Genomic DNA, 72089 nt, shown 5'->3' with positions numbered 1-72089 from the left:
TGTATCGTAATAGAACACCCCCCCCCCCGAGGGGTGTTAGAGTTGTCTTACCCACACAGTATTTTTTTTCCAGAGAGTAAATCATCCGTCTATCAAGTTTGGTTGAATTTGCTGGAGGCATTCCAGAGTTATGCTGGAACATACATACACACACACACACAATCCTTTTGAGGAAGAATTCAAAGGAGAAGGAGGAGAACCATCTCAATCTATCTATATTACAAAAGGCCATATACCTTTTCCTAATTCAATGACTTCTGGCCTAATATTTCAAAGATTAGGCTTTATGGAAATATATTTTGATGTTACACACTGCTGATTTTTTAAAAGAAGTGCACTTTTTTATAATTTTATTTATTGTTTTTTCTTTAACAAACATAAATGCTTAGTGAACAGTGTATTGTCTGGGTCAATTTACTTTATACACAATAACAATAGTAATACTATTCAGTAATACATGGCAATAATCTTTCAACTTCTAACATTTAAGTCTACATGGTAATTAGAATGGAATGGAATGGAATGGAATGGAATGGAATAGCATAGCATAGCATAGAATAGAATAGAATAGAATAGAATAGAATAGAATTCTTTATTGGCCAAGTGTGATTGGACACACAAGGAATTTGTCATTGATGCATATGCTTTCAGTGTACACAAAGAGAATAAAATACATAATATTTTATTATTTATTATAAAACACATAATATTAACATTATAATATAGTATATAGCAGTATACATAGTAATATTTTCTCCATTTCTAATTTCTACCTCTATTTTCTAATTTTTAATCAAACAAATCTTATATTAAGAAGTATTCTATATCTATCCGTCATCTCTTGCCATTTTTAGTATTTCAACTCTTACTGATTTTTTGACCAATCTCCTATGCTCCTCCCTTGGGATCTTGTATCTCTTTACATCACTCATATTTAATCTAAGTATTCCGTCTGTCTCTACATCTACCTCTCGCTGTCGAATCTCCAGCACATCCATCAATGACTCTTTCATCACTTCTGGGATATATTTCTCTTTGTCCTCTTCTATACTTTTAGCTCTTAAAGTGTAATCTGCCTGCTCCATTTCAAGAATTTTAACTATCCCTTCCTCATCTTGATTTGTTTGTGTCATTTGTTAATTTGTCTCCTCTATTCATTCCTCTGCTCTTTCTACTTTCTCCTCTATTTCCTGGATTTCTTGTTCATTTTTCATTGTGCACTTTTAATTGCTTCCTCTATCTACAGATTAGCATTGTAGAATCTTACATTACTTAATTTGAAGGAGACTCTGAGAACATCTAGCCCAACGCAACTCTTCAGGAATTCCACATAAAGCTTCTCTGATAGTTGGCTGCTCAGTCCTTGCATGAACACAAACTGTAGTTCACTGGCTCAGATCTAAAACAATTCCTACTTTTAGGATGTTTGTCTTCTCAATCAGCCACAATCTCTTGACTGAGTTTATCGTATGATGTCCTACATTCTGGGATAGCAATAAGATGTTTTGTTTTGCATAACATCTTTCGACTATCGGAAGAGTGCTATACTGAGACCGTATTAGTTGAAATGGGACTCCAAGTCTTCTGATTTTCCGCTCTAATAAGCCAACATGGCCCTTCCCCTTGTTGTCCTTTCTCAAGGGAAAGAGCAGCTCCTTTGATCTTGCCAACTCAAGAGAACTTGGCTGAAGCCATCTTTTGCTGCCACATAGTTGCCATTAATTCGAGTGGGGGAAATAGATACACCAACTAACAGTCAAAACAAAAAAGTTTTTTTGTGCGAACCAAGGTCATCCCAAATGCTTGCAGCTGAAGGAGGAGAGGAGAAGCCTGCCAGCTACTTTCATTGGACAATGTGACCTGGGACATCTGGGGAGGGAATTATTTGCTCTTTTAATTAGGGAAACCCCATGGAACTTTTAGAGTTGGTTTTCTGTAGCTGTGCCAGTATGAAGTATCAAATATACATGTTCACAAAATCATGATTCACACAATTTCTTTCCTATATTAATAAAAATACAATAGAATACATGAGCAAGAGCCATGTTGGCACAGTGGTTAGAGTGCAGTTTTGCAGGCTACTTCTGCTGGCTATTGGTTGCCTGCAATTTGGCAGTTCAAATCCTACCAGGTTCAATGTTGACTCAGCCTTCCATCCTTCCGAGGTGGGTAAAATGAGGACCCAAATTGTTGGGGCAATATGCTGACTCTGTAAACCATTTAGAGAGGGCTGTAAAGCACTGTAAAGTGGTATATAAGTGCTACTGCCATTGCTTAATGTTATTCACAACACTCCGGATTTCTGAGAAATATTGAAACATTTATAAGGCAGCTTATATCCACTTAATTTTCACAACATGGAGCCCTTACTTAACTATGTATAGAATGTTTCCTTTTGTCAATTATATTTTACCAATTTATGATTGATAAATTTTGCTGAAACTTTTTTTTTCATTTTTCCAGATAGTGACGATATTTGCTCTCTCAACTAAGCTTATCTGCAAGTTAGACACCTATAGAAAAATATTAAAATGGGCAGATATGGGATAAGAAACCAAGGTTTCTGCTTTTAACATTCCTGGATGTTTCCATTCTAGTTTCATCCCTTTCTGGAGAAGAATGAGTTTTACAATCTTTCACAGAAGAAACTCTACTTGGACCCAAATGGAGAAGTAACAGCAGATCTGGACATCATAAGCTGGGTCGTTCTCCCCATGGAGCACTCCATCAAACAGTGATTGGGCATTTTTAAAAGACAAAATATTGTTATCAACCAAGATGCTCTTTCACGACTAAAGTTGTTCAACAAGGTAGGAGAAATATTGCCACTAAGCATGGTCACCATTACTTAATGTTGAAGTTGTGAAGCCATGGGAAACTGGTGAGGGAAACCATCCGGGGTTGAGATTGTGCTGCTGAATAGCCTCGCTTCTTCCTTGTACTCAAACAGCAAAGGAGAAAGCAATTTTGTTGAGGAATTCCTCAATTTGATGTTGGACTACATGTGACAAAATTGAATCAAGACCAGATGGAATGCAACATTGAACATAGAATACTAGATTTGGAATGGACCTTGGGCCTTATTTATTTATTTTTAAATAAATAAATAAAATAAGTTTGGGAATTAGGATTCCGCTTGATCTGATTGGGGACCTGAAAGAACCATAGGCTTTGATGTTGTAAGCAGCCCAGACCTAGTCAGATGTAGCTTGCTGGGATGGTACAATATTCTTCTAGGAAAGAAGGAAGGATGGAAGGTAGGAAGGAAGGAAGGAAGGAAGGAAGGAAGCAAGGAAGGAAGGAAGGAAGGCTTTCAGTTAACATGAAATCATAGTGGCTAGTCCAATGTGAATGTTATAATCCTCTGATCCAGAAAGCTAAAACACTAAAACATGACTTTGACCCAAATAAAAGTCCTTCCTGAAACTATTTGCCTTTTGGCTGGAAAGAGATTACTTCATGTGAAATCTCCTGAATGAATTATTTTTATCTGAAGCTGGAGTTGAATACATTATTTGGCCAAGTCTGATTAGACACACTAGGAAGTTGTCTCTGATGTAGAAGATCTTGGTATTCATGCAAAGCATCATAATCATCATCAACAACAATATTATCATCATCATTAACAATAACCTCATCTACTTCTTCATCATCATTCCAATAAGGAGGAAGGGAGCATAAAGAAGATACTAAGAAGATAATACTACAGCCATGCTACATAAATATACATAAACATTAGACATCTTGATTATTAGCTACTTTAAACCTCTTTGGGCAAAAAGGAGGCTCCAAATCTAACTAATAATAAATGTGATTCTATCTTTCCATGCCAGGTGGTACCACCTAATTATGGTTCTTCAACAGAAAAGACCATGTCTTGGATACCAAGCTGGGCCTTATACAATAAATATCCCTTTCCAACACAGGGCTTAAACCTTTAAATCCTTCCAGTCTTTATTAAGTAGAAAAATCCTTTATCACAATGTAATCTGCCAGAAGCAAAAGTGAAGAACTAAATGAAGAACGGCAAATAGTTGCATCTCTTGTAACGATTTGCAACGACTTAGAAATTTCATATTTAAATAAGAGAAACACAGAGATCACTTGACTAAAGTTCATGTCACCCTCCACTTTCCCTGGATGTTTGGTCCTAATGTATTTTCTTTGGCATCCTTTGTTTTTTCTTCGTAGTCTCTGCCTCAGTCCAAATGCGTGGCAAATTGTCATCCTGGATTTGCCAAGCGGGCTCGAGAAGAAGAACCAGTTTGTTGCTATGACTGCGTTCCTTGTCCAGAGGGGACCATCTCCACTCAAGAAGGTTGGTGACTCTGGAGATATCTTGATCAAGATGCATGTTAAAATTCATCTAAGGTTGGCTATTTTATTGTTCTTTATTTTCAACAATTTCTTTCACAATGGGAATATAAAATCGCAGCCTCAAGTTTTTATTTTTGCATGCTTAGAATTCTAGCTACTTCTATAACAAGTTTGTCTAATCAGAAAATCCCCAAATCAATCGAGAATGAGGGGTCCTTGGTACTCTCTGAGCTTGCTTGTTTTCTTGAAGATGCTTCATTGCCCTAATTAACCTAAACTAAAGAATCTCTAAGACCACCTCCACCCACACAGACAGGTAAGTCACCAGAATATAAACGACTGCACTCCTTACTAGCACCTATGATGTCACCTAGCTAGAGTAATGAAACGTCTGTAAAAAAATAAGCAAGCTCACAGAGCACCAAGGACCCCCTCAATCCCAAAAATACCTTTAATTTTTTTCTATCTTGCACACAAAATCTAGAAGCAATACAATACAATACAATACAATACAATACAATAGTAGAGTTGGAAGGGACCTTGGAGGTCTTCTAGTCCAACCCCCTGCCTAGGCAGGAAACCCTATACCGTTTCAGACAAATAGCTATCCAACATCTTCTTAAAGACTTCCAGTGTTGGGGCATTCACAACTTCTGGAGGCAATCTGTTCCACTGATTAATTGTTCTCACTGTCAGGAAATTTCTCCTCAGTTCTAAGTTGCTTCTCTCCTTGATTAGTTTCCACCCATTGCTTCTTGTTCTACCCTCAGGTGCTTTGGAGAATAGTTTGACTCCCTCTTCTTTGTGGCAACCTCTGAGATATTGGAATAATGCTATCATGTCTCCCCTAGTCCTTCTTTCTCTTAAGCTAAACATACCCAGTTCCTGCAACCGTTCTTCATATGTTTTAGTCTCCAGTCCTCTAATCATCTTTGTTGCTCTTCTCTGCACTCTTTCTAGAGTCTCCACATCTTTTTTACATCGTGGCAACCAGAACTGAATGCAGTATTCCAAGTGTGGCCTTACCAAGGCATTATAAAGTGGTATTAACACTTTACGGGATCTTGATTCTATCCCTCTGTTGATGCAGCCTAGAACTGTGTTGGCTTTTTTGGCAGCTGCTGCACACTGCTGGCTCATATTTAAATGGTTGTCCACTAGGACTCCAAGATCCCTCTCACAGTTACTACTACTGAGCAAGGTACCACCTGTACTGTACCTGTGCATTCCATTTTTGTTGCCTAAATGTAGAACCTTACTCTTTTCACCATTGAATTTCATTTTATTAGATAGTGCCCAATGTCCAAGTTTGTCAAGCAGTTTCCAAGCTTTGCCTATATTTATACCTACTGAGTAGTGTGAGCTGCACAGGTACCCAGTACTTCCCAAGTGTAATTCAATGCATTTTAAAGTCCTAGATGATGTAGAAACAAGGCACTTTCTTTATTTGATTATATCTGCTTGTCCACAAGTGCAGGTATAATAGGTATTCCCCAGATCCATTAATAAAACATTGCTATCTTTTGGGTTAGGGACGCAGTGGCTCCGTGGCTAAGATGCTGAGCTTGTCGATTATAAAATCGGCAGTTCAGAGGTTTGAATCCCTAGTGCCGTGTAATGGAGTGAGCTCCCATTACTTGCCCCAGCTTCTGCAAACCTTAGCAGTTCGAAAGCATGTAAAAATGCAAGAAGAAAAATAGGGACCACCTTTGATGGGAAGGTAACAGCACTTCATGAGCCTATGGTGTTTAGTCCTGCCGGCCACATGACCACAGAGACATCTTTGGACAGCACTGGCTCTTCGGCTAAGATACAGAGATGAGCATCGCCCCATAGAGTCAGGAACAACTAGCACATATGTGTGGGGGAACCTTTAACTTTATCTTTTGGGTCCTGAGAAGCCAGCCATTTATGTCGCAGGTCTTGCCTTATGAAATAACCTATCACTTGAAATGCAACAGGCTCCCATCCACCTAGCTGTCTGGAGATCTACCTCATTTCCCAGAATTTGTTCTAAGGTTAGGTCAGCGCCAGAAGAAAATGTGGCATATTGCCTGAGAGAAGGTTCCAGATTTTTTTTTTCTTGATATTTTTATTGCACGCCTCCTTTCCTTCTCCGCCTGGCCCAGCGAGCGAGATAGGCGCCGGCCCCAAACCGCCCGAATACATTCAAACCAGCCCACCTCTTCTCTCACTGTATGGGCTCTCTGGAGGGGGAGAGAAGGTCCCTCCCAAGACTGGCTTCTTTCCTTCCCTCCTGCGGTGTCAATCTGTAGGGGGAGGAAATAGACCATTTGGCAGTGGCAGGGAAAGGAGGTGTGTGCTAGAGCAAACCCGCCACCAAGGGCAAAGGGGAGTGCCTTCAGACTTGGCTATTGCACGCTGCCTCTCTTTCTCTGCCTTCCCGAATGAGTGAAGGAGGCACTGGCTACTAAACTGCCCACTTGTCCGCATTCAAACCAGCCCGCCTCCTGTCTCCCGGCATGGTCTCTCTGGAGGAGGAGGGAGAAAGAAATTCCTGGCATTTCTGAGTTCCTGAGCCAACATGACTAGAGGAGGAATTCTGGGAGTTGAAGTCCACAAGTTTTAAAGCTAAGGGTCTTGTAACTTGACAGCTTTAAGACTTGCACACTCCAAATGCCAGAGTTTCTAAGCCAACATTTTGGTTGCTAAGCAAGAGCATTGTTAAGTGAGTTTCACCACATTTTAAAAGTTGGCGACGCTCACCCGGTCACATGACCACCAAGCCACACCCACAAAATAGGCTACACCTACAGAATAGGTAGTAAAAAAATTTAAACCCATCACTGGTGTGTGTGTGTGTGTGTGTGTGTGTGTGTGTGTTTGTTGAGCTTTAAGCTGCCCAATGATGGGTTTAAAAAGGCCAACCAGACAAATGTTACCTATAATTTTTACGATTTGCAATAAAAATATGTCTTGAAATGTGAAAAGAGATATAAAAGAGTATTATTTTCTCTTTTCTCAGATACTGAAAAATGCACCAGGTGCCCAGATGATCAATATCCAACAGAGAACCGAGTCCAATGTATCCCCAAAAGAATAACTTTCATGTCCTATGAGGAACATCTGGGCATCTTGATGGTCTCCTTTGCCTTACTTTTATTCCTAACAACAGGCTTCATTTTAATCACATTCCTTAAATACTTAGAAACTCCCATTGTCAAAGCCAACAACCGGGACCTCTCCTACATCCTCCTGGTATCCCTCTTGCTCTGCTTTTTATCCTCCTTTTTCTTCATTGGACAACCAAGCAAAGCCACCTGTCTTCTCCGACAAACAGTTTTCAGCATTGTCTTTTCAGTAGCTGTGTCTTCTGTGTTGGCCAAAACAGTCATGGTTGTGCTGGCCTTCCTAGCCTCAAAACCAGGGAGCAGGGTGAGAAGATGGTTGAGGAAGAGCTTGGCCAACTCCATCATCCTTTCTGGGTCTGGGGTCCAACTTTTCCTCTGTGCCACGTGGCTGGGAGTATCTCCCCCATTTCCTGAGCCTGACCTGCACTCACAGCCTGGGGAGATCATCTTTCAATGTAATGAAGGCTCTGTCACCATGTTCTACATCACTCTCAGCTACATGGGCTTCTTGGCTGCCATCTGCTTCACAGTGGCTTTCCTGGCCAGGAATCTGCCTGGGGCTTTCAACGAAGCTAAGCTGATCACTTTTAGCATGCTGGTCTTCTGCAGTGTCTGGGTCTCCTTCCTGCCCACCTACCTGAGCACCAAAGGAAAGTCCATGGTAGCCGTGCAGGTTTTTTCCATCTTGGCCTCTGGTGCTGGGCTTCTGGGCTGCATCTTCTTCCCCAAATGCTATATTATCTTCCTGAGACCAGATCTAAACACTAAGGAACATCTAATGATAAAAGTAGAGAAGTGAGAGTGAAATATTTTTCATGATCATAACATTTAATTATTCATTGTTATTGTGTTTGTATGTTTCTTTTACATCAATGTTTCACAAGCTTTTTTTGGCCATGCCTCACCTAGGCATCTCTAAAATCCTGATGCCTCTCCCCCCTTGACTTATAATTCCTACTTTACTCAAAAACTGAACTCTACTCATGCGGAATAAGCCCAAAAGGCCATTAGCTTGGTTTAAACAAGGTTCAAATTGCCTCCATTAAAAATCAAGTTACCCCACTATGGGGGGAAGGCCCCATGTGGGAACCACTGCTTTGCATCCATTTGAAAATGTAAAACAAAAAGAAATAAAAATATGGAGAGTGTAGGACTATTTGAGGCTCTTCCATAAACAAAAGGGGGTCAACTTATTTTCCAAAGGACCAGGAGGCAAGACAAGAAACAATGGATGTAAACTGCTCAAGGAGAGAAGCAACCTGGAATTAAGGAGACACTTCCTAACAGTGAGGACAACTTCCTTTCAAAAGTTGTAGGCGCTCCATCACTGGAGCTCTATGGAGATTCTATGGAGGTCCACCACTGAAGGTTTTAAAGAAAAGACTGGATAGTCACATGTCTGAAATGGTATAGGGTCTCCTGCTTGAGGAGTTTGGTTGGACTCCAAGACCTCCAACATGCCTTTGAGATCTATTCTGATTGATTGATCTTTCCCATGCTTGCCTGAAGGTAAACAATGAATTGAAATGTTGATGAGAAATATCCTGTTCAGTTTTTACTGTTTTGCCCCAAGGGAGAAAATGAAAACCTGCCAAGGAGATATCATCTTCAATCACTGAACTATATCGAGGAGAAGAACATTGTTGTAAAATTAAAAATGAATAACCTCTGGGGTTTAAGGAGAGACATTGCTGAAATCGACTTTCTGAATTTTATAGGGTAAAAGTCCCAGAAGAGAAAGTGCTCTTTTTCCATTTGGCAATCAGTCGTGAATAATATTGCTGTTGGCTGAAATAAAAGTGGTATTAGTGAGAACCAGCAACTAGTAAAAAAAGATGTTGAGACTCTAGAAAGTGTGCAGAGAAGAGCAACAATGATGATGTCATGGCAGCCTCCCTCAGTAACCAAGAAAGAAATCACTTAACTCCATGTTTTCAGAATTAAGAGTACTTTTACTGGTTATGAAAAGATAGCAGCTAAGCAAAGCAAGATCTGAGGCAAAAGTGTGCGTAATCATAGATATGTAACCCAACCCCCTTCCCCTGGTAACCCCATTCCTTGTCCAATCTGTAAATCCCTCAGGTGTCATGTGGGATCCATCTTCAAAAAACATCATCAGGTTGGTATGCAGGACAGTTGGCCTTGGCGGGCTCATCCACTATCTCCAGCATGCGCAGTAGATGGTGAGAACAAAACTCCCTATTTTCAATCTCTCCTGTACTTAAAGCTTCCCTTCTCAAATACCATGCTCCCCCCCCCCCATTTCAATGGCAGCCGAAAGCAATTGCAAAACAGAGGCTGACATCCGGCCCTCCTTTAGGAAAGGAAATCATCCCTGCAAGAAAACAAGACAACATAAGAAATGTACATGTCAAATGTGCTCAAGGCTTATCAGGGTATGCAGCTTAGAACTTCCGCAAGAATCTAGGAGCCCTGACATGGGATTTATCAACCCATTCAGCTTGGGAGGGGGGGAAATGCTTCTAGGAGACTAGATACTGAATTCGATTCCTATGTTTCCTGGAGTCCAAGATTTCCTTAACCTCAAAATGTTGCTCTCCCTCAATTAGAAGAGGGGCAGGGGGTGCAGGTAGAACACCAGTGTGTTCTGGTTTCAAGAGGTTTACACGAAACACCGGATAAATTTGCAAATCCCAAAAAGCTTTGTAATTGTTCGCAGGTGCGGGGGGGGGCGCCCACTCAGCGACAGCCTGGACTTTTGCTGGGTCCATCTCGATGCCATTGTGGGAAATGTGGTAGCCCAGGTATCCAATTTTTTTCTGGTGAAATTCACACTTAGACAATTTGGCATAAAGTTCCGTGGCCCGAAGTTTCTTGAGTACTGAGCGTACTAATGTCACGTGTTCTTCACGTCTTTCCGTGTAAATAAGGATGTCGCCCAGGTAGACCATCACACCTTTATCTCGGTGTTCATGTAAAACTTCATTTATTAATTGCATGAAAACAGCTGGCACCCCCTGTAGGCCAAATGGGAGTACTCTGAATTGGAAACACCCAAGTGGGCAGTTAAAAGCAGTTTTCCATTCATCTCCGTCTTTGATTCTAACTCTGTAGTAGGCCTCTCTTAGGTCCAATTTTGTGAAGATCTTCCCTTTACCCAATTGGGCCAACATATCCTTCATCAGAGGGAGGGGGTATACATTTTCCACACACACACACACTAATAAGATTCTTGTAGTTAACACAGAGACGAATGGAGCAATCCTTCTTTTCTCTAAACAACACTGGGGCAGCCACACATGGCCTAGCAGGTTCAATAAACCCCCTTTTCAAATTTTTGTCAATAAACTTCCGTAATTCCTCCATTTCGCATGGGGTCATTGAGTAAATCTGGGGTTTTGGAAATTTTACTCCTGGGATGATCTCAATGCTGCAATCCATCACACGGTGAGGGGGTAATTTATCAGAGGATTTTTCACTGAAAACGTCCTTTAGGTCCCAATATTCCTTTGGGATTTTCTCCTCCCCCTCAATTTTGTCCTGCACCGCTGCCGCTAGGTTACTTTTAGCATTGGTAATATTGGAAACGCTCCCTTCTCCCTCAGGGGGTTTAGCGGATCAGATGCGCAACCACCCTTTCCTCCAGTTGATGCGTGGGTTCCATTTACGTAACCAGGGTAAGCCCAGTATGAGAGGCCGGTCCATTCCCGGTGCCACAATGAAATTTAATGTTTCCTGGTGATCTCCCATCTACATGTCTATAGGTTCAGTCACAAAATGGGCAGGACCCCCCCCCCCCAGCTATAGACCCATCTAGCTGGCAAAAAGCAATGGGGACTTTCAAAGTTCTCAGTTTCAAGCCTATTTTTTCCACCACTTCTGGGCTAACAATGCAACGTGTGCATCCTGAGTCTAAAAGGGCCAGCATTTTTGCTTGGGCACCAGTAGAGGGCACTTTAAGTTCTACTGGGATGGTCATGGGGCCTGATTGGGAACTTACCAAACAGTCGTCATCGGATTCAGTTTCACTTTCCCCCGATGAGGAGGATGGTTCTTCTTCTCTTGGGATGGGAGGGAATTGCGCAACAGGTTCCACCCCTTTCATGGTGGTGTCCCTTCTCTTCCCAGGTTCTTTGTCTGGCTTTGTCTCCCCCCCACCCGGCAGAAGGCTTTGGGCCAATCTTGGAGTGGCAATTTGCTGCCCGGTGCCCCTCCTTTCCCCAACGGAAGCAGGTGGTAGATAGGGGCATGCTTGTAGACCAACTTTTTCCTCCTTTTGGAGTTCCTTTGGGGGGGTTGGGAGGGGTAGCCTTCTGCTCCATGAGCGGGTCATCAAAGCGTTTCCTCAGGGTGGCCATAAACCTATTATAGTCTCTCAGCAGGGGGGAGTCATTGTTATGCAGGGCAACCATCCATGCCGCTGCCTTGTTCTCCAGCGGGGAGGGGCTGAGGCAGCTGGCATGGATACTAACGCCAGTGGAAGATGGCTTCAGGAGTTGGCGTGGGCGCGGTTGGAATGGGGGGGACTTCGTTGTGCCCTCCCCAGTATTACTGCCATTGCCTGGGCCACCGTACTGTGCCATTTGGTCCCCCCTCCTGTGATATTATGGACTGGGTGAACGGAGTACGGTCCTGACGATGGATGTGAGTGCAGCTGGCGTGGGCGGAGCTTAGCTGTTGGAGTCGGAGTTGGAGCAGCCGCCGATGCCACCACTGTCCTCGTTGCCATCATCACTGGCCGCTTCACCACCTCGCAAGCTAGCATCTGCTGCAATTTTGGTCAGCTGTCCGTTACCCTTACATATTGTCCCCAACACTGACTATTTTTATGATGTACATAAGCTTCCTGCTACCCCCTTGAACACTGCTGGTTGCCCCACCCCCACCCCCGTGGACATGTCATCTCCTCGTTCCATCTCCCCATGATGTCATCCCGTTTGGTTGATGCTACACTCTCCTCTATGCTATACTGCGACAGAACTTTATTCCCTCTGGGACCTCCCCCTTTCCCGGGGATGGCCTTCTGACCTATCAAGACGCTTCCTTAATGACAGATCTTGGGATCCCGAGAGGTCGCATGCGAAGAAGAGACTTCTTAAGGGTTTTTTACAGGGGCTTTTAAACCAAATTTTAAGGGGGGAAGGGGGGGATTCGGATGGCTCAGACAGGCTTGGGGGGGAGTCTGCCAGGGCACAGGCCAGAGCTAACTAATGAGTGCGGGTTGGGAGAGCTAGGAAGGGTTGGGTTTCTGGGGGAGACATTCAGCCATTCCATTGGGGGGTTCACCATCTCTACTGTTTGTGGCAGAGGCAGATATGGTGGGGGCCAAGGGCCAAATGATGTTTGGAGGATGCCGGTTTGCTATTTAAGAGCGATCGCGCATTCCGACCCTCATCGCCCTTCTCGCACCCCCGGGTGCTTGGGATTACAGGACCCTGATCTCCAGCTGGTGTTGCTTAATGCCAGGTCCGTGGTACATAAGGCTCCCCTCATTTACACCTCATACAAGAGGGTAGAGCGGACCTTGCATGCATTACAGAGACCTGGTTGGGCCTTGAGGAGGGTGTGCCCCTTAGCGAACTATGCCCACCCAGCTTCTGGCCGTTTCACCAGCCGAGAGCCCAGGGCAGGGGCGGGGATGTGGCGGTGGTTATTAGGGAAAGTCTCAGACCTCATGAGGTCACTGTGCCTCAGATAGGCGGGTGTGAGTCCCTCTTTGTGAAGTGGGGCCTTGGAGCTCAGGTGGGCCTTTTTGTTACATATCCGTCTCCCTGCTCCGTTTCATCAGCCCTGCCGGAGATGCTGAATGTGTTTGCTGGATTGGCGGTTGATTTCCCCAGGCTCATGGTCCTGGGGGATTTCAATCTGCCTTCCATTGGCGAGACATCCAAGTCAGCTCGGGAGTTCATGGCTTCCATGACAGCTATGGACCTAATTCAATTAATTCAAGACCCCACCCACAATGGGGGACACACGCTCGACCTGATTTTTGTCTCTGGGCAGTGAACGAATGATCTAGATTTAGGGGATATTTCTATTCAACCCTTGTCATGGTCCGATCATTTCCTCATCAGGCTTGACTTCCATACCGCTACCCCTCGCCGCAGGGAGGTGGAACCACTAGATGGTTCCGCCCCAGGCACCTGATGGACCCCGAAAGGTTCCTGATGGAGCTTGGGACTTTTCCTGAATCCCTTGCTCACAACTCGATTGAAGCCCTAGTGGAAGCCTGGGATAGGGCGGCCACTGGGGCCTTGGAACGCGTTGTGCCTTTGTGGCCTCTGACCCGGTGTCGATCCCGGGTGGCTCCCTGGTTTACCGAGGAGCTCTGGGAGATGAAACACCAGAAAAGACGCCTAGAGAGTAGCTGGAAGGCCAGCTGGTCCGAATCTGATTGAACACTAGTAAGAATTCATATTAAATCCTACTTAGTGGCGATAGAAGTGGCAAAACGGCAACATTTTTCCGCTCTTATCGCATCCGCAGATAACCACCCAGCTGCCCTGTTTAGGGTGACCCGCTCCTTACTTAACCAAGGAACTGGGGAAGACCCCTTGCAGGGTAGGGCTGAAGAATTTGTTCAGTATCTGCAGGATAAAATCGCTCAGATCCGGACAGGCTTGGACTCTGACTGGGTAGATTCGGGCAAGCCGACGGGGATGAATCTTGAGGAGACAATCTGGGATGAGTTTGACCCTGTGACAACCGAAGGCATGGACAGGATTATGGGGAGACTCAGTGCTGCCACTTGTGTGCTGGACCCATGTCCCTCTTGGTTAGTTTCGTCTTCCCGGGAGGTGACACGAGGCTGGCTCCAGGCGATTACCAACGCTTCATTGAGAGAGGGGTTCTTTCCCACCGCCTTGAAGGAGGCGGTGGTGAGGCCCCTCCTTAAGAAGGCTTCCCTGGACCCAGCTTCTTTAGCCAACTATCGTCCGGTCTCCAACCTTCGCTTTGTAGCAAAGGTTGTCGAGAGTGTGGTAGCACGTCAGCTTCCCCAGTACCTGGATGAAGCAGTCTACCTGGATCTGTTTCAGTCGGATTTCAGGCCCGGGTACAGCACGGAGACAGCATTGGTCGTGTTGGTCGATGATCTCTGGCGGGCCCGGGACAGGGGCTGTTCCTCTGTCCTGGTCCTATTAGACCTCTCGGCTGCTTTCAATACCATCGACCATGGTATCCTACTGCGACGACTCGTGGGGTTGGGAGTGGGGGGCACTGTTTTACGGTGGTTCTCCTCCTACCTGTCGGATCAGTCACAGTTTGTGTTGACTGGAGGGCAGGGATCGACCCCCAGGTGCGTCACTTGTGGGGTGCCCCAGGGGTCGGTTCTCTCACCCCTCCTGTTCAACATATATATGAAACCGCTGGGCGAGATCATCCGTAGTTTTGGGGTATGGTATCATCAATATGCTGATGTCCCGATGCCTGGAGGCTGTGCGGATCTGGATGGGGAGGAACAGGCTCAAACTCAATTCCTCCAAGACTGAGTGGCTGTGGTTTCCGTCATCCCGGTTTGTACATCTTGTTCCATCTTTGGTGATAGGGGGAGAAATTTTAGCCCCCTCAGAGAAGGCTCGCAATCTGTGAGTCCTCCTGGGTACGGGGCTTAGTTTAGAAGAACATCTGACGGCCGTCACCAGGTTCACCTGGTACGTCAGTTGCGCCCCTTCCTGGATCGGGATGCTCTGTGCACAGTCACTCATGCCCTTGTCCTTTCTCACCTGGACTACTGCAATGCTCTCTACATGGGGCTGCCCTTAAAGAGCACCTGGAGGCTTCAATTGGTCCAGAATGCGGCCGCGCGGGTTATCATGAGGGTACCTAGGTACTCCCATGTTACACCCCTTTTAGGCGGCCTGCACTGGTTGCCTGTTATTTTCCGGGTGCGATTCAAGGTATTAATTATGACCTTTAAAGCGCTCCATGGCTTAGGCCCAGGGTACCTGCGAGACCACCTACTGCCACCAGTAGCCTCCCACCGTCCAGTACGATCCCACAGAGTTGGCCTCCTCAGGGTGCCGTCGGTCAGACAGTGTCAGCTGGTGACCCTTCTCTGTGGGAGCGCCTTCCCTCTGGAATGAGCTGCCCCCGGAGCTTCGCATAATCCCTGACCTCCGGTCCTTCCGACGCGCCCTAAAAAGTTGGGTTTTCCAGCAAGCCGGCCCGGCCTGTTAATTTTAACTCATTTTTTAAATGTATTGTCCTATAAATTCAGTTTTTTTTTGGGGGGGGGATATGTATTTAATTTCTTTTTAACTTTCGGGATGTGTGTTCTTTAATGTTGTACGCCACCCTGAGTCCTTTGGGAGAAGTGCGGCATATAAATCCAATAAAAACAAACAAAACAAACAAAACAAACAGTGCCATGGTAACAAGTCTTACCATGCCTTCTTCTTTGGGGAGATCCTCTCCAAACTGTTGCATGAAATTCTAGACTTGGACCAGAAAAAATCCTAGTTCCTTTGGGTCACCTCCAAATTTCACACCAAGCAGAGGAACTTTTGCCATCCAGCATCTGCGGCGGGGCCTCCTCCTCTTGGAAGGGCTCTCGCGGTGGTTGCTGCTGCTGCTGGGGCTTCCCCATCCTGATGAGCTCCACTGTCTGCTCCCAGGGTCCCCCTTGGGTGGAACAGGGCTTCTGCAGTTCTCTCTTCTAGGTCTGGGAGATCAGCTTCTCTTTCAGGACCGCTCTCGCATAAACGTCGCCTCTCCCAAGCCTCTTGAAAGAGTTTCATAGCCTGGGACATCATAAGGTTCTCCTTGTCAGCATCCTGCCAAGCAGCTGCTGGCCGCCAATGTCACCTTGTGGTAACTCCAGCTGGAATTTCCTCAGGATCATACTTCTGTCCCACTCCCAATGACCATCTGGGGTGGACGGATCGTTCCTCCAAATTCAGATCCGCCATCCGCTCCGTCTCCAAGGGACAAGAGGATGCAGCCGCCCCCATGTCGTCCTCCTGGTCGCTGCCTGGGTAAGACATTCCTTTGAAGGTTTTGGTTTTATTTACACTCCCCTCGGAAGATGTGGGATGAGTGCAAAAGTGAGATCATGCTTAATGTCAAGTCGGCCTCCCTCAGCACCAAGAAAGAAACCACTTAACTCCATTTTTTCAGAATTAAGAGTACTTTTACTGGTTATGAAAAGATAGCAGCTAAGCAAAGTAAGATCTGAGGCAAAAGTGCGTGAAATCATACATATCAATGTGTGACCAAACTCCCTCCCCCTGGTAACCCTCATCCCAGTGCCCAATCTGCAAATCCCTTAGGTGTCATGTGAGTTCCATCTTCAAGGAGCATCATCAGGTTGGTATGCAGGACGGTTGGCCTTGACCGACACCAAGCACTAATCTGCAGCATATGCGGTAGACGGTGAGACCAAAACTCCCTTTTTACAATCTCTCCCGTACTTAAACTTCCCCTCCCAAATACCAGCCCCCCTCCCTGTTTCAATGGCAGCCGAAAGCAAATAATGAAACAGAGGCTGACAATACCTCTTCCCAAACAATTCAATCACCTCACTCAGTGTCCTCATATAGCTCTTGTATAGGAGAGGAAAGACAACTGAACCATGGAGTACTTCATAAGGTAGGGGCCCCAGGCTGGATCTCTCACTCTTCATCAACTCCTACTAAGACCTGCCTTGGAGAAATGACAACCAGTGAGAACTACATCTCCCAGGCTCGAGTCCCATAGCCAGCCCAAAAGGATACCATGGTCAATAATAACAAAAGCTACTGATAGATCAATAGGTGTCAAGTTGTATGCATTGCTCCCATCCAGATGTTCCCAGAGATCATTTATAAATGTGGCTAACTCTGTTTCTGTCCCATAAATGGGCCTGAAACCCAGCTGGAAGGAGTCCAGATAATTTGCTTTAATCCAAAGTCCTCTGTAGCTTCTATGCAACTACTTCTCCATAACCTTCCGCAAACAGGAAACATTGGAGACTGGATGAAAGCTGTCCAAATTGGTTGAATCAAGGAATAGCTCCTGATTTGCCTGAATGCCAAGTTTCAAGAAATTCCCTAGGTTTTGGATTTAACTTGTTCTTGCCAACACTAGTCTTCTAACACTGACAGGGCAAGCTACTGTATATAAATAGGGAGCAAGTCCCACACTCACTTGGACTGATAATATTACCTAGTTGGGTAATGGAATGTCTGAAAGCAAACAAAAGGCTCAAACAGCAACAAGAACTCTATAGTCCATTGGTTTATTTACAATGCTGGAAACAGGCCAAAAGAAGTTACATTTCCACTCTATCAACTTATGCAAGTCCAGAAGAACCCTTAAGTTGCAGATCAGGTCAGCCTGGGATAGTGCTACCTATTTAGAGCTAAAGATGTCAAATTCCAAATATTGAAGATCCATGCACCCAAAGCAATTCGTCTTGTCAGGGTTCAGTCAAAAAACATTGTCCCGCATCCATCCTCCACAGCCGCTAGGTACCATGAGAGGACAACAACAGGATCACTTGGTTGGTGTTGATATGGTGGAGATATAAAGTTGAGTATCATTTGCATACCCGATGATACCTCAACCCATGGTGACTGCTGATGTAACCCTATGACTTAATGTAGATATTACAATGGATAGGTTATTTCCCAGGAAGTGAATGGCAATGGTCACTCTGCCAAAGAGATAAAAGAAGGGCAGTGGAGAGAAGGAACAACCCACATCCAGAATCCCATCCTGACAGTTAATAGAGGAATGATGGGTGTTTGAAAGGTTTCAGATAGTGAGAAGTTTGAGTCTTTGGAGAGTTGTCCAGTTCTTATAATAATAAAATAATTTGTAATATAAAATAGGATTGGATAATTTCCGTTCTGAATATTCTAATGTGCTTTATCAATCTCACTCTGCAAATTTCATGAGATGCCTCCTGTTGGGAGTAAAATTGGTTAAATTAAATCATGTCTTTACCAGATAGATAATAGTTAAAATCGTCTAATGGATCAATACAGGGGAAGAGACAATCCTTTGACAGCACAGATGTATCCAAAATACATACACTCCTTGAAGAAACATTTATTAGAATATTTCTTTCTGTTTTACTTTTATCATTAGCTGTTCCTTTGTGTTCAGATCTGGTCTTACTAAAATAACGTAGCACTTGGGGATGAAAATGCAGCCCAGAAGACCAGCACTGGAGGCCAAAATGGAGAAGATCTGCACAGCCACCATGTACTTCCCTTTGGTACTCAGGTAGGCTGGCACAAAGGACACCCAGACACTGCAGAAGACCAGCATGCTGAAGGTGATCAGCTTGGCTTCATTGAAGGCTCCAGGGAGATTCCTGGCCAGGAAAGCTACTGTAAAGCAGATGGCAGACAAGAAGCCCATATAGCCAAGAGCAATATAAAACATGGCAATAGATCCTTCATTGCATTGTAATGTGATCTCTCCAAGCTGAGAGTGCATATCAGAATCAGGGAAAGGTGGAGAATTCCACAGCCAGAAAATACAGATGGCAACTTGGACACTGGAACAAGAAAGGATGATAGAGTTGGCCAAGCTCTTCCCCAGCCATCTTCTCATTGTGTTTCCTGGCTTTGTAGCCAAGAAGGCCAGCACCACCATGATTGTTTTGGCCAAGACACAAGAGACAGCAATTGAGAAGATGATGCTGAAGACTGACTGTTGGAGAAGGCATGTTGCTTTCCTTGGATGACCAATGAAGAGGAAGGAGGTTAAGAAACAAAGAAGGAGGGACAAAAGGACAATATAGGAGAGATCACGGTTATTGGCCTTGACTATTGGAGTTTCTAGATATTTAATGAAAATGGCTAATATTACACAGGTAACGAAGGAGAGGAATAGGGTAAAGGAAACAAAAATGATCCCCAATGTTTCTTCATAGGACAGATAGGTGGTGACCTTGAGGATACATTGGATTTGTTCCTGATTTGGATAGTGATCATCTGGACACCTCGTGCATTTTTCTGCATCTGGAAAAAAAACAGGATATACCCTTTACTGCTTACTCTTCTTTGGCTTAGAATAGGAGTGTCAAACGCATGTCATCAGAGTGGTGTTACATGATGTATTGGGACTTTTTTTCCTTTCACTAAACCTGACCATGCCCACCCCTGGTTTACCAAAGGGTAAAAATGTTGTGGTATGTCATGATGCCATGAGTCTGATACACCTATATTAGAAGAAATTCCAAAGATTTATCTTGCACAATTGAAGTAGTGAAATGGATGGGGATATTGTAAAATTACACAGACACACATACATATACAACAGAGGTGGTATTCAGCAGGTTCTGACCAGTTCTGGAGAATTAGTAGTGAGAATTTTGAGTAGTTCGGATGGCCCCGCCCCATCTGTTCTCTGCCTCCCGAGTCCCTGCTGATTGGGAGGGAATGGGGATTTTGCAGTATCTTTCCCCTGCCATGCCTGCCAATTCATGCCCACCAAGCCACTCCCACAGAATTGATAGTAAAAAAATTGAATCCCACAAGTCCTTGCCAGCTACAGGGGTGGTTCTGACAAAGATCTACTTTGGGTCTTTACTAGAGGGCAAGTAAACTGGACCCCAGATTGTCCAATCTAGGTGAAAAACAATTTTGGTAAAATAAGGCCCTCTATGATATAATTAAACATAGCAACCCCAAAACACATAATTTGCCTAAACTGTCTTGTGTCATAGGATACACAAAAGATGTCACCCCTGCTTCATTTGTAGCATGGGACATGACACACACAATGGACATGGAGGCAAAGGACATATTTTCTGTACTGATTGTGAAAGACCAAAGGTTAGAAATACCCTTCCAAAAGCCCCTCCATAGAGAACATCTGGTTTCCTCCAAAGGTGTTTTCACTCACCTTCCTGAGTGGAGATGGTTCCTTCTGCACAGGGAAGGCAGAGGTAACAGCAGATGGGTTCTCCTTCCTGAGTCACCTTAGCAAATCCAGGTTGACAACTTTCCACACACCTGGAAGGAAGGAGGCCCTATGCAAAGAAAGTAGGAATGCCAAAGGAGAAACATGTGAAGAGTATTCTATGGAAAGAGAATGAGTACTAGTTTGATGTAATGGTGAAGACATCTGGCTAGAAAGTGGGAGATTGTGACTTCTAGTCCTGCCTTAGGGACAATTTTTTTAGCCAATCACCTTTTCTTAGCTCTAGGAAGAGGCAATAGCAAACCACTTCTGTAATCTCACCAAGAAAACTGCAGGGGCTTCTTCAGATAGTTGCCAGGAGTCACAACTGACTTCAAAGTACTTGCCCCTTCCCTCAAAATGGAAAGAGAAGAAATATATATATCAACAATTAAAGTTGATCTGCTTTGGGTTGAACCTCGATTATATTGAACCCACTTACAATCAGTGACGTGCAGTCAGGTGAGGCAGGTGAGGCACAGCCTCACCACTCATCATGAAAAAAAAAGTAAAAGGAAAAAGCTGAGCTAGTTGCTGCCTCACCATGGATGACTCTGCTTAACCTCACTGGTGCTCTCCCTCCCCAAGTGTAGTGACTTCTTCCCCAGGCCCCCATTCATTTCTCTCTCACACACACACAGCTGGATAAAACTATATAAAAATCTAGCCCAGCTTCACTGATTACAAGTTTGAAAAGGCAACGTGGCTCCACCTGCAATCAAACTACACTTGGGGAGGGAGAGCACAAGCGAGCACTGAGGAGACCACAGGAGGAGGCAGGAAGCCAGGCAAAGAGCCATGCTGTAGTACACACACTTCCCCCCAGCCTCTTTCTTTTGGAAGGCTCGGCTCGGCTCCCCTCCGGCTTCTCTGCCTCTCCTCTCACCCCAGCCTGCCAGCAGGAGGTGGTGGGTGGGCTTTATTGTGTTCCAGGCATTTCCCACCAAGACAGCAGGCTGCATTTGCAATGGTGGAGGTGTTTAGGAAAGGCAGCAGGGGAATGGGGGGGGTGGCAGAGGAGCTGCTTTCAAGCCACTGGAAAAGATATCCAATCCAACTTTTGTGTGTGGGGGGGTGGGTTTGAGAGTGAGTGAGAGAGGGAAGGGGTAGGAGAGATAGTCCAATCCAACTTCTGTGTGTGTGTGTGTGTGTGTGTGTGTGTGTGTGTGTGTTTGAGAGAGGGGGAGGAAGGGAGAGAGGGAGGAAGGAGGGGAAGGAGAAGAAAAAGAAAAAGAAAGAAGGAGCAAAGGAGAAAAACAAATGCTGTTGCTTTAAATTGGAACTGAGCATGCCTGGCTGTGGAATTCTGGGAGTTGAAGTCCACAAGTCTAAAAATATTTGAAACCCAGCACTGTGTCAGTGCCTCACCAGTCATAAACCTCACCGCACGTCACTGCTTACAATTGAGAAGGGAGGGTTGCACACGTTTGGATTCCAGGATTGAATAGTAACTTGAGAACCTCAATAGCCCATTTCAACTCTTGGATTTTCTGATTCATAAAGGAGAATCTGTGTAGCTCAGGGCTGACATGAGAGGTTCTTGGGGCTCTCTGAGCTTGCTTGTTTTCTTACAGACATTTCATTACCCAAACTACCATATTTTTCAGAGTATAAGACGCTCCAGAGTATAAGACATACCTTAGTTTTTGGGGGAGGAAAATAAGAAGAAAAAAATTCTGCCTCTACCTACCAGCATCCATGGTATTCAGCTGGCACATGGTAACAAGGTCAGCCAATGAGTAGGCATAGCAACTATGTCAGCAAATGATGGCTATTTGGACTCTGAAATTTGCTGTGTGAGCAAGAAGGAGACAGGAAGGAACCTGGCTTAGCCGAGAACTGAAAGTGAAACTACTTGTGTTTTGCTTGTATTTACTGCTACCTTAGAAAACCTGCTTTTGGTAATGTATATTATTATTATTTTGAATCCTGCTGAATCAATTATTGTACTTTCTGAATGTGATTGCTGCTGCAAACTCTGACCAGCCAGGTTACTTTCCGCACTTATTGCAGCCTGATTCAGCACAGCTGATTGGCGGGTGGATTGGACTGCCGGAATACCCCCAATCAGCTGTTCTAGGCTGCAGGGATTGCCACAGACCATCACTGCCACCATGTCTCTCTTTTTTTGGCCTCTGGTGGGGGTGGGTGGGGCTACATTCAGTGTATAAGATGCACCCAAATTTTCACCCTCTTTTTTTGGGGGAAAAGGCATGTCTTATACTCCGAAAAATACTGTAGGTTACATCATTAGTGCTAGTAAGGGGTGCAGTTTGCTGTCAGTTTATATTCTGGTGTCTTGCCTGTCTGTATGGGTGGTGGGTGGATTTAGAGATTCTTCGGTTGGGCTGTTTACTGATGGCTCTTTGGCACTTTCTTGATTGGGGTATTGTTTACTTGATTGTTGGTCTGAAGTTAACCTTGGAGCTAATCTGTGCTGATCTGAGTGCTGATTACTGGTGGAGAAGTGTCACCAGTTTTTTGGGCTGGTTGTCTCTTTTGCATAGTCTATACAAGGTAAAGGTTCCCCTCGCACATACGTGCTAGTTGTTCCCAACTCTAGGAGGTGGTGCAAATTTCCATTTCAGAGCTGAAGAGCCAGCACTGTCCAAAGACATCTCCGTGGTCGTGTGGCTGGCATGACTAAACACCAAAGGTGCATGGAATGCTGTTAGCTTCCCACCAAGGTGGTCCCTATTTTTCTACTTGCATTTTTACATGCTTTCAAACTGCTAGGTTGCAGAAGCTGGGGCAAGTAACAGGAGCTCACTCCATTCGAATCCACTAGGGATTTGATCTGCCGAAGTGCCGAAGTGCCAACCTTTCTTATCGACAAGCTCAGCGTCTTAGCCACTGAGCCACCATGTCCCTTACATAGTCTATAGATGTTGTTAATGTCTATGTCATCATGTCTTCTGACTGCCCCTTGGTGTTTGTGGATGCATTCTGCCAGTCTTCTGCCTGTATGCTATTGCACTCCTTACATTGTGTGTTGTAAATGACTCTTGTTTTTTCTTCTGGGGTTGTTGTGTCTTTTGGTCTGCTTAGGATGTTTGGAAGGGCTTTAGTTGGCTTGTGTGCTGTGCTGATTCCATACAGTTGTAGAGGTCTGTTGGTGATTTCTAAGATATTCTTGCTGTATGGCAGTGTAATTCTTTTTAGTTTTTGTGTTGGTTGTGCTGTATTGGGTTGGGTGGTCAGGAACTTTTTCATAAAGTTAAATGGATTTCTGATTCATATCTGAAATCGCTAATGGACCTTTAAATCTTTCATCAGTGAAATGTACCAAGTATTGCTTCTCTCTGTCTCTCTCTCCTTCTACCTTTACTTTCTTGTCTTTGAATTTCTTCAATTCTGATTTTAGACTTCAAGTTTTTAGGCATTACGCCCTCCCTCCATTTCTAATATATGAACTTCCAGGGAACTTATGGATGCTTTCCTGATAAAGCAACAATTTTAGGGACAATTAACCTTGATTTTGAATATCATTCTTCTTCTGTACAATTTACTAGAAGAGCTAGGGAAAAATCCTTTCTCTTGAAAAAAATCAACAATTTGGTGCAATCACTTGGTACTCAAAAGCACAAAGTGTTCATTACAGAATTGGAAACTTTGGGAGTCCATGAAATGGAAGAGACCAATTTTTCCTACCTTCTTGAGCCATTTCAGTTTTGCAAAACCATCCTGATCAAGGGTAAACTTGAGATCTGGGGTCCCTTGTCTTTCTAGATCTCCTAATTTCAATTTGAAGAAGGATTTGTTGGGGAACATAATCCAGCTCATGATGTCCAGGTCAGCTGCCAGTTCTCTATTTTCATCCAAATAGACTCCATCCATGGAACCATTATGAAACTGAGGGCTTTGCAGGAATGGGTGGACCTAGATGGGGAAAAAGGAGAAAACAGCAGGAGGAAGAGCAAAGTAGAAGAGAATGTTCTCAGTCATCCAGGTAGAGTCATCTGGAGGTCGAATCATGGCAACTGGACTTCTTTTCTTTTTTGGTCTGAAACGTTTCACTGCTTAAGCAATGAAACGTGTCAAACCAAAAAAAGAATAGAGGATAGTATTTGTAGCTCGGGATTGAACTATGGAATCCTTGGTGCTCTCTGGGCTTAGTTGTTTTCTTGTCGATGTTTCTGCACTCAATTTAGATAATAGCTCTGGTGGTACAAGAGGAAAGATTTAACAAGTTCCCCCTTTTTATCCACCAGTAACCCCAACCCCCCAGGTCACAGCCCACTACCGAGCTGCAGCCTGTTCAAAACCTGGCCATGGGAGAGATGGGCATATGTGTGCATGAGCACAAGTGCCCTCTGCTCGCTCGAGTGAAGTTTGCACATGAGCGCAAGTGCCTGACACTTGCATGAGTGGGACTTTGCGTGTGAGCGCTAGCGCCTTCTGCTTATGCATGAAAATACATTGTGAGAGGGGAAGGCATGCATGCCTTCTGATTGCACAAATGGAGCTGGGCATGTGCCTGCCAATCACACCTCCCTTCCCCCGTGCTGGGTTACAAAGCTGGAAAGGTTGGGGACCACTGCCTTATGGTGAAGAATTCATTCTAACATGAATGAGTTATGGTTATCTATTTGCATTTCTACAGGGCCTCTTTCATTGGTCAATGTTTTTATTCTCCTCCTTTTGCCCTTAGAAGCTTAGGTTGATTTGGTTAAACCTCAGAGTTTAAGCAGGTTAATATATATATATATATATATATATATATATATATATATATATATATATATATATATATATATATATATATATATATATATATATATATATATATATATATATATATATATATATATATATATATATATATATATATATATATATATATATATATATATATATATATATATATATATATATATATTCAGGAATCAAGCTCAGTTCGAAGGGCCTTGACTTCTTCTCTTCCATAGAAGGTTGGAAGTTAAGGCCTTGAAACATGTGCAGATTTGTTCTCTGAGGAAAAATGAGATGGGCTTCATCTCAAGATTGTAAGTTGAATCTAGAACAATGTTCCTCCAACTTTTAAAACAGGGGTCCAATTCATGGTTCCCTCAGACTTCTTTTCTCTAGACTAGCCAAACCCAAATCCTGCAACCATTCTTCATATGTTTGAGTCTCCAGGCCTTTAATCATCTTAGTTGCCAAAGTCTCAACATCTTTTTTATAATGTGGTGACCAAAACTGGATGCAGTATTCCAGGTGTGGCCTTACTAAGGCTTTACAAAGCGGTACTAAGGCTTCACGTGATTTTGATTCTATGCCTCTGTTTATACAACCCAGGATTGTATGAGCTTTTTTGATGGCTGCTGCACCCTGCTGACTCATATTTAAGCAATCGTCCACTAAAGACTCCAAGGTCCCTCTCACAGTTACTGTTTTTGAGCCCGGTTTTGCCGAATCTGTACTTGTACCTTTGGTTTTTCCCTCCCAAGTGTAAAACCTTGTTTTTTTCTCCATATTAAATGTCATGCCATTGGATGGGGCCCATTGTTCAAGTCTACCAAAATCGTTTTGGTTCCTGAGCTTGTCTTCTGGGGTGTTGGCTATTCCTGCCAGCTTATCTGCAAATCTGATGAGTTCCCCTTCTATTAGAAATAGCAATACCTGTTACACTTATATACCACTTCATGGTGATTTACAGCCTTCTCTAAGGTTTACAGAGTCGGCATGTTGGATGGTGGATTCTCATTTTACCGACCTGGTTAATTCCTGGTTAAACATTCTTCATATAATACAATAATACAATAGTAGAGTTGGAAGGGACCTTGGAGGTCTTCTAGTCCAACCCCCTGCCTAGGCAGGAAACCCTATACCGTTTCAGACAGATGGCTATCCAACATCTTCTTAAAGACTTCCAGTGTTGGGGCATTCACAACTTCTGGAGGCAAGCTGTTCCACTGATTAATTGTTCTCACTGTCAGGAAATTTCTCCTCAGTTCTAAGTTGCTTCTCTCCTTGATTTGTTTCCACCCATTGCTTCTTGTTCTACCCTCAGGTGCCTTGGAGAATAGTTTGACTCCCTCTTCTTTGTGGCAACCCCTGAGATATTGGAACAATGCTATCATGTCTCCCCTAGTCCTTCTTTCTCTTAAGCTAATATGTTTCAGTCCTCAGGACTTGAATCATCTTATTTGCTCCTCACTACATATTTTCCAAAGTTTCAACATCTTTTTGTATTGTGACCAAACTGGAGCCAGTATTCCACATGTAGTCTTTCTAAAGATTTATAAAGCAGTACTAATACATCACGTGATTCTGATTCAATCCCTCTGTTTATACAATCAAGGATTGTATTAACTTTTTTGGCTGTTGCCGCACATGGCTGTGTCATACTTAAGTGATTGTCCACTCGGATTCCAAGGTAACACTCACAGTTATTGCTTTTGAGTCAGGTTTCACCTAATCTGTACATTTTCCTGCCTAAGTGGTAAAACCTTGCTTTTCTCCACATTACATTTCATTTTGTTGGATAGAACCCATTTTTCAAGTCTGTCAAGATCTTTTTGGATCCTGAGCTTGTCTTTTGGAATATTGGCTATTTTTGCTACCTTGGTGTCATCTGCAAATCTGATGAATTCCCCTTCTATTCCCTCATCTAAGTCTCCCTGATTCATCTCCCTGTTGCTTTTCTAGCATGCTTAAAATAAAATTAATTCTTGGAGAAAGTTGTTCATGATACGGATTTAAGGATTTGATGCTTATTTAGAAGATATGTAGAGTAGAGAATACCTGCCAAGGCTGAAGCATTTGAGTTTCCAATTGGTAGTTCCTGCTTCTCACAATCCTGGTGGACCTGGAAGAATAAGCCATGTTTATGGCACGTGCCACGGCCCAGAGGGTGCTGTAAATGTGATAACCATCAAGAGACAGGATTTTTTCATAATCTTTTGGGGAAGGGATCCTCAAATCTTCTTTTTCGCGGCATCTTGTCCATCCTTTCACAGACCTAGCTGGCTTTGAGTATAAACAATGAAAGCCTTCTTCTACAAATTTCCGAATGGAAGAGTAAAGGAGGGGAAATTTGTCATCGATTTCCCACCTATGCCTGTGGATAAAGAAGGATAAAAAACCATAGAGGGAGGGGAGGTACTGTTGAGATTTTAACTCTAGGCTAAAATCCCATAAAGCTGTGGTGATCCAGATTTTGCCAACCTCAAGATGGATTAACATTTGCATCATTAATTGAAGGAAGAATATTTGTCCTAGGAAGAAACTTGGCTTTACATAACAAACAAAAACATTGACTTTTTTCCATTTGTTCAACTGGCCAAGGGTTTTCTCAAAATCTTTGAAAGAAAAGGATGTGCCTAATGAAAAAGCAACACAAATGCTGTTCTTTGTAAGCAAAGGAGTCAATGTCCTCGTGAATCTCTCTCCGTTCTCAGAGGCTGGAGCAACAAGTCCTATCAATGTCCACCTAAAATGCAAGAGAACTTTGATAATCCCTGGATATTGGATGCCTTCTCTGGGGAGCACTTGGTAGAAAAAAGGAAAGCCTTTTTTATCACTCAGAACTTGTGAAGCAAAAGCATAACTGATCTGAAAAGGAAGCGACAAACTTTGGATCAGATCAGTGGAACTGCCCTTGCACAGAACTTGCCTTCCTTTAGGATCAGTTCATATCCCTCACACCTTCTGCATGAGCCTTCATGTCCCACAAACATCCCCAGCATTGCCTCCTAAACTAGACTGTGGCTGCGATGGAGCGAAGAACATTGAATAATGAAATGTGTTTGAACATGAGTAGCTCGGGTTGGTAGTTAGGAACAGAATAATATTGAAAGGGACCTTGCGGAACTTCTCATCCAACCCCGTGCTCAAGCAGGAGATCCTACACCATTTCAGAAAAATGGTTGTCCAGTCTCCTTTTGAAAGCCTCCAGTGATGGAGTACCCACAACTTCTGAAGGTAAACTGTTCCATTGGTTGATTGCTCTGACGGTTATGAAATTTCTCCTTAGCTTTATGTTGCTTCTCTCCTTGGTTAGTAATTGTGAGAGAAGTGGCTGCTTTCAATTCTTCCCGACTGTATGCCATTTTAGGTAGAAACCACCCTTCAATTTTGTAGAGAAAACCATGAGTGGATTTAAACTGCGAAGCTGCCAAGCCCAAACACACATAGATGCAAACAGAGACAAACCTGAGGTATTTTGTAATGGCTCAGTAGGGTCGAAATATGGATGGAAATGTCAACTACATCCCCTTCGAGGACAGCCATTATATTTCTCTCCTTTGCGCAGTTGTAGTTGGGAACATTGGCCTCCCCAATTGAAAGCACGTCTAGCAAGGCATCTGAGGTGATTATTTCTTTGAAATAATTGTCATTGATAGTGTAGCCCAGGGTGAGGTTGGGTAAGAGGTGGGGATCCTGGTTGATCTCCTGAATGGCAAAAAGGAAGGACAGAATTTTCCAGTGTTGTTTGTATCCTTTCCTGTCAATAGATGCACATCAAATCACCGTCAAGAACATTATTGTATCTCTTCCACTTTTAAAAATGACCCTTCTTCTTCCATGCAATGCTAACATTTATCCAGTTATTACAGCTAATGCACAGTTGCCATCAGTGGTTGATTTTGGTGAATATTTGAAACAAATGATGATTTTCCTCATGATTCAAGTGATTTGGGCAAATGCTCTGATTCTAAAAGTTTTGGAGCAAAAAAAAAAAGCCCACTTGAAAGGTTTTCCTGTTTTATTACCATTGCATTTCAAGCACATAAAACTCACATTTCCAATATATGCTTGATCCATAAGGTCAATAAGTTAAATGGCCCTGACTGTACCATTCTCAAAATTCTGTTGGACCTGAACACATACAGCTTTACCAAAGTTTATATCATATAAAAGGAGCTATCAAAAATTTTGGCTTGATTGTCAAATTCAAAGTGCAACATGTAGTCTTCTTTGGCAACTGGCTGCTGATGTATGCTAATATGTTAAAATTGTAAAAATGAAATACAGTATACAAATACAGCAGTAAATTAAAAATCCATGTTAGTTAACCAGTGCAACAGTACATCTTTCAAGTATTACAAAGTTCATTCTGTGTGGCGCTCATTTGCCCCCTTTGAGCCTAAAGGGCAAAATTGAATGAGCCCTTCCAGCAACACCCCAAAATAATGTTGGTAAACTAAAGCTTAAGGAATTAGGATCAACAGTTGCAATGGCTGAATGCAAAACCTTCAGTTTAGAAAAGTAGTAATAGGAGAGGGGAAGAGAGGAGAGGAGGCCAAAGTTTGTTGTAAATCAGGTAAAGTTAATACAATACAATACAATAGTAGAGTTGGAAGGGACCTTGGAGGTCTTCTAGTCCAACCCCCTGCCTAGGCAGGAAACCCTATACCGTTCCAGACAAATGGCTATCCAACATCTTCTTAAAGACTTCCAGTGTTGGGGCATTCACAACTTCTGGAGGCAAGCTGTTCCACTGATTAATTGTTCTAACTGTCAGGAAATTTCTCCTCAGTTCTAAGTTGCTTCTCTCCTTGATCAGTTTCCACCCATTGCTTCTTGTTCTATCCTCAGGTGCCTTGGAGAATAGCTTGACTCCCTCTTCTTTGTGGCAACCCCTGAGATATTGGAACACTGCTATCATGTCTCCCCTAGTCCTTCTTTCTCTTAAGCTAAACATACCCAGTTCCTGCAACCGTTCTTCATATGTTTTAGCCTCCAGTCCCCTAATCATCTTTGTTGCTCTTCTCTGCACACTTTCTAGAGTCTCCACATATTTTTTACATCGTGGCGACCAGAACTGAATGCAGTATTCCAAGTGTGGCCTCACCAAGGCATTATAAAGTGGTATTAACACTTTAAGTTCTTAAGGCTTGTTCCTTTTTCCAAGGAAGTGAAGCAGTGGCTCTTATTTGTTCCAAATGAAAGGAAGGAATTGCACAAATGTGTTGTGAGAACATCCTTCAGACTTCATTTGTTTAATCTCCTTCTTTCTCTAATGATCTATTCCTCAAAGACCATCAGTGACTTGCATTTGGAAAATCCACTTGGTATTTCTCATGGAAATTTACATCATTTGGGTTTAGCTTTGCTGTGTGGCATGAGAGAAGACATCCGCTTAACTTATCTTAACTTAAACATCTCATCAGACAACACATCTCCTTCTAAATCCAACCATAGTTTTATTGTCCCTGACTTCCCAGATAATCCTTCCATTTTAGGTGGTAGCTTTGATGTAGGTTAGAGAGTGGGGAATGGAAACATCTTGCCTTAACACTTCAACCACCATCCCCGATTTCTGATGGGATGGAGAGATGATTTTCTTAACATTATGCTTTTTGTCATCTCACTGAAGTTGACATCACTGAGGCTTCATCAGCTACAATCTACCAAGAGTCGCAATGACTTCCCACTGAGAGAAACCAGAACAATCATCCATTCAAATGCCCCCAAAGAGGACAATCTTTTAAGGAGTACTGCAGTTTCAGAAATTGGCAAGGAGCAGAAAGGTTAATATCATCCAGCCCCCAGTGACTTACTTGGAAACTTTAGCAGAGGGAGAGGTGAGGAACTTGAACCCTGGATGCTGAGTTTCTGCTGTGGAGATGATACCACTTAACAGATGGCTTCCTGGCCTGTAATGATTCTCTGAATTTAATTCGTCCTTCCCCAAATGCAGAGAACATCTGGCTTTGAGGACTCCTTTGACTGCATGGGGCATCAGAAGCCATAGTAAGACTATAAGAAGAAATGCATTTCTGGGCATAACTGATTCATACGTTATGGTTGCTTCTCTTGAAACCTAGAAGAATCCGGGGGGGGGGGGCGACCCAAAGCTTTCAGAACAATGAAACCTCAATGTCTTTTCTTACCTTCATGACTGAAGGCATCACAGCAGTTGCCTATCTTTGCCTGCCCAGATTCTCTGCATCATCTTATACAGCCGGATGTTCTGATGCAAGATTTGGCCTCCTGTTGCTCTTGAGCCTCACGAAAAGCAATGTTTGCACAACCCCCTGGAGAGTGAACAAGCAAAAACAAGCACACAACCACCATCGCCAACATGAAAAAGAACTAGGCAGTTGAGAATTGTGAGGGAAAACAAGCATTATCCCTACCAGAGTCTGAGTCCCATTGTGACATCCTGAGCAGGGACAGTGAGAAGAAGTTTCCGAAAAAGTAAGGAATGCTTCTCTACAGTCTAATCTGGATTAGTACCCAGGTTTGGATGTAGAGATGCATTCATTGCTGCCTTGAGTCCAGATTCTGACCTTCTGTTGCAGGAAAGATGTCCCTTCATGATTGAATCCATCTGCCCCAAAGATAGGACAACACCAACAGTGCTGGATACCATCTGTCTCTCTCTCTCTCTCTCCCTCTTTCTCTCTTTCTCTCTCTCTTTCTCCAACATTATTAAAGAGGGAGGAGGAAATTCAAATGGGTAAAGGTTAAAAAGTGCAAAAGAAAAAAGAAGATAGAAGAAACCAGAGGAAAGCTTCCAACCTTTTTCAATGCAGATTAAATATGTAATCAGATAATATCTTACTCTATTATCTATACCAAGCTCTCAATATAGCAACCTATGCACTATTGCTTTTATTGAAGTCCTTGCTCTGGTTATTACGTTTCTGGGTTCAATGCAAAATATCCTTTATTGTCTACCAAGTGTTGTACCACAGCTAGTCCTCGATTCACAGCTAGTCCTTGATTTGCAGGAACTGGGTATGATTAGCTTAAGAGAAAGAAGGACTAGGGGAGACATGACAGCATTGTTTCAATATCTCAGGGGTTGCCACAAAGAAGAGGGAGTCAAACTATTCTCCAAGGCACCTGAGGGTAGAACAAGAAGCAATGGGTGGAAACTAATCAAGGAGAGAAGCAACTTAGAACTGAGGAGAAATTTCCTGACAGTTAGAACAATTAATCAGTGGAACAGAAGTTGCCTCCAGAAGTTGTGAATGCCCCAACACTGGAAGTCTTTAAGAAGATGTTGGATAGCTATTTGTCTGAAATGGTATAGGGTTTCCTGCCTAGGCAGGGGGTTGGACTAGAAGACCTCCAAGGTCCCTTCCAACTCTGCTATTTTATTGTATTATGTATTGTATTACAACAGTTCATTTAGTGATCGTTCAAAGTTACAACAGCAATGGAAGAAAGTGACATGACTTTTTTTCAGTTGTGACCTTTTCCAGCAACCCCAGGGCCATGTCATCAAAATTCAGATGCTTGTCAGCTGATTCGTATTTATGACCATTGTTGTGTCCTAAGGTCGCATGGTCATTTTTTATGACCTTCTGACAAGCAAAGTCAACAGGGAAACCAGATTCACTTAACATTTGGGTCACTAGCTTAATCAACTGCAGTGATTCACTTAACAACTGTGGCAAGAAAGCAATAGCACTTAAACTTATATACCGCTTCATAGTGCATTTACAGCCCTCTCTAAGCGGTTTGCAGAGTCAGTCTCTCGCCTCCAACAATCTGGGTCCTCATTTTACCCACCTCGGAAGGATGGAAGGCTGAGTCAACCTTGAGCTGGTGAGCTTTGAACTGCTGAACTGCAGCTAGCAGTCAGATGAAATAGCCTGAAGTACTGCACTCTAACCACTGTGTCACCTTGGTTGTAAAATGGGGCATAATTCACTTAACAAATGTCCCATTTAACAACAGAAATTTGGGGCTCCATTGTGGTCATAAGTCGAGGACTGTATTGGCTACCTGTACAAAACTTTTACAATACTGGCAACAAAGGCAAGGGAGGGTTTAAAAGAGGAACCCAAGTTTTAATTTTACCAGTTTCAACACAGTTGAGGGTAGAGCAGGGATGACAAACTGGCAGCCTGTGGGCCAAATGCGTCAGGTGCAGGCCGCACCTTCCCAAGCTCCACAAATGAAAAAAATTGTCAGGGTTCCGACAAATGCCCTAATTAAATCATGAGCCTTGAGCCAAGCTTCAAAAGAAATCCAGTTATTTATTGACCCCACGTGATTATGGCACAATTATGACCCTGTTTCCTCCCTCCGCCCAGGGTGTATCATAAATAATATTCTACAATGGAGCATTTTCGTGGGCTGTAGAGATCACTCCCCTCCGTCTGCTGTGGGTAACCTGGGAGACAGCCTTGAGAAAGATATGCCTGGAATGTGCTTCTGTTTGTGATTGCCATTCTGCTTCATCAGTTTCCCACCCCTCTTGCCTAAGGCAACTCAAGAGCAGGCCAGAGATGCTTTGCAAGTTGACAAAAACATCACATGATGGCAACATGACATCGCAAGTTTGACACCCATGGGATAGAGAGTGCAAGGCAGGATATGCGGTCACTACAGCACATATATTCATAGAGAGGGGCACAGGAGGCAATTGATCATTGTGCAATCTGTTCAGGCCACTCCAAAGCCATGTCCCTCCTGATTGCCTAGAGCAGGGATGTCAACTCACGTTGTCACAGCAGTGTCATATGACATATCAGGACTCCCCCCCCCTTTGCTAAACCGGGCATGGCCAGTGCATGATGCACCCAGCCCGCAGGCCAGGAGTTTGGCAGTCCTGGCCCAGAGGAAAGTATATTTTCCGCATGCAAAATGACTTTCCTGATATTCTCCATGTAAACAGAGGAAGCAGCTATTGGTTGTGGAAGTGTGGAAGCTTTAGCTACTGGAAAAGCAGATGCCAGTTCAGGAATCAAGTATCCTATTAACTGAACTGGTACCAAAATGGTGGGTTGTTTTTTTTTTTTTTTTTGGCAACATTCAGATTGAGAAAATTACTTTGTGAACTGGGTAATCCAACTAATAGGTACTGCTCTGTGCATAGAGCTATGGCAGAAGAGGCCCTTCTCATGGGGTTCACAGTAAGCCTCTTCTGCCAGCATGAGTGGGGTAGGCTAATCCCACTGGAGAAAGACAGCTACTCTGATGTGTGTGTATGTATGTATGCATGCATGCATGCGTGCACGCATGCGTGTGTGTGTGCGTGTGTGTGTATGTGTATAGGTATAGATATAGGTGCATAGACAAACACACACACAAAAATCATGAAAGTGTCATCAAGATTTGGCCACACAGGAAAGAAAAACTGGACAACTTCCTCACACATCTCAACAGGCTACACCCCAAAATTCAATTCACTATGGAAATAGAAGCAAACAACCAACTTCCCTTTCTGGATGTCCTAATCTACAAAAAACCAAATGGCTCCCTAGAACACACTATCTACCAGAAAAACACACACACATCAACACTACTTAAAGCTCCAATCAGCACCAATCTAATAATCATGATACAGCCACACATCCAATCAATCCACTTACTGAAACAATGGCAGCACTCCACACCCACCCACCAAGATTTATAGAAAGACGGCGGCTCTGATCACGCTTTAAGCCCAAAACCCAGCCTGAAGATGGCGAGTGAGACCTCGCTGAAACATTGCCAAGACAATCTCAATCTTACACGGGAAAATGCCCGAATAATATGATAGATGATAGATGATAGATAATAGAGAATTACATTTATATACATACAGAAATGATATAGATAGATAGATGATAGATGATAGATAGATAGATAGATAGATGGATGGATGGATGGATGGATGGATGGATGGATGGATGGATGCATGCATGCATGCATGGATGCATGCATGCATGCATGCATGCATGGATGGATAGACTGATAGACAGACAGACAGATATAGATAACAGATAGCTGGATAGATGCATCCATGGATGGATGCATGGATGGATTGACAGACAGACCGACAGATATAGATAATAGATAGCTGGATAGATGCATCCATGGATGGATGCATGGATGGATAGATAGATAGACAGATATAGATAATAGATAGCTGGATAGATGCATCCATGGATGGATTCATGGATGCATGGATGCACACTATATTGCTAAATTTTCAGTTAAGTATGGTCGCATGCATGGATGGATAGACTGATAGACAGACAGACAGATATAGATAACAGATAGCTGGATAGATGCATCCATGGATGGATGCATGGATGGATTGACAGACAGACCGACAGATATAGATAATAGATAGCTGGATAGATGCATCCATGGATGGATGCATGGATGGATAGATAGATAGACAGATATAGATAATAGATAGCTGGATAGATGCATCCATGGATGGATTCATGGATGCATGGATGCACACTATATTGCTAAATTTTCAGTTAAGTATGGTCGCTTTCCACTTGATAAAAAGCGTCCACAAAAGAATCCGAAAACAAGATGAATCAATGGTATCAGCAAGTATTGTGGACCCAATTGGCAAAAGAAAGCTCAGGACCGTATTGGTTGGAAACATGAGGAAGAGGTCTTCATCCTGCAGTGGATCCACAATGCAGGAAGAGGAGGAGGAGGAGGAGGAGGAGGAGGAGGAGGAGGAGGAGGAGGAGAGGAGGAGGAGGAAGAGGAAGAATAATAATAATAATAATAATAAATTTGGATTTATTAGCCGCTCCCTTTCCAAGTAGGACTCGGGGCGGCGTACAATGGAGCATAAAACATAAAAGATATATAACAGCACAAAAACGTACATACATACACAACACACATACATACATACACGGAGGAGGAAACAAATTACATCATTAGACAGTTAAAAATTAGCTTTAAAATACCCCAATTGTAAAAACCCAATATGCAGTTAAGAATTAATATTTAAGGACAATTTAAAAAATAGTTAGGAGGAATGAGAAAATTATGATTGCGATTGAGCCAGGCCAGATAATTGAAAGAGGTGGGTCTTCAGTTGTACACGGAAGGAGCGGAGATCGGAAGTAATCCTGATGTCACGGGGGAGGTCATTCCACAGGGCTGGGCCCATCACAGAGAAGGCTCTGCTCCTGGGTGTCGCCCCCCGGCACTGTTTGGCGGACGGCACCCGGAGAAGTCCCTCTCTGTGTGAGCGAATTGGTCGTAAGGATGTGTGGGGCAGGATGCGATCCTGCATATAACTAGGCCCTGTGCCATGAAGCGCTTTAAAGATCATAATCAAAACCTTGAAACGCACTCGGTAGACCACAGGAAGCCAGTGCAGCTCGCGCAGGAGAGGTGTTACAGGGGAGTATCTAGTCCTCCCCATAATCACCCGCGCGGCCGCGTTCTGGACCAACTGTAGTCTCCGAGTGCATCTCAAGGGAAGCCCCATGTAGAGAGCATTGCAGTAATCCAGGCGAGACGTCACTAGCGCATGGGTGACTGTGCGTAGGGCATCCCGGTCCAATAAGGGGCGCAATTGGCGCATCAGGCGGACCTGATGGAACGCCCCCCTTGCCACGGCTGTTACATGGTTATCCATGGACAGCCGGGCATCCAGGAGGACGCCCAAATTGCGCACCTGTTCCATGGGGGCTAGTTGGACGCCCCCGATGGCCAGAGATGGAAGCACCTGGTTGAACCGGGAGGCCGGAAGCCACAGCCACTCCGTCTTGGAAGGGTTGAGTTTTAGTCGGTTGCCATCCATCCAGACCCGTACGGCCTCCAGACACCGGGACATCATTTCGACGGCCTCATTGGGGTGGTTCGGAGTGGAAATGTATAGCTGAGTATCATCAGCATACAGATGATATCCCACCCCAAAACCACGGATGATCTCGCCCAGCGGTTTCATATATGTGTTGAACAGGAGAGGCGAGAGCACCGATCCCTGTGGCACTCCATATGTGAGTGGCCTCCGGGTGGAACTCTGCTCCCCTGTCAACACACGTTGCGTCCGATCAGAGAGGTAGGAGCCAAACCACCGTAAAACGGTGCCCCTGACTCCCAGCCCCTCTAGCCGGTGCAACAGGATACCATGGTCGATGGTATCGAACGCCGCCGAGAGATCTAATAGGACCAGGATAGAGGAACAACCCCTATCTCTGGCCCTCCAGAGATCATCAACCAATGCGACCAAGGCCGTCTCCGTGCTGTGCCCGGGTCGGAAGCCGGACTGGCGCGGGTCTAGATAATCATTTTCCTCCAGGTGACGTGGGAACTGCTGTGCTACCACACTCTCTACAACCTTCGCTAAAAAAGGAAGGTTGGAGACTGGACGATAATTGACTAGGTCCGTTGGGTCCAGGGAAGGCTTCTTGAGCAGGGGCCTCACCACCGCCTCTTTCAAGGCGGCCGGTAGAGACCCCTCACCCAACGAGGCGTTCACCAGGCCCAGGAGCCAGTCGCGCGTAACCTCCCAGGATGCCAGTACAAGCCAGGAGGGACACGGGTCCAATAAACATGTGGTGGGTCGCAGACGTCCACGCAACCTGTCCAAATCCTCGATGGCAACCGAGTCAAACTCCTCCCAAAGCGGTCCCTCAAGACTCGCAACGGGCGTCTCTACTGAACCACTGAAAGGGGTCCATCCCATCCGGATTTGAGCGACTTTGTCCTGTAGATATTTCCCAAACTCCTCTGCTCTGCCCTGTAGTGGGGCTTCCCGTGGTCTCTCAAACAAGAGAGAACGGGTCACCCGAAACAGGGCGGCAGGGCGGTTATCTGCAGACGCAATAAGAGCGGCGCAATGTTGACGTTTGGCCGCTCTTAGTGCCACAAGGTACGTCTTCAAATAGGCTCGTGCCTGTGCTCGGTCAAATTCGGAACGGGAGGATCTCCAACGACTCTCTAGGCGTCTCTTGTGGCGTTTCATCACCCTTAGCTCCTCGGTAAACCAAGGTGCCAGGGTGGTTCGTCGCCGCAGGAGAGGCCGCAAAGGCGCCACCCGGTCTAGGGCCCCGGCAGTCGCACTATTCCATGCGTCTACCAGGTCCTCCACTCGGGGGCGGGTCAGGTCCACAGGAGGTGGCCCAAGTTCCGTCTGGAACCTATCCGGTTCCATCAGGCGCTTGGGGCGGAACCATCTAATACCTTCCAGTTCCGCCTCCTCGCGGCGGGGGGTAGCACCAGGGAAGTCCAGCCGGAGAAGTGAGTGATCCGACCATGACAGGGGAATAGTGTCTAGATCCCCTATTCCCAGATCACTCGTCCACTGGCCAGAGACGAAAACAAGGTCCAGGGTGTGGCCTCCCTCGTGAGTAGGGCCCTGAATTAACTGGGTCAGGTCCATGGCTGTCATGGAAGCCATGAACTCCCGAACCCCCTCAGACGCTTCTCCCATCGACGGCAGATTAAAATCCCCCATCACTAAAAGTTTGGGGGTCTCAACCGCCACCGATGAGATCAGCTCAAGGAGTTCGGGCACAAGAAGGATTGTGTTATCTTTAATTTATAGTAAGAGATCATCTGATCATATAGTTGTACCTGTATTGAGAAAATTTGGGACTTTTTTAACCTTTCCCCCTTTTTAATGTCCTCTCATTTTTGTTATTTTTGTATGTTAGTTTATATTTCTTATTTATTTATTTGAAATATAATAAAGTTATATTAAAAAATAGAGAGGGGTTATCCTGCACTGCTGGCATTGTCATATCATGGATGCAGATGGGTTCGATCATGAATGGACATCTTTCCCTGTAGCACAAAGGGGCTGAATTTACATTCAATGCAGCAATGAAATTAACATCCACATTAAGATGCAGTGATGCATTCATTACTTTTTCAACAATTTCTTCTCACTGTCCCTGCTAAGGATGCCACAATGGGACTCAAACCCTGGTAGAGAGGAGAGAGGGAGAGAGAGACAGATGCTATCCTGTATGGCTGGTGTTGTCTTATCATTGGGGCAGATGGATTCAATCATACATGAAGCCGCTGGGTGAGATCATCCGTGGTTTCGGGGTGGGATATCATCTGTACGCTGATGATACTCAGCTGTACATTTCCACCCCGAACCACCCCAACGAGGCCGTTGAAGTGATGTCCCGGTGTGTGGAAGCCGTACGGATCTGGATGGATGACAACCGACTCAGGCTCAACCCTTCCAAGACGGAGTGGCTGTGGGTTCGGGCTCCCCGGTTCAACCAGATAATTCCATCTCTGGCCATTGGGGGCATTCAACTCGCCCCCGTGGAGCGGGCGCGCAATTTGGGCGTCCTCCTAGATGCCAGGCTGTCCATGGATGAACATGTGACAGCCGTGGCCAGGGGGGCGTTCCACCAGGTTCGCCTGGTGCGCCAATTGCGCCCCCTATTGGACCGGGACGCCCTATGCACAGTCACCCATGCGCTGGTGACGTCTCGCCTGGACTACTGTAACGCTCTCTACATGGGGCTTCCCTTGAAATGCACTCGGAGACTGCAGTTGGTCCAGAATGCGGCCGCGCGGGTGATTATGGGGAGTACCAAGTACTCCCATGTGACACCTCTCCTGCGCGAGCTGCACTGGCTTCCTGTGGTCTATCGAGTGCGTTTCAAGGTCTTGATTACGATCTTTAAAGCGCTCCATGGCTCAGGACCTAGTTACCTGCGGGATCGTATTCTGCCCCATACACCCCTACGACCCATCCGCTCGCACAGAGCGGGACTTCTCCAGGTGCCGTCCACCAGACAGTGCCATGGGGCGGCGCCTAGGAGCAGAGCCTTCTCTGTGGCGGGCCCAGCCCTGTGGAATGACCTCCCCCCGGATATTAGGACCACTACTGACCTCCGCTCCTTCCGTGTCAAGCTCAAGACCCACCTTTTCCAAATAGCTGGCCTGGCTCAACCATAACTTCGTATCGCTCCTGATGGGTTTTTTAATTTAGTAATTTTTTTAAGGGGATTTTAAATTGTGTTTTTAATTGTCTTTCACTTATAAGTCAACTCTCCTCCATGCACATATGTATATGTCTCTGTTCTTTTTGTATATATGTTTGTCTTATGTGTATTTCTATTTGTTTTGATTGTACGCCGCCCCGACTCCTTCGGGAGAGGGTTGCGGCTAATCAAATAAAATTATTATTATTATTATTATTATTATTATTATTATTATTATTATTATTATTATTATTATTATTATTATTATTATTATTATTATTATTATTATTATTATTATTATTATGAATGGACATCTTTCCTGCATGCACAAGGATATCTTTCCTGCAGTATAAGAGCAGAATCTGGACTCAAGGGAGCAATGAATGCATCTCTACAGTTAAACCCAGGTGTTAATCCAGATTAGGATATATAGATGAATTCATTACTTTTTTCAGAAACTTCTTCTCACTGTCCCTGCTGAGGATATCACAATGGGACTCAAACCCTGGTAGAGATCATGCTTCTGTTCCCTCACAATTCTCAACTGCCTAGTTCTTTTTCATGTTGGCGATGGTGATTGTGTGCTTGTTTTTGCTTGTTCACTCTCCAGGGGGTTGTGCAAACATTGCTTTTCATGAGACTCAAAAGCAACAGGAGGCCAAATCTTGCATCAGAACATCCGGCTGTATAAGATGATGCAGAGAATCTGGGCAGGCAAAGATAGGCAACTTCTGTGACGCCTTCAGTCATGAAGGTAAGAAAAGACACCGAAGTTTCATTGTTCTGAAAGCTCTGGGTTTTTTTCTAGGATTCTTCTAAGGTTCAAGAGAAGCAACCACAACGTATAAATCAGTTATGCACAGAAATGCATTTCTTCTTATAGTCTTACTATGGCTTCAGATGCCCCATGCAGTCAATGGGGTGCTCAAAGCCAGATGTTCTCTGCATTTTGGGAAGGACAAATTAATTTCACAGAATCATTACAGGCCAGGAAGCCATCTGTTAAGTGGTATCATCTCTGCAGCAGAAACTCAAAACTTACCATTCAAGTTTCTCAGCTTTCCCTCTGCTAAAGTTTCCAAGTAAGTCACTGGATGCTTCATGGTATTAATTTCTCCACTCCTTGCCAATTACTATGGGCTGTCCTCTTTGTGGGCATTTGAATGATTGTCCTGGTTTAACTCTATGGGTGGTCATTAGGAATCTTTTGGTAAATTGTAGCTGATGAAGCTGATATGGAACTGGAAACTTCCCTGAGATGATAAAAGGCACAATATTTTCAATACCAATGTATTAATTGGCAGAAGAAAATATGTCAGGATTCCAAGTAACACCACCCAACAAAAGAAAACTCCAATCCTTGAAGTTCCTCAAAGTTCCGTTTTATTAGAGATATCATATTGGCATAAAGATCCATTCCCTGCACCCACAAGTCCATCACATGGTCCAATCAATTCACCATCCGAAGTGGAGATGATAGTAATGATATGTACTTGCTGTGATGTGTATATTGCTTGAATAAATTTATCTCCATGCCTCCCAAAACTTTAAACAGAAAGACCCAACTAAAATTGTCGAAGGCTTTCTCAGAATCCAGAAATATAAGGGCTACTTGCTTCTCTTGGCGGTATAGTAAATATTCAATAACATTCAAAACACTGACATTGTCACTCAGTTGCCTTTTTTTTAAAGCCAGATTGGTCTTTATCTAAAACAGCAGAACATTCTTTAATTTTTCCATCGAGATATAATAATGTTCTTGATGTACATCTACTGACAGGAAATGATACAAACAATACTTGGAAGAGCTGTGTGTGTCCAGATCCAACAGAATTTTGAGAATTGTACAGTCAGGGCCATTTAATTTATTGATGTTGCGGGGCAAACATATATTGGAAATGGGAGTTTTATGTGCTTGAAATATGATTGTAATGAAACAAGAATGTCTTTCAAGTGTGGGTTTTCCCATCCCCTGTTTTCGTTCAAAACTTGTAGAATCAGGGCATTTGTTCAAATCACTTGAATTATGAGGGAAATCATCATTTAGGATAACAGAGTTGGAAGGGAACTTGAAGGTCTTCTAGTCCAACTCCCAACTTAGGCAGGAAACCCTACACCACGTCAAACATTTGGATATCCAACATTTTCTTAAAAACACCCAGTGTTGGAACATTTACAACTTCTGGAGGCAAGTTGTTCCATTGATTAATTGTTCTCACTGTCAGGAAATTTCTCCTTAGTTCTAAGTTGCTTTTCTCCTTGATTAGTTTCCACCCATAGCTTCTTAGTTTCTACCCATTTGTTTCAAATATACACCAGAATCAACAACTGATGGCAACTGTGCATTAGCTGTAATAACTGGATAAATGTTAGCGTTGCATGGAAGAAGAAGGGGAATTTTAAAAAGTGGAAGAGATGCAATAATGTTCTTGACGGTGATTTGATGTGCATCTATTGACAGGAAAGAATACAAACAACACTGGAAAATTCTGTCCTTCCTTTTTGCCATTCGGGAGATCAACCAGGATCCCCACCTCTTACCTAACCTCACCTTGGGCTACACTATCAATGATAATTATTTCAAAGAAAGAATCACCTCAGATGCCTTGCTAGACGTGCTTTCAATTGGGGAGGCCAATGTTCCCAACTACAACTGTGCAAAGGAGAAAAATATATTGGCTGTCCTAGAAGGGGATGTAGTTGACATTTCCATCCATATTTCAACTCTATTGAGCCATTACAAAATACCTCAGGTGTGTCTCTGTTTGCATCTAAGAGTGTTTGAGGCTGGCAGCTTCTCAGCTCAATTCCACTCACGGTTTCCTCTCAAAAATTCAAGGGTGGTTTCTATCTAAAAATGGCGCACAATCAGGAAGAATTGAAATGATGAAAGCAGCCACTTCTCTCACCATTACTAACTAAGGAGAGAAGCAACCTAGAACTAAGGAGAAATTTCCTAACCATGAGAGCAATCAACCAATGGAGCAACTTACCTTCAGAAGTTGTAGGTGCTCCATCATTGGAGGCTTTGAAAATGAGACTGGACAACCATTTTTCTGAAATGGTGTAGGATCTCCTGCTTGAGCAGGGGGTTTGATGAGAAGTTCCGCAAGGTCCCTTTCAATATTATTCTGTTCCTAACTACCAACCCGAGCTACTCATATTCAAACACATTTCATTATTCAATGTTCTTTGCTCATTCAGAGCCACAGTCTAGTTTAGGAGACAATGCTGGGGATGTTTGTGGGACATGAAGGCTCATGCAGAAGGTGTGAGGGATATGAACTGGTCCTAAAGGAAGGCAAGTTCTGTGCAAGGGCAGTTCCACTGATCTGATCCAAAGTTTGTCGCTTCCTTTTCAGGTCAGTTATGCTTTTGCTTCACAAGTTCTGAGTGATAAAAAACACTTTCCTTTTTTCTACCAAGTGCTCCCCAGAGAAGGCATCCAATATCCAGGGATTATCAAAGTTCTCTTGCATTTTAGGTGGACATTGATAGGACTTGTTGCTCCAGCCTCTGAGAACGGAGAGAGATTCACGAGAACATTGACTCCTTTGCTTACAAAGAACAGCATTTGTGTTGCTTTTTCATTAGGCACATCCTTTTCTTTCAAAGATTTTCAGAAAACCATTGACCAGCTGAACAAATGGAAAAAAGTCAATGTTTTTGTTTGTTATGTAAAGCCAAGTTTCTTCCTAGGACAAATATTCTTCCTTCATATAATGATTGAAATGTTTATCCAGCTTGAGGTTGGCAAAATCTGGATCACCACAGCTTTATGGGATTTTAGCCTAGAGTTAAAATCTCGACAGTACCTCCCCTCCCTCTATGGTTTTTTATCCTTCTTTATCCACAGGCATAGGTGGGAAATCGATGACAAATTCCCCCTCCTTTACTCTTCCATTCAGAAATTTGTAGAAGAAGGCTTTCATTGTTTATACTCAAAGCCAGCTGGGTCTGTGAAAGGATGGACAAGATGCCGCGAAAAAGAAGATTTGAGGATCCCTTCCCCAAAAGATCATGAAAAAATCCTGTCTCTTGATGGTTATCACATTTACAGCACCCTCTGGGCCGTGGCACGTGCCATAAACATGGCTTATTCTTCCAGGTCCACCAGGATTGTGAGAAGCAGGAACTACCAATTGGAAGCTCAAATGCTTCAACCTTGGCAGGTATTCTCTACTCTACATATCCTCTAAATAAGAATCAAATCCTTAAATCCATATCATGAACAACTTTCTCCAAGAATTATTTATTTTCAGCATGCTAGAAATTCAACAGGAAGCTTAAATTTTATGTCCTGTATCCAATTCAGAAATTCCTTGTATTGATTCTACCATCTGAAGTCTTATAGGATTAAAGGACACTAATGATGGGATCCAAATGTAGTGAGGAAATCAGTATCTACTTGATTCTATTAACCATGGTTCAAATTAATATAGTGTCATGGTAGGGCAGTGGTTAGAATGCAGTGTTGCAGGTTAATTCTGCCCAGTGCCAGCAATTTCATCCTGACTGGCTCAAGGTTGACTCATCCTTCTATCCTTCTGAAGTCAGTAGAATGTGGACCTAGACTGTTGGGGGCAATATACTGACTCTATAAATTGCTTAGAGAGGGCAATAAAACACTGTGAAGCAGTATATACGTCTTAATATGTCAATTAATTACAGAGCCTTGAGATTAAGCCCAGCTCACTTTTCTCCAAGCTCAAATCTGCACAGGTCTAAAATCTTTAATTTTCACATGTCTTAAGAAGTCAAGAAGTCAAGCCCCTTTGATTGCTGATGACGTCATGGGGATATTTCCTGCAGATTTCTACTTGACTCTCTTCAAATGTTTACTATTGTTGGGGGCAATATGCTGATTCTATAATCCACTTAGAGAGGGCTGTAAAGCACCGTGAAGTGTTTATGTAATTCTAAGTGCTAGTGCTATTATTTTTATATGAATATTATTTCTTATTTTTATTCTATTACTAGTCAGACCCAACTCTGCTTACTTTAGTTCAAACACCTAAAAGCAAGCAAAAAAAGTATAAAATTTTCAGAAATATAAGAAGTCCAGTAAAAAGATGATCACAGCTCAATTCATGTTGGAATGAATTCTTCACCATAAAGGACCACTGGATGAAAAGGTCAACTTGTCAAATTATTCCTCTTGTATCACTGAAGATGTTACTGAATTGTGTAATGAAATGTCTGCAAGACAACAATCAAACTCATAGAGCACTAAGGATTCCACAGTTCAATCCGGAGCCACAAATATTTTCTATTTTTATTATTTTGTTTGAAACATTTAGTTGCTTAAGCAGTGAAATGTTTCAAACCAAAAAACAAAAGAAGTCCAGTTGCCGTGACTCAACCTCCAAATGAATCTACCTGGATGACTGAGAATCTTTATTGACATTCTCTTTTATCATTTCTCTTCATTCTGCACTTCTCTTTTCTCTTTCAGCTGCATCCATTCCTGCAAAGCCCTCAGTTTCATAATGGTTCCATGGATGGAGTCTATTTAGATGGAAACAGAGAACTGGAAGCTGACTTTGACATCATGAGCTGGACTATGTTCCCCAACAAGTCCTTCTTCAAACTGAAACTAGGAGATCTAGAAAGACAAGGATCCCCAGATCTCAAGTTTACCCTTGATCAGGATGGTTTTGCAAAACTGAAATGGCTCAAGAAGGTAGGAAAAAATGGGTCTCTTCCGTTTCATGGATATCAAATATTTTTAATTCTGTAGTGAACTCTTGAGTATCAAGTGATTATACCAAATTGTTGATTTTCAAGAGAAATATTTTTCCATAGTTCTTCCAATAAATTTGACAGAAGAAATAGGATATTCAAAATCAGGGTATCTCAGGTTGCCTGGTAGTTCATATATCACATATGGAGAGAGGACTTAAGTTATAAATAATTTAAACTCTAAAATCAGAACTAAGAAAACTAAAAGGCAACAAAGTGAATGAAGGAGGAAAGAGACAAAAAGAGGTAAACGTACATGTCACTGAAGAGGGTTTAAAAATACATTAAAGGCTTCAGAATTGAATCAGAAAATCTAAGTGTTGAAAGCATCTATTGAGGTTCTCAAGCCTTGAAATCCAACGACTACAGCCCATTTGCTCAATTTGCAAGTTGTTCCAAAATAATCCAGAGGATGTGACTGAGTGGAATGGTTACTATTTTTTCTTTCCTTTTCATTTGGGGGGAAGGGGGAAGTATTTTCAAGTCAGTGTTGACTCCTGGCAACAAGAATCCCCGGCAGTTTTCTTGGTGAGATTACAGAAGTGGTTTGCCACTGCCCCTTCCTAGAGCTAAGAAAAAGTGATTGGCTAAAAATTATCCCAAAGGCAGGATGAGAAGTCACCCACTTTCTAGCCAGGTGTCTTCACCATTATATCAAACTGGTTCTCATTCTCTTTCCATAGAATACTCTTTACATGTTCCATCCCTGTGGTTCCTACTTTCCTTGCTTAGGGCCTCCCTACTTCCAGATGTGTGGAAAGTTGTCAACCTGGATTTGCTAAGGCGACTCAAGAAGGAGAACCCATCTGCTGTTACCTCTGCCTTCCCTGTGCAGAAGGAACCTTTTCCACTCAGGAAGGTGAGTGAAAACACCTTTGGAGGAAACCAGATGTTTTCCATGGAAGGGCTTTTGGAAGGGCATTTCTAACCTTTGGTCTTTCAGTGTCACTATGGAAAATATGTCATTTTCCTCAATGTTCATTGTGTATGCCATAAGTCATGCTACAAATGAAGCAGGGCTCACATCTTTTGTGTTGTTATCAGAAGACACAAGACAGCTTAGGCACTTTCTGTACTTTGGGATTCTTTGTTGCTTTTAATTCCATTCAGGAGAAGCTTGTTTTACCAATATTTAATCAATATGCTTTTCACCCAGTTTGGGTCCAGTTTACTAGCCTTTCAGTAAACACCTAAACTAGACATTTTTCTCAATCACACTTGTTGCTGGCAAGATTATTTTATTTATTCTGTATATATCAGAGGTGGGTTGCTCCTAGTTCAGCCAAACCAGTAGTGGTGAGTTGGCCTGGGTCACAGAACCAGCAGTGACCCAGGCTGCCCACGCCCCAGAACTGGTTCCCCGGTCTGTTCTGCTGTTGCTGGTATGTTTCTGTGCATGCCCAGAACAATTTACAGTCAACTGTGCATGTGCAAGCAATGCACAACGGGCGCGTGGGCATGCAATGAACCAGTACCAACTGGTACAGGAACCCACCCTTAGTATGCATGTGTGATTTTAGAAAAGCTCCATCCATTTTTGCTACTTTTGCTGTGCAAGGAGAGTCCTAGAATTTTGTCTAAGATCAGCATTACCTCTGTTCATAGAAACTACTTTGCGTATTATTATTATACTTTATTCATTAAACATGAAACTCAGTCAACTGAACATTAAAAAAGGCACTACAAATACCATTGACTGGTGCTAATGTTTGATGCAGGTTGCTGTCAGCATTCTAGTTATCAACCAAGTACCTTCTTAAAATATACAATGTTCCGAGTAGCACAGTTTTTTTGCAGTTCCGCTGGTGTTATTGCAGGAATTGTTGATGCATCTTATAAAATTATTGGACATGGTACCAAGTGCCCTGATGACAATGGGTATCACTGTTACATGTTTCTTTCTTGATAGTTTCCATCTTAAGCCATGTCCATGCAAAGCTTTGGTTTTCCATCTTTTTAAACTGTCATCCAGCTGTTTTTCCTTATATTTTGCCTTTGTTTCTGTTATTTTTATACTGTTTTATACTGTTCTCCATTATTATATACTTTATTCATTAAACGTGAAACTCAGCCAACTGAACATTCAAAAATGCATTACAAATACCAATGACTGGTGTTAATGGTTGATATGGTTTGCTGCCAGCGTCCTAGGTATCAACCAAGTACCTTCTTAAAATATAAGATGTTCCAAGTAGCACAGTTTTTTGCAGCTCCGCTGGTGTTATTGCAGGAATTGTTGATGTATCTTGTAAAATTCTTGGACCTGGTGCCAAGTGCCCCGATGACAATGGGTATCACTGTTACATGCTTCATCTGTAGCTGTGTAGTTTTGATGGCCAGGTCGCGATATTTCATTTTTTCTAGTTCTTTTTCTTCGACTCTGGCATCTCCAGGAACAGCGATATCAATAAACTGTACACTTCTGCCCTCTACAACCATGATATCTGGCGTGTTATGCCGATCCGTTTGTTTTAAAGTCCCACAAGATCTTCACCTTCTCATTTTTGATAACTTTTTCCACTTTATGTTCCCATGACTTTCTGGATAGGGTAAATCATGTTTTTTACATAATGACCAGTGGATTAATTTAGCAACTCGGTCATGTCTAGCTTTGTAATCAGTTTGTGCGATTTTGCTGCATTCACACATTAAATGTGAAACAGTTTCGACATTGTTATTGCAAAGTCGGCAGTTTGGGTTGTCAGTGGATTTTTGTATCTTCGCTTTCATGGCATTAGTTTGTAGTGCTTGTTCTTGAGCAGCCAGGTGCACTCCAGTTCTTGACCTTCTTTGCTTGTTTTGCCACTATGTCAGTTTTTATTACAATATTTTACATCGTGTTTTGTGTTGTTGTTGTTGAATATCTTTGATCCAGGAGGCAGTGTTGTTGTGTTCCATTGGGTTTTCTCACAGTTCTTTCCAAAAGTTCAAAGTTTTTTCTTTACATGGATGAATATTAGTTTGGATTCGATTTTCATCAAGGGACCGGTAGCAGAGGTATTGGTTTCTTCTGAACTGGACATTTTCACGATATTGTTTTATTTGTCCTTCGTATCTTTCAATTTTCCTTGCTGTTGCTATTGCACGTTGTTTTAGTTCTTCCATAATTTCTGTTATTGTTTTTTCCTCCAGGTTGTATTTTTTATTTTTTTTTTGTAGCTTTTTGTTCTTTAGTTTTCCTTCTTTTGAGAACTTCAGATTGCTGATATCCCTTTGTAGTTTTATTTTATTTTATTTTCAAGTCGAATTTTCCACTTTGGTGTTCTAGTGGGTTTCTTTTCTGGCATTTTATGACCTAGTTCTGCAGTTATAACGGCAGCTGTGCTATTCATTAATTGGTTGGTTTCGTATAGTGTGCTGGATGGAATGGAAGTTAAAATGTTCATGGCAGTTAACAGACCTTTCACTCGTTTGCTATGCCCTTCGTGAATGATAGGTAGTCTTTTTCTTTCTACATTTTATTTGATGTAGTTTTCAATTTTTTCTTTCAGCATTTTTGCTAGAATTATTAATTATTAATACTTATTAATTTGCTGCTGTTATTATTGTTATTGTTGTTATTATTGTTATTGTTGTTATTATTGTTATTGTTATTGTTGTTGTTGTTGTTGTTGTTGTTGTTATTATTATCATCAGCATCAGCATCAGCATCAGCATCTGGTGTTACATAGGCTAGGAGACCACAATGCAATTGCAGAGTAGTAGTTTGGCTGCCTGTATACCGCTTCCATTAGATACACTCTTGCTCTTTCTTGGTTTAAGAAAGATTGAATAAGGTGTACAATGGGAGGATGAGCTAGCATCACACTAGAAAGAATAATGTGCAGCTCTTCTTAGAGTGTCATCCAAGGCCCCCTCCCTTCCCTGCAGCTGCCTCACCAATGGGTGTCACAATTAAGAAAGTTCATAGTCAGCAGAAATCTGACAGCCTGCACAGAGCACCAATTCATCTTCCCACTGAAGAAATGCCGATTTACTTATTTTCATAGAACATGCTTTCAAACTACAAGGTGTGCAGTAGCTGAGGCAAGGGATGGGAACTCACTCTGCCACACAGTGCTAGAGTTCAAACCATTGGAGCAGAGACCATCTTCGGTATTATTAAGCCACTGAACCACCATGTCTCATTTCCATTCTTCTGATGGAAAATGGTTTAGGAAAGACGAATAATTCTCACTATGAATCAAGGAGAGAATTATTCACTCTTTCGTGAACCATTTTTAATCTTCATTTTATTTTACTAGGTGGATGGTTTCCTCTTTAAGCCAATCAAGGGTGAGCAATAAAGGATATATTCTGTTTTTTTTTTCAGATGCAGAAAAATGCACAAAATGTTCAGAAGATCACTATCCAAACCAGGAACAAACCCAATGTATCCTCAAGGTCACTACATATCTGTCCTATGAAGAAACATTGGGCATTATTCTGGTTTCCTTTATCCTATTTTTGTCCTTCACTACTACTGTAACATTCGCAATCTTCATTAAATATCTAGAAACTCCAATAGTGAAGGCCAATAACCGTGATCTCTCCTACATTCTCCTCCTGTCCCTCCTTCTTTGTTTCTTAACCTCCTTCCTCTTCATTGGCCCTCCAAAGAAAGCAACATGCCTTCTCAGACAATCAACCTTCAGCATTATCTTCTCGGTTGCTGTCTCTTGTATCCTGGCCAAAACAGTTATGGTGGTGCTGGCCTTCTTGGCTACAAAGCCAGGAAACACAATGAGAAGATGGCTGGGGAAGAGCTTGGCCAATTCTATCATCCTTTCTTGTTCCAGTGTCCAAGTTGCCATCTGTATTTTCTGGCTGTGGAATTCTCCACCTTTCCCTGATTCTGATATGCATTCTCAGCTTGGAGAGATCACATTACAATGCAATGAAGGCTCTGTTGCCATGTTTTACATTGCTCTTGGCTACATGGGCTTCTTGTCTATCATCTGCTTCATGGTGGCATTTCTGGCCAGGAATCTCCCTGGGGCCTTCAATGAAGCCAAGCTGATCACCTTCAGCATGCTGGTCTTCTGCAGTGTCTGGGTGTCCTTTGTGCCAGCCTACCTGAGTACCAAAGGGAAGTACATGGTGGCTGTGCAAATCTTCTCCATTTTGGCCTCCAGTGCTGGTCTTCTGGGCTGCATCTTCATCCCCAAGTGCTACATTATTTTACTAAGACCAGACCTGAATACAAAGGAACAGCTAATGATAAAAGTAAAATAGAAAGAAATATTCTTATTAATGGGGTTTTTTCCCAAGATGAGACCTCTGGCACCACTTTTTGCTTCTCACATTATAACTTAGGATAAATTTGTTCTGTTCAAGGATCATCCACCATTCCCTTGTGTTGAGCCACTTCAATTATTATCTATCTAATCAATTTTATTTAAGTTACTTACTCTCAGCAGGAGGTACTTTATATCATGATATTTGTACATCCCAAAAGGGTCTTTCCCAGTGAAACCAATCTGTCAACACAGCCATAAAACATTGAAAAAGAGAATGACTGGTGAAGGCTGGGAGAAGATCTTCAAGTGGTGAACACAAGTTCTGAGAAACAGAGACAATGTGAACAGCCTCCTAACAGGAACTCATCTGAAAGAAACAGTGTCCTTGACATTTCACCTGTACATTCTTTCAAAAAAAAAAAACCATTATCTGTAATCCTGCCTCATGGTCTCATAGCCATCTGCTAATGGTCTCACCAATATTATTTCTCCCTTTCTCTTTACTTTTGAATCTATAGCATTAATATGCAAGTGATGTACTATAACTCTGGGTTTATAGGCCTTTAAAACAGTGTTTCAAGAGTTTTCCAACTTCACTCATACACCAAATTTGGCTATAGGTATCATCTTCACTTAGGTCCATTTTTTTTTTTTTTTTGTTACTTGTGAAATCATGTCCGACCCATCTCGATCCCATGGACAACATTTTTCTAGGCCTTCCTGCCCTCTACCATCCTCTGGAATCCATTTAAGCTCATGCTTCAGCATCTCTATCCAGCAACCTCCTTCCCTGCCATTCCCTTCTTCTTTTCCCGTCAATCGTTCCCAGCATTAGGCTCTTCTCCAGTGAGTCCTTCCTTTTCATTAGGTGGCCAAAGTATTTGAGTTTCATCTTCAGGATCTGGCCTTCTAAAGAGCAGTCAGGGTTGATCTCCTCTAGGACTGACCAGTTTGATCGCCTTGCAGTTCAAGGGACTCGCACGAGTCTTCTCCAGCACCATAGTTCAAAAGCCTCAATTCTTTGGCACTCAGCCAAAGTTCCACATTTATATGTGTTTTATTACTTGGTTCCAACTTTCCCACTTGAATTTGGAGATCCACTTGGATTAATATGAATGGCATGAAATGTTGAATAATAGATTCATCACTTGATTTGTTTTTAAGATACTAGCATACACTATTTCTAGTCTGGTGCCTTAACCACACAGATTTTTCCCAGATCTTGCCTTGATTTTGCGGCTATCAGTTCATTCTTAGCAAAAGTACCTCTTCTCTAAAACCATGGAGTTGGGGGTTTTGTATCTTAGGATTTAAATGGAGGCAGACCTGACATTCTCTTAAGTCTAATTTAGGAGCTAAAATGTATTTCAGTATGTTGATGAAAAACTCAACCAGCACTAAGAGTTCTAAATGGTCAAACTGAAGATCATTCTGAAATAATTTGTCCATGTAATTGTCAAGAATGGACACTGATGGAGGCTTTAGAATATTTGCTTTGTTTTGCTGATTAGAAAAATATACAATTACCTACTACAATTTGAAATGGAAGAAGAAATAGTGAAGGAAACCATGATAACTTGGGAAAAACTTTTTGGGTACAACATAGAATTAGAGAAATAGGAATAGCTCTGGGGGGGAAATGCAAATTGACAATGTCGACAGCCTACAAAGAAAACTGAAATGCAGTCAGGCCCAAGGAACATATTATCATATGTGATGGACATGCATAGGAGCAAAAAAAAATTGGATAAGAATAAAAACTGGCTTGAAGAGATAATTAAATAACCAATAGAATTAAAACCAGAACTGTTTTTATTAGGGATAATTACAGGGAATTATGAGGAAATGCAATATTTAATATTACATGTCATAACTGCAGCTAGAATTAAATACACACAAAATTGGAAAAATAAAAATATACCAGCAGAGGAAAATGTGATAAGAAAAGTGTTAGAGTTCGCTGAGATGAATAGACTTACAAAAGAAATAAAAGATAAAGGAGAATTTGAATACTACTTGGTATGGGACCTAGTTATTTGCGGGATCGCATTCTACCCCATACATCCCTGCGACCAATCCGCTCTCACAGAGAGGGCCTCCTCTGGGTACCATCCGCTAAACAGTGCAGGCGGGCGGTGCCTAGGAGTAGGGCCTTCTCTGTGATGGGCCCAACCCTCTGGAACAACCTCCCCCCCGATATTAGAACCACCTCGGATCTCCGCTCCTTCCGCAAGAAACTCAAGACCCACCTGTTTCGAGTAGCAGGTCTGGCTTAATTACAACCATAATCGTAACTGCATTTAACATCTATTCAAACCTTCCTGGATGGCTTTTTAAATTTTTAAATTTTATATTGGGGTTTTAATGGGTTTTAAAATTGTTCTTAATATTTAATTGGTTTTGGGATTTTATAACAGACCGTGTGTGTGAGTTGTTTATGTTGCATGTCTTATGTCTTATGTCATTTTATTGTTTTGATTACGAATGGTCTGTACACCGCCCCGAGTCCCTACGGGGAGAGGGGGCGGTCTATAAATTAAATAAACTATAACTAAACTATAACTAACTATATGGTTTGAAAGATTAGTGGAAAGTTGTAAAGATTAGGAAAGCATCAAGGGAAGAAAGATTAAAGAATTAGAAAAAAGGTGCAAAGCCTTAGACATGATATAAAATGTAAGATGTACTGTACATAAATTAATACACTAGTAAATTAATATGTATAAAAGAAATATATGTACACATGTATGGATATAAAGGGGGAAATGGTATAACGGATGTATACCGATGCGGAAATGTTGCAAAGATGACAATTGTGTTATAAAACTGTAAAAGAACTGTTCAAAAACAATTAGTTTTTTAAAAAGAAAATTTGCTTTATGTATTAACAATAGGTTTCAATTAAGGATCGATAAAATATTGTATGGGTAATAATAATGCCATTTTATAAAAGGACAACTTAAATACATATTTAGGGAGAGAACTGTTTTAACTCTAGAGCAAACGTTTGTAATAAGTTAATGCATCCATTATATTGATAATGATTTGCTTAATCTCTAAAGTAAAAAAAAAAAACCTATATTGTGAGATAAAGGAGGAGTCTAGTGCAGCCACCACCTAGTATTATTTCATCATCTTGGGCTGAATAAACATATTTTCTTTGACTTCCACTGATTATCTGGTGTATTTTATAAAACAGAGAGTATCGTGCGGTGACAACTTTGATCTTTGCAAGCGTGCAAGCAAAATACCCCAGGATCACGGTGGCAGGGACTGCAACTCCTTCCGCTGCGCTGCAGAGAAGAGCCACGCTTTGCTCCTCAGTGCTAGCCTCAGATCAGCGCGAGCCGCGGTCCCCTTCTTGTTGGCTCAGGAAGGAGGGGAATGGGACCACATTTGTAGGAGGCTCCTCAGCTCCAGCCTCAGATCAGCGCGAGCCGTGGTCCCCTTTTATGGCACACATGGTCCCATTCCCCTCCTTCCTGAGCCAACATGAAGGAGACCGCGGCTCGCACTGATCTGAGGCTGGCCCTGAGGAGCCTCCTGCACACGTGGTCCCATTCTCCTCCTTTCTGTGGCTCTTCTCCGCAGCGCAGCGGAAGGAGTTGCTGTCCCCGCCACCGTGATCCTGGGGTATTTTGCTTGCACACGCAAGAAAGAGATGAAAGAGAAAAGGGGAGATTTTTTTTCTTTTCATGAAGAGAGCGGTGAGGCTCTGCCTCCCCTGCCTCCCCTGACTGCACGTCACTGAAAACAGATCATACCAAACAGTTCTGATGAAGATGTTGAATAGTATTGTGCCTAAAACAGATCCTTGGGGTACACCACTGCATACTTCCATACTGCACCACTTACATACCTCCGTGTGTAAATACCCCTGCACAAAACCCAAGCACATGTTGAGAAATGGCTACGCTTACTGTTTTAGCTATCAAAACTAGCCCAAGACAAGCTTTATTAATCAGAGGAACAATGGAATGTTTCTCTCCAACTGGTGAGCTGTATTGAGAGAGGACAAGGTTAAAGCCAGGAAAATCTACAAATCTGTTTTTGAAAAGCTATTGTGTCATCTATCCCTCTTGCATTGACCACCAAGAGGCACAATATGATGTGTTTCATCCTATAGCAATAGCATTTAGACTTACATACTGCTTCATAGTGCTTTTACAGCCCTCTCTAAGTGGCTTATGAAGTCAGCCTATTGCCCCCAACAATCTGGGTCCTCATTTTACCCACCTCGGAAGGATGGAAGGCTGAGTCAACCTTGAGCCAGTGAGATTTGAATTGCTGAACTGCAGCTAGCAGTCAGATGAAGAAGCTTGCAGTACTGCACTCGAACCACTGCACCACCTCAACTCTATATACCACTCAGGAGAAGTAGGTAGCCAGGTGCTCTTATGGAGGTTCAATCTCTCTACCAGGAATTAGATTCAGATACCTTTGCACCATAGATGGCTACATATATCACTTTAGCTTTGGGAATTATCCAGTTCCTGATACTCAGTGGTGTTGCAGGAGGATGTATAGAAGTAGTTCTCAATTTATGAGTGTAATTGAGTCAGGAATTAGTGGCAATTTGTGCTGGTCATTAAGGGTGTCACCATGCAACAACACCTGATTGTATTACTTTTTTGCAGCAGACTTTATGCAAACATCACAGTTATTAAGTGAATCCATTGACTGCAATAGGTGTTTTGGCAGGAAGCTGGAAGTCAATTCTGTTTCCAAAAATATATATATCTTAAACTGTGATCATGTGACTTCAAGGTGCTACCATCAACCTTAAATGCCATCATCATTGAAATTATGTGACTCTCAGGCTTTGAATCCTGGTAGTAAATAGTCCAGTTACTAAATGATTGGTCGTAAGTAAGGATTACCTGTATAGAATTTGTCAGATTGTAAAATTCCATACACAGAGGCATAATGTGCTGCAACATCTCCACTCCAAGAACCGAAATTGTAGATACTAGTCTTGCACCAACGTTACTAAATGACAGGACCTTTGTAATTCATAAAATGAATGCGTTGGATAACGGCAATATTATTTGACCCTATATGTCTAAACCGCGAAGGTCCATGGTTCAATTCCATGTACAAGCTCCATAGAAGAACATCTGGCTACATACTCCTGATTTTCCTAATAAGGATGAAACCAGCGGTGGGTTTCCATTTTGTTACCACCTTTTCACCCCGCACACACCTGCTTGCTTCACCCACCTACTATTTCCGCTACCAGTTTGGGCAAACTGGTCCGAACCGGCTGAATACAACCTCTGGAGGAAACTCATCATTGTCATCTGATGGTTAACATATATGCAAATGCTACCCACATACACGTTGTAAACATCCCACATACAAACTGGAGAGGGGGAAGTCTTCTGCATGGGGACATCATGTAATGTAGCATCCATCTCTTTCTGCTCTGAGAGTTTATGGAAAGTTTGGACTGCACAAACAATTCAGATAGATCTTGACTCTGTGTATAAAAACATTAACTGTGTGACTATAAAGAAGGATGTAGGGCTTGCAATCAGCCAAAGCTGCACAGGGGCTACCAACTGTAACAACCTCCCCCCAAAAATGGCTCTAGGAACATGTAACATGAATCAACTTCAGCCTATAGACTCTGTGTTCCACTTGAAGGTAAAGTTTGGGAAGTTGGCAAAGTTTCACTCTCAGTTCAGCTCCCCACTTGCACGCCACTCCCAGCTCTGGGCCTCAGTGTCCCAGAAGACACTTTGGAATAACTTTGCACCAACATCTTCAAGCTTCATCCAAATTAATCTCTGTGGCTGTTGCTTCCTAATGTTTATGGGCCTCAATTACAATCCTTGAGGATAAGGAAGGGAAAGCAGCTTGACTTTTGGAAACAAGCAAAGTGGGTAATTATAAGGAGAAGAGGCAAAATGTCTGCCATGTACTGAATTCTGCTAATCAAGGAGAGAAGCAACCCACAACTAAGGAGAAATTTCCTGACAGTTACAACAATTAATCAGTGGAACATCTTGCCTCCAGAAGTTGTGAATGCTCCAACACTGGAAGTTTTTAAGAAGTGATTGGACAACGATTTGTCTGAAGTGGTGTAAGGCTTCCTGCCTAAGCACAGATTGGACTAGAAGATGTTTAAAGTCCCTTCCAACTTCCATTCCATTCCGTTCCGTTCCGTTCCGTTCCGTTCTGTTCTGTTCTGTTCTATTCTATTCTATTAAATTCTATTCTATTCTATTCTATTCGATTCGATTCGATTCTATTCTATTCTAAATGTGAACCAGTTCCCAAGTGTCTGAATTTTGATCTTATGACCATAAAAATGGTCACGATCAAAATGTGGAAAATAGTCAAAAGTCTCTTTTCTCAGTGTCGTAACCTTCTGACAAATGAAGTCAATGGAGAAGTCATAGTCACTTAACAACTGTGTTACTAATTTAACAATTGCAGTGATTCACTGAACAACTGTGACAAGAAAGGTCATAAATGGAGCAAAACTCCCTTAAATGTCTGCAAAGCAACAGAAAATTTGGGCTCAAGTGCCGTCATAAATCAAGGACTCCCTGTAAATAGATACGTAAATAAATACTGCAGTGAGCCTTGATTATTGTTTTTTGAGGTCCTGTGTTTGATTCCACAGGTTCCACCTTCACAAAGAAAAAAACAGCCTTTCTGATCCTGAAGTCAAACATTTGATGAACATAATAAAATAATAATAATTTTCAGGCGTTTTGTTCTGGTTGGGTATGCTATAAGAAATAAGAAGTGGTCAGATGAACAAGGGCAGCCACTTATCAATTAAAAAATACAGCCAAATTCCACCACAAATCAGGGTCAATTATACCTAGACTGAAGCCTGACATTGCACAAAGATGCTAAAAATCTCTCTGGGTGGTGGAATGTATCAAGAGATACATATTTTGAAGAGACATTTAGAAGTTCTCCTTCCTCGGTTCTTTACTTTTCTTCAAAGAGAAAAGAGTACAGAGAAGAGTATCAAAGATGATTAGGGGACTGGAGGCTAAAACATAAAGAACAGCTGCTAGAATTGGGTATGCCTAATTTAATGAAGTAGGGACACGGTGGCTCAGTGGCTAAGAGCTTGTCGATCAGAAGGTCAGCAGTTCAGCAGTTCAAATCCCTAGCGCCGCGTAAAAGAGTGAGCTCCTGTTACTTGTCCCAGCTTCTGCCAACTTAGCAGTTCGAAAGCATGTAAAAATGAAAGTAGACGAATAGAGACCACCTTTGGTGGGAAGGTAACAGTGTTTGGTGTGCCTTTGGCATTGAGTCATGCCAGCCACATGACCACAGAGATGTCTTCGGACAATGCTGGCTCTTCAGCTTTGAAACAGAGATGAGCACCGCCCCCTAGAGCCAGAAATGACTAGTACCCATGTGCAGGAAAACCTTTACCCAGTTTAATGAAAAGAGGGAGTCAACCTATTCTCCAAAGGACCTGAGGGCAGGACTAGAAGAAATGGACAATATCTAAACAAGGAGAGAAGCAACCTAGAACTAAGAAGAAATTTCATGACAGTTGGAATCAGTGGAATAACTTGCCTCCAGAAGTTGTGAAAGTTTCCACCCCATCTCTGACGCCTCCCAATGGGCCGCTGCCTGTTGACTCACTCAGAGTTCAGAGACATGATGGCTCCTTGTTGCCATTACCCCAATCATAGTGATTTATTTGTTGCTTTGGTGCTAAATCTCTAAAGGCGTTTTGGAAAATTTTCAGATTTCTCACAAACACAACCATAATCTGCTTTCAATGTGATGTCACATCAATTGCTGGTCAATGTCTTTGCACTAGAAAACTGTAGGGACATAAATAGCTTTGGAGAAAGAGAGAAGCTGGGAAGGTTTTTAGGGCAAGCAATGGCTGTATCGCCTTCCCTTCTTCAGATGTGAAGCCTTAGCTGGATTTTGCTTGGATTAGGAAATCTCTAGAGCTTCTCTCTTGGCAGAGGGCTTTGCTTGGACACAGGACAGGAGGCTCAATGAGGAATCTGCGTTATGTTGCTACTTACGTTGCTACTTGTGCTGTTTCTGTGGCCTCGGGAAGCTTCTCAGATGCTCAAAGCCAAATGCCTCCTGACTCTGAAGAGGAACCAGGTGGACCCACAGAACCACTACAAGCCAGGAGACTTTCTCGTTGGTGGCATAGTATCTGCAACGCAGGTTAGGCTTCAACCCATAAGCTTCAAGGTATCACCTTCAATGAAATTAAGAGAGTAAGTCCAGCTTCCTCCAATGCTTTAGAGCCATTTCATTTTGCTCTGGTTTCTAAAGTTCCACCCTTCCTTCTTATAATAAATGATTCCCTTGATCAGATAGATTTTTTTCCCTTCATTTCATCCTTGGAGATCCATTTATAGCATTTCACTCATTGCACCTTTTTTGAAATTCTCAAATATAATCATCAGTACAGATTTTTATTATTCTTGACTTTTAAAGAAAAAAAACATCAACTTTTTGTGAAATCCTCTGAGAAGAATGTGTGAGTGGATGGAGAAAAGACAAATGGATATCCAATGTCTTCTTAAAAACATCAAGTGTTGGAGCATTCACAATTTCTGGAGGCAAGTGGTTCGATTAATTAATTGTTCTAACTGTCAGGAAATTTCTCCTCAGTTCTAAGTTGCTTCTCTCCTTCATTACTTTCCACCCATTGCTTCTTGTCCTACCCTCAGGTGCCTTGGAGAATAACTTGACTCCCTCTTCTTTGTGGCAACCCCTGAGATATTGGGACACTGCTATCATGTCTCCCCTAGTCCTTCTTTCTCTTAAGCTAAACATACCCAGTTCCTGCAATCGTTCTTCATATGTTTTAGCCTCCAGTCCCCTAATCATCTTTGTTGCTCTTCTCTGCACTCTTTCTAGAGTCTCCACATCTTTTTTACAATGTGGCGATCAAAACTGATTGCAGTATTCCAAGTGTGGCCTTACCAAGGCATTATAAAGTGGTATTAACACTTCACGTGATCTTGATTCTATCCCTCTGTTGATGCAGCCTAGAACTGTGTGGGCTTTTTTGGCAGCTGCTGCACACGTCTGGCTCATATTTAAATGGTTGTCCACTAAGACTCCAAGATCCCTCTCACAGTTACTACTGTTGAGCAAGGTACCACCTATACTGTACCTGTGCATTCCGTTTTTCTTGCCTAAATGTAGAACCTTACTCTTTTTAACCATTGAATTTCATTTTGTTAGATAGCGCCCAATTCTTCTTTTCCACCACTCTCTTCCCACACAAAAGGGTCAACATGAGTAGAACAATGGTTGCAAGAACTGGGTATGTCTAGTTTAATGAAAAGAAGGACAAGGGGAGACATGATAGCAGTGTTCCAATATCTCAGGGGTTGCCACAAAGAAGAGGGAGTCAAACTATTCTCCAGAGCACCTGAGGGCAGAACAAGAAGCAATGGGTGGAAACTAATCAAGGAGAGAAGCAACTTAGAACTGAGGAGAAACTTCCTGACAGTTAGAACAATTAATCAGTGGAACAGCTTGCCTCCAGAAGTTGTGAATGCCCCAACACTGGAAGTCTTAGTTAGATCCTTCTAACTATTAATAATTGCAAAACATAAAGTCTGCCAGAAGCTGGTATTGTGCTTTTGACCTTGAACTAATAGTATTTATTAAACTAATTCATTGTTTCTGCTCATTTGTTGTTATTTAATATTTTTAGGAATGTAGTAGTCCATTCAGAGGAAGACATGAGCATAGGTACATTAGAGTATTTCTGTAAAAATAGATTAAATAAAATGTTGTTTTCATTGATTATGGTCTAATACATTTACATTTCTAGGATGACAATGACACAATACTGGAAAGTGCTGTCCTTTCTTTTAGCCACCCAGGAGATCAATAGGCAACCCGATCTCTTAGCAAACATCACCCTGGGTTACAATATCTATGAAAATTATTTCCAACCACGAATGACTTCAGAGGCTTTGCTGGACCTGCTTTCAGAAGGGGAGGGCAACGTTCCCAATTATAGCTGTGGAAGGCAGAGAAACACAGTAGCCGTCCTTGAAAGGGCAGAGGCTGGTCTCTCCATCCAGATGTCAACCACATTGGGCACCTACAAAATCCCACAGGTATATTTTTTGGGGGGTTTTTGTGTAAGCATTTTTATTGAGTTACGAAGTATTACAAAATACAAAAGTAAATAGAAGAGCAATGAGGGAGGGAGGAGGGGAAAGGGGGAAGAGAAGTGAGAAATAGAATAACAGAGTTGGAAGAGACCTTGGAGGTCTTCTAGTCCAACCCCCTGCCTAGGCAGGAAACCCTACACCACCTCAGACAAATGGTTATCCAATATCTTCTTAAAAACTTCCAGTTGGAGCATTCACAAGATGGCTTCCCGGGCTGACAAATCATCTCGCTGTCATATCAGTAGTCAGGGATGGTGGTTGAAGGGTGTTCTGATCTAGGGCTCCTGAGAAAGCATAAATCACAATCTTAGTCCCCCAAACCCTCTTTTAGTTAAACGGCTGTGAATTATGGTCATATACAGCCCATAATGTTTCACAAACAGTCTGTAAGTGGTCCAACAAATGTCTGCTCAAGTTGCCAAAGTCTTTCAAGGTAATGCTGATAAGCACCCACCTTCATCTCCCTTGAAACACTGCCAGAGACCTAATTGCCCACTAGTTTTACAAGGCCAAACGTAGCACAGAGTCAAACAGGACTTCTTAGAACTTGAACACACTAGATGAACTAATTGCTTCCTGCAAAGGCTCACGTCCGTTTGCTCCTCTTTTATGTCTTATGGGAGAGGCCAATCATCTCCAAGTCTTACTCCTGAGTCACCTTTTTGTCTTAACTGTTCTTGCCTTTTGGCAGCTCTGCACATGTGCACACTGGGAACAGGCTCACACTCTTCTTCTGCTTCGCTGATGTCAGACTCCGGAGGCTCTGGAGGCTCCGGAGGGAGCACGTAACTACCAGATGGCCTGGCCCCCTCTCTGCCTTTGATGCAGAGCTCTCATCCGAGCCTTCCCCAGACTCCAAGACTGACCCATGTCCCTCCCCAACCTTCTCACTATCCGACTCTGCTGCCAGCTCCGCAGGCCGCCACTGGACCACAACAAAGGGTTAAAGCAAGATTGTTCTATTCTATTCTCTAACCCAAACATGCCTTCAACTGGAGACAACCTCCAGTCACTCCAATCCAGGTGCAGGGCAATTGTCCTTGACTCCCAGAGAAAGGAATGTTGTTCTGCCTAAGCTTCCAACGCTCCGTGCAATCCACCCTCCCATTTTCCCAGGCACCAAATGTGGCAGCTCCAAAGCGCCAAAGAAAAAAATGACTCCCAAGGCTGACAATCTTTGTAAATACTCTTTAATATCTCTCCAAAGAGGGACATAGTTATTTTGAAACATTTTTTATGTTTGTATTTGTCAACATAACCTCTAAGTATTTCACCCTTTTCAGCTGAAAGCATAATTCGGAAAATGTTGGATTGTGCAAAGATGGATAGATCGACATTGAAAATAAAAGATAAAGGAGATACAGAGTTCTACTCAACATGGGATAGGTTTTATCAATGATTAGATATAAGAGGTAGAGGTTAGATGAAGAAAGATTATTGTTATGTGCACATAAAAGATAAATATTGTCTATGGCTATAAGTATGCTAGTATAATGAACATGATCAGAAATAAGCTAATATAACTATTAATATTGCTATAATTACTGTTATTGTTATTGTTATTATTATTATTATTATTATTATTATTATTATTATTATTATTATTATTATTATTATTATTATTATTATTATTATTATTATTTTGTTCATCTTTGGTGAGATTCACAGCCTTTGGGGCTGGTTGGTAGCTCAACAGCTCGAGTCCTAACCAAGGACCTAGGAACTGTTAAGGTAACGTTGGAGGATATAAGTTGTTCCAAGTAGGGTGGTTTTTTGTAGAGTCAGAATGTTCAAGTCAGGTAAATTTAGAATTTTCAAATAGTGGGGTAGCCCTTTAGGCAATTACAATTGGGACAACACATGATTTCTTTTTCCACAGTCTCTCGACTTCAATTTGCAAGTCCCGGTATTTTGTGATTTTTTATTGCTGTTTATCTTCAATTCGTGCATCACCAGGTATTGCAATGTCAATGAACGACACTTTTTTCTGCTCAATTATTGTTATGTCAGGTGCGTTGTAGGCCAAGTGCCTGTCAGTCTGGATACTGAAGTCCCACAAGATCTTGACTTTCTCATTCTCTAAAACCTTCTCAACCTGATGGCTGAGGTTAATTCCTTGACTTTATTATTATTATTATTATTATTATTATTGTTGTTGTTGTTGTTGTTGTTGTTGTTGTTGTTATTATTATTATTATTATTATTATTATTATTATTATTATTATTATTATTATTATTATACAATTGTATCACAGCGGCCAGTTGTCTCACCAGATTTGGCATTGATTACTAGTCGGGCCCCACCCAGGAGCCTAGGACGTCGTAACATATTTTCATAATATACATGCAGATCCAAGCAGTATTGCAGATATTGTAATAATTCCACCGTTGGGGCTTAATTTTGGGTTTTATGGGCCTTAGAACTAAAGCATCACCTTTTTTTTCTCTTCAGATCAGTTACAGTTTTCATTCCCAGTTTCTGAATGATAAAACTCAATTTCCTTTCTACTATGCGCTGCTCCCTGCTGAAGAAGCCCATTACCCAGGAATGGTCCAGCTTCTCCTCCATTTTAGGTGGACCTTGGTTGGTCTCCTCGCTCCAGACATTGAGTATGGACAAAGGTTCATAAGAACATTGACTCCCATGCTGATAAGGAATGGCATTTGTCCAGTTTTATCAGATACATTTTCCGTAATTAATCGGAAAATCCTCATAGACTTGGATCTACATCTGAAATGGAGAAAAGCGAATGTGTTTATTTATGGTGTAGATGCCAATACATTCAATAGAGGGATTGGTTTGCTGAATTATGTATTTAAATATCATTCTCAGCCTCTTAGAGGAAAAGTTCTGATCACAACAATGTGCTGGGATTTCATTACTACTTTGTCAGACAATACATTTTTCCAACAACACATCCACAGCATTTTTTCCTTTCTTATGGAGGGAAATAAAACTATAAAATATAATGTGAAAGGTTGGGAGGACATTTATGCTTTCATGAGACACTTCATGTGGAACTCCTTCCTGTGTTACAACCCCAAGGATGGCTTTTCAGTGAAAATCTGGAGACGGTGCAAGGAGAGATCAGAACCGGACACCCCGAGTGAAGAGGAGGTGATTCAGATTCTGGCTTTGGACAGCTATTTCATTTACAACACAATCTGGGCTGCGGCAAGGAGCTTAAACTCAGCTTATTTATCCAGATCCAGAAGGACGGCGGTCAAAGGTGATAAAAAAATGAAAACTCCAACGCTGAAGGCATGGCAGGTATTTCTTTGTATTGCACATATCTTTTTTTATTTTAAATAAGTTTTTATTAAATACACATTAAAAACATCGGACATAGAGCGCTCTTCCTGGCTTTGTCATTTCTATGCATATTTTGACATAACCACAAATACAATTCATTCTTTTCATACACTGCTACTTTGATCTTGCAAACATATCCCTTGTCCTCATTTGTCTAAATATAGTCTGATTTCAGTTCTACTAATCTTCATTATTTTCTGTTTCGACTCCTTTTCCTCATTTCCAACCATTGGTACATTTTGTTCTAACTTTCGTAATATTCTGACTCACCCTTATTTTTAAGTTCTAGTGTCAGCCTGTCCATTTCTGCACAGGCCAACATTTTCTTTATTAATTCTTCTTCAGTGGGGATATCACTGTTTTTCCAATTTTGCTCCAAAAAACAGTTGTAACATGCAGCATCTCTTATTGCAGTGGACAATCAATTTTACAACTGTAACATCTGTGCAACTATTCTGACAATAGTAATCGTTTATTCTGGGTACAAAAATTAAAATGAATTCAAATTTTCCATTGTTCTACTGTCAGGGTTCCAAGTAACACACCCCTAACGAAAGAAGACTCCGAGGCTTGAGTTTCTTCAAAGTTCCATTTTATTACAGATATCATAATGGCACATCTGAGAAAACCCAAATCTGAAAGCTTCCAGGTTTTCCCCACCCAATTGAAAGTTCAAGACCCTGCCTAGAACCCACATGTCCATCACATGGTCCAATCAGGCCCCGTCCCAACTGGAGATGCCTCCCAGTCACACCACTCCAGGTGCAGGGCAAGTTGTCCTTGACTCTCTGAGAAAGGAATGTTATTTAGATTATATATCTCCCATACTCCACATACTTCCCCCTCCCATTTTCCTACAGCATTAAATGGGGCAGGCCTGAAGGCAAAAGATGGCTTCCAGGCCTGATATCTACCTTTTGTATTCCTTTCACCCTGCTCATTTCTTTTACAATATATGTCAAGCTTTGAAGTGTATTCAGGCTGCTTTCACTTTTACTGCTTCTCAGCTTGCCAACGAACTATGGGGGAAGGGGAGAGGGAGTTGCAATGTGGATTGTAAATACCAAGCAGTCCAGTGGTGCCTTTTGTCATAAAAACAGGTATGGAGCGCAGGGTGGGCCAAAAAAGCCACTGTACCAGTTTGCTCTCAGCTGCTCCGAACCGGGCCGAACTGGCAGCAACCCACCTCTGAAGCAGTCACATCACATGAGCAGGTGTTTGCCAGACGTTCAAGACATCTTAGCATAACAATATTGTGACACTGAATTGGACAATATGACCCGCACTAATAGGAGAGAGGAAGGATTCTATACTTTAATTATATTGAATTGGCAGGGAATTAGCCAGAGCTGGTTTTGCTTTCATTCTGTGCCTAAATCATGTACTCAATAAAGTTCTTCATTAAGGGATCAGATCATCTCAACATTGCTTGCTTGGTTGGGTTCGTCAGTTGGAACTTTGACAATATATTCTTTTCTAAACAGCTTCTTGGTAAATATATTGTTTCACCCCTAACTTGTTATTGTTTGGCTCTGTTCTCTACCAGCAGGAGCACTACAATGTCTAAGAAAATTTGCTGTGCATATTAGGTAGTCTAACAGTGGTGTGGTGGCCTAGAGGTAGAGCTCTTGCCTCACAATCAGGGGGCTAGGAGTTTGATCCTAGGTAATGGCAGACATTTCTCTCTTTGAACACAATTAGTTATTGTCTGCTATGAACTCCACATAGGTGTCAGAAAGAGCATCTGGCCAGTAAACACTTGAACTCCATTCAGTTGATCTGACTCCACCCTGATGCAAGGCATTACAGGATCTTTAAAAGGAAAAAGAAACCTAGGTAGTCTGACACCTCTGACCTCCTCCCTCCCTCTACTCAAGGACAGCCTTTGCCCAGAGTGAGGTTCCTTCCTTGCCCGAGAATCCCTTTGATTCTCTTCCGTAACATTTCAGTGGGGCCGTAGATATCAATGGAACCCAGGAAGCAGCAGCTTCTGGACCAATGACTTTGGGCTGAGAAACCAAGGCCCTTGAAATCAGGTCAGAAGTTCAAGGGCTGAAGCAAGAATGGAGAATGCCCCATAAAATATTCTATAGACATTACATAAAATTGCAAGGAGATATTAACTGGTAAGAGATCATCTTTCATAAGATTTGGTATAAGGATTGATATAAACGTAGACAATGTGCTGTGATCCACCTATCTCCTCAATGCAAAGTTTCTTCAGCATGGCCTGTAAAACAGGGGTGGGTTCCTGCCAGCATTACTGCTGGTTCGGTGCTCCGTGCACATGCACAGTTGCCCATAAATAGGTCTACACATGCTCAGAACATTTAGAAATGAAAATAAACATGCCGCACTGACCAGGGAACCGGTTCAGAGGCGTGGCAGGCCTGAGTCACTGCCGGTTCTGGAGACTCAGGCTGGCAAACCGTTACTGGTTTGGCCAAACCACTCCAAACTGGTAGGAACCCACCTTTGCTCGAAAATAGAGCAAAGGTACCCACAGTAAAAGGGACCTGGTGGCTCGGTGGCTAAGTTGCTGAGCTTGTCAATCAGAAAGGTCAGAAGTTCAGCGGTTTGAATCCCTAGCACCACCTAACGGAGCGAGCTCCCATTACTTGTCCCAGCATCTGCCAACCTAAAAGTTCAAAAGCACGTAAACTGCAAGTAGAAAAATAGGAACCCCCTTTGGTGGGAAGGTAGCAGCATTCTGTGTGCCTTCGGTGTTTAGTCATGCCGGCCACATGACCACAGAGATGTCTTCGGACCCTGCTGGCTCTTCATCTTTGAAACGGAGATGAGCACCACCACCCCAGAGTCAGAAACAACTAGCACATATGTGCAAGAGGAACCTTTACCTTTCCCCACAGTAATCTTCAAGACTTTTCTCTTAGCGATCAGCCCATTGGCCTATACAGCAATTGTTATTTATGTAAATCTGTTCACCAACTTTGTTGGGAGAAGTCATTCTTGGTCCTTCAAAGATTTTTATTCTATGTATCTTAGTACAGTTCCTTCATTCCAGCTCAAACAGATGCGTTTTCCCTAAATCTTTGGATGTCCTATGTAACACTTCTCGTTTTCTCTTACATTCCAGTTACATTCCTTTCTTCAAAACTCTCAGTTCTATAATAATTGCATTGATGGTGTCTATTTGAATGAGAATGGAGAACTGGTAGCAGATCTGGCCATTATGAACTGGGTGATTTTCACCAATATGACAATTTTCAAACTGCCATGTGGGAGTCTACAAAGACCAAGGTCTTTGGATATGAAGTTAATGATCCGACAGGAATCTATTGCAATGATGGAAGTGCACAACAAGGTGGGAAGACAGATTTTATGCTGCTCTTCTTATGAAAAGAATTGTTATGCTGGCTCTGGGGGGGGGGGTTGGGATGTGATCTCCATTCTCCAAGAGAGGTAGTATCTTGTTTGGTTAAATGTTGACTTGTCTATGAGAAATACAGTATATCACTAAAGGTTCCAGTTAACTGTTTATCAGTCTTGCAAGTGAGTTAGAATTAAATAATCAGACAATATGATTGATTATTTTGCCAAAACAAAGCATCAATTCAACTGTCCTTGAGAATGTGCATGGAGAATTCATGGAGAATGGGAAAAAATTAGAAAAGAAAATAAACAGGGAAATAACAAGCAGCTGGATCAGTTTGATGAGTTCCATAGATTTTTCTTTTTATTTTTATTTATTTTATTTATTTATTTCTTAGATTTTTAGACCGCCCCTCTCCCAAAAAGGGACTCGGGGCGGTGTACAGTCAATACAATAAAACCAGTCATAATAATTAAATACATTTAAGCTACATTTAAAATACATTTGGAGGGGGAGATAGGCTGTACTAAGAAATAAATACCTAAAAACATCACAATTAAAACCCCAAACCCTAAAATAAAATAAATCCCTGGGAGGTAAAACTAAGAAAGTGCCAGGCTTTTTAGGCTTCCAATTTAGCAAAGATCCCCAAACATTTCATCTTTTGCCTCATTTTGGAAATACAGTACCTCATTTTCTGAATGCCATTAATCTCCCCCTCTCTGCACAGCCTCTGCCTCGCTCCAGATGTGTGGAGAGTTGTCAACCAGGATTCATGAAGGTGGCTCAGGAAGGGGAGCCCATCTGCTGCTACAATTGTCATCCTTGTGCAGCAGGAACCATCTCCACTACGGAAGGTGGGTGACTGCAGAAGAAAGGAGCAAATGCTTGGGAGAACCATGTATTCTGATGTTTTCCATGAAAGTATATTTTGAAATGTGGGCTTTCTTTACATAAAATACCTTTATAAATTATACATTTAAAGGTAAAGTTCCCCTCGCACATATGTGCTAGTCATTCCCGATTCTAGGGGATGGTGCTCATCTCCATTTCAAAGCTGAAGAGCCAGCGCTGTCCGAAGACGTCTCCATGGTCATGTGGCCGGCATGATTAAATGCCGAAGGCACACGGAACACTGTTACCTTCCCATCAAAGGTGGTTCCTATTTTTCTATTTGCATTTTTATGTGCTTTTGAACTGCTAGGTTGGCAGAAGCTGGGACAAGTAACGGGAGCTCACTCCATTATGCGGTGCTAGGGATTCAAACCACCGAACTGCCGACCTTTCTGATCAATAAGCTCAGCATCTTAGCCACTGAGCCACTGCAACCCAGTAAATTATACATTTACTTAACAGCAAATCATATGGAATGTTAAAAGGTAAATGGGACTCAATGGCACAGTGATTAAAGACAGTGAGCTTGTCAGCTGAAAGGTGACACTTTTCCACATCTGCAAAGCACAAGAGGAAGGAGGGGGACACAAGTCTAATTTATGGATGTTACTGCTTGTTTTGCAATATCCCATTGTGTTTTATGCATATGTGAAAGTGATCAACACTTCAAACCAGTAAAGTAAACACTTTAAGTTAAATATACAGTATGAGGAGAGGAGAGGAGAATCATCACTTAGATTTTTTCCTCTCTCTCATTCTCTCCCTCCATTTTTCCCATCTTTATCTTTCTCTTTCTCTCTCTCTCTCTCTCTCTCTCTCTCTCTCTCTCTCTCTCTCTCTTACTCACACACACACACACACACACACACACACACAACTCTATCTCGCATGCACGCATTCGCGCAGAAGCAGGATACCCTCCTGGGCCGGGATCATGGCGGTGGGGGGCAGCGACTCCTCCTCCCGCTGCCACCACTGCGCAGGAGAGCCAGAGCTCTTCCTTCCCTCCATTTGGCAATGGCAGCTGTGCTCCTCCCCATTTCTCTCCTTTCTGAGCTGACACGAAATGAACTGTGGCTGGTGCTGAGCTGCTCACGAATGACACTGAATTGCAAAAGGCAGCCAGTCACGGGCAGTGCAGAGAAAATGCTTGGGGCGCTTCGGCCACGTGGCTCTGCAGAGATGCTCACACCTTCTCAGGATGGAGAGCAGGTCCTGTGACCAGGTCATCAGGGAGCCACAGAAGAGGGGTCAAAGAGCCACATGCAGTTCTAGGGCTGCAGGTTGCCATCACCTGGTTTATACAAAATAGAGAAATGCATTTTATGTCCTCACTCCCTAGCCAATTCTTCCTAAAGGGCTCCTCCATCTAATATTTCTTGCTTCTGGGGAAAGGTAGCATTTTTACACATCTGCTGTCAGAATTATTTTACTCCACTGAAGGAAAGGTTTTCTTTCTATCTATGAAGCACTGACAACGGATTGACTTCAAGTTTCAACAGACTCAGCAGTGTAAAACTAAAGTTGTGGCCCTTCCATCTTCCTTGGGTTCTTCCTCCCTCCCTCCCTCCCACACACTCAACAGGTTCACTGAAAATGTAATATTAAAAAAAAAGCAATATTAAGAACTGTTAGCTGTAGAAAAATGAAGAAACACACTGGTGTCATTCATATATAATCATCCTCAACAACAATAATTTCACCCATGCAATGCATTTGATCAAAGACAAGCTATATGGTAGATTCTACTCTTCCTCTTTTTCAGATACAGAAAAATGTACCAAATGTCCAGAAGATCAACATCCAAACAGCAATCGGGATCACTGTATTCCCAAGGTTATAAACTACCTATCTTATAAAGGAAATGTGGGGATCACCCTGACTTCCATTGCCTTGTTCCTTTCTTTAACTACAAGCTTTGTCTTGTGGATCTTCATTAAATTCCTGGAAACACCAATTGTCAAAGCCAACAACCGGGACCTCTCCTACATCCTCTTGGTTTCCCTCTTGCTTTCTATCTTGACCACATTCCTCTTCATTGGCCAGCCAAGGAGAGTGACCTGCCTTCTCCGACAAACAGCCTTCAGTATCATTTTCTCAATAGCCATTTCTTCGATCTTGGCCAAAACAATCACAGTGGTTTTTGCTTTCTTAGCTACAAAACCAGGGAATAAGATGCAGAGATGGCTGGGGAAGCGCTTTGCCAACTCTATCATCCTTTTTTGCTCTGCGGTCCAAGTTGTCATCTGCACCATCTGGTTGAGCATCTTTCCTCCTTTTCCTGACACTGACATGCACTCCCAACCTAGAGAGATCATCATGCAGTGCAATGAAGGCAGTGTCACCATGTTCTACTCTGCCCTTGGCTACATGGGCTTTCTGGCCATTGTCTGCTTCACAGTAGCTTTCCTGGCCAGGAATCTACCTGGGGCTTTCAATGAAGCCAAGCTGATCACCTTCAGCATGCTGGTTTTTTGTAGTGTTTGGGTGTCCTTCGTGCCCGCCTACCTGAGCACCAAGGGGAAGTATATGGTGGCTGTGCAGGTCTTCTCCATCTTGGCTTCCAGTGCTGGCCTGTTGGCCTGCATCTTCATCCCCAAGTGCTATATCATTATTCTCAGACCAGATCTAAATACAAAAGAACATGTGATGTTGAAATGAAATATAAAATGAATTTTAGATATCTGTTTTTTACAGAATAGCATTTAGCAATTCTGAAGTACAATAGGAGCTGACTCTGCCCACTGTCGGGAGTTCGATCCTGATAGCCTCAAGGTTGACTCAGCCTTCCAGCCTTCCAAGGTCAGTAAAATGAGGACCCAGATTGATGGGGGCAATAGGATGACTCTGTAAACCATTTAGAGAGAGTTATAAAGCCCGGTGAAGCAGAATCATAAGTATATAAGTATATAAGGCCTGCAGCCATATTCCTTTTGGATCTTTGGCCTGCCACACTTTCTATTATTCTACTATGCTGTTTCTATTGTGGCGAAATGGGAGGGGGAATGGTATGGAGTTGAATGCTATGTAGCCAAAATAAAATTCCTTTGTAGAATGTCAAGGTCATTCTTTGTCTCTACACCTCTGCACCTGACTGGAACTGGATGAGTGGGACTGCCAGCATGGCAGTGGAAAATTGGATCATGTGATGGGCTTGTGGGTGAGGGTGCAAGATATTGAACTTTCAACTGGGTGGGGAAAACCGGGAAGCCTTCAGATTTGGGGTTTCTCAGATGTGCCAACATGGCTCTCTTAATAAATTGGAACTTTGAGCAATACTTTGCCTTGGACTCTGATTTAATTTTGGATGCTATTTGGAACCATGACATTGCTATTGCTTCCAAGGTCAATAAAATGAGGACCCAGATTGATGGGGGTCAATATGTTGAGTCTGTAAACCACTTTGAGAGGGCTATAAAGCATTGTACAGCAGTGTACAAGTTTAAGCGCTATTGCTTTTGTCAATTTCACCAGCCATTCTTCTATGGTAGGTGCTGCCCAATCTTTCCATCTTTGCACATAGAGTGACCTTGCCAAGATAATCATAGAATGAAATAATCTTCCATGG

General features: G+C 42.6%; 2 protein-coding genes across 2 annotated transcripts; one reads left to right on the top strand and one right to left on the bottom strand.

Moving 5' to 3' along the window:
- Positions 1 to 18404: 18404 nt before the first annotated feature.
- On the bottom strand, positions 18405 to 30522 carry LOC309382741 (vomeronasal type-2 receptor 26-like; the record flags this gene model as incomplete). The annotated part of the gene is made up of 6 exons (XM_081934549.1): positions 18405 to 19321; positions 20208 to 20334; positions 23916 to 24143; positions 27507 to 27821; positions 28422 to 28713; positions 30503 to 30522. The coding sequence occupies 6 exons, from the start codon at positions 30520 to 30522 to the stop codon at positions 18405 to 18407; spliced, it is 1899 nt and encodes a 632-aa protein (XP_081790675.1).
- Positions 30523 to 40619: 10097 nt separating this feature from the next.
- On the top strand, positions 40620 to 71182 carry LOC309382739 (vomeronasal type-2 receptor 26-like; the record flags this gene model as incomplete). Its single annotated transcript, XM_081934541.1, has 4 exons — positions 40620 to 40625; positions 45327 to 45554; positions 46346 to 46472; positions 70287 to 71182. The coding sequence occupies 4 exons, from the start codon at positions 40620 to 40622 to the stop codon at positions 71180 to 71182; spliced, it is 1257 nt and encodes a 418-aa protein (XP_081790667.1).
- Positions 71183 to 72089: the final 907 nt, after the last annotated feature.

The sequence above is a fragment of the Natrix helvetica genome (assembly GCF_964273705.1).
Source record: "Natrix helvetica genome assembly, chromosome: 1".
NCBI classification, from domain to species: Eukaryota; Metazoa; Chordata; class Lepidosauria; order Squamata; family Natricidae; genus Natrix; species Natrix helvetica.
This window is presented reverse-complemented; position numbering and strand designations above follow the sequence as displayed.